The following is a 68,610-nucleotide window of genomic DNA, read 5'->3' as shown; positions in this document are numbered from 1 at the left end:
CTCTTCACTGCTGTATCCCCAGCACCTGCCTGGCACGTAGTAGCTAATCAATATTTGTTGAATAAATGAATGAATGGCCAAGATTCGACTCCTGCCCAACTGTCCAGGCCCATCCCTCTCCTCTCCCCCCCCTTTACCTTCTGTGCCAACACATAGTTGACAGCTGAGTCCCTGGCACACACCGGGATCGTCCGAACTTTTACTTTGTTCTTGGAACACCCTCTCCCTTCTGGCCGCATCCCCGGTCTTGAAGGCTCACACTGGACTCTCAGAGTCTCTTGTCCGGCTCCCCTACTGCTCTGGGAGCCCCTGAGACAGGAACTACATCTCATTGTCTTTTTAACACAGCATCTGGCACCTAGCAGTCATTCAATAGGTGTTTAGTGACTGAATCATAATATTTGCATTTACCGGGTGCTTTCTGTGCTCAATGCTCAGTGCTTCATCTGCACAACCTCCTAGGGGGTGGGTTAGCATTATTTTTTACAGATGAATTATGCGAGGGTCACAGAAGTTAAGAGTGTGGCGGGCAGTCTATTCTGCCGGACTCTGGGGTTCCCCTGGCTCACCCTGACCGACCACCAACCGACCGTGAGCAAGTCCCTTGTCTTTCTGAGCCTCATTTTTGTGTGACAAGAGGGGGTGGCCGGGCCGATGGATGCCATCCCTCTGACCTACTGGGAGAGTTGCCTCCTCTGGGGCCAAACCCAAGCCAATTTCAGTTTCCAAACGTCATGAAAGGGAAACTCTAGAAACTCTAAAAGCTGAGAATCGAAACCAACAGCAAAAAGGTGGACTGGAAGCCAAGCATTTTAAGGTGGCCCCAGATCTCCCAGCTTGGCTCGCTGTCCCTCAGTGTCCTCGCCACGGCAAGGGGTCTCCAAGAAGAGGAACCCAGGTCAGCCCAGACACCCCTGGTTCCGTCTCCTCTCTGGTCTCTTTATCCCACAGGACGCTGGCAGTCAGCCGAGGGGGAGCCCCCTTAAAGAAGTGGGTGTGTGCAGGGAGCTGGGTAGGTGCCTGGCTATAAATCTGTGCCCCAGTGGTACTCTCCTCATTCAGAGATGGCGCTGACCCCAGAGCTCTATGACACCCCTGCCTCCCGGCTGGACTCCTTCGTGACTCAGTGGCTGCAGCCCAGCCGGGACTGGAAAGAAGAGGTCCTGGAGGCCGTGCGGATGGTGCAAAAATTCCTGAGGGAAGAGCACTTTGAGGGGGAGCATGGGCTGGACCAGGAAGCGCGGGTGCTGAAGGTGGTCAAGGTGAGATTAGTCCCTCCCATCCACAGGCCAGGGCCTGGCAAAGACAGCATGGGGGTCCTCGCGTCAGAGGATGCTTGGGGACGTCTCGCCTCGTTATCCTCAGCCCGCGCTGCTGACACGTCAGGACACCCCAGCTAGCCGCGTGCACCCTGTAGTACGTACGTACTGTCTGCCTTGAGCCGAACAAGCCTGATAAGGAAACTAGTGATAGCCCAAACCCTTAACATACCCTGTCTCTAATCCATGCACCCTGTGAGGTATGCACTGTCCTTTGCCCATTTTACAGATGAGCACAATGGAGGCTTAAGGTTCCTAGTGACCAAATGCAATGCGAGGTCTCTGATTGGATCCAGGTGTGAAATAGACCATCTGGAAAATAACAGTGTGGGGACAATTAAGGACATTTTAATACAGCCTGGAGATTAGGTCATCTAAGACAGCCATCGTTGACTTTATTAGGTGTAACAGTTTGGCGGTTATGGGGGGAAATGTGCTCCCTAAAGTATTCAGGGGAAAAGTATCTGTAATCTGCTTTAAAGTGTTTTTTTGTTGTTGTTGTTGTTTTGTTTTGTTTTTCATTTTTTTTCAATATATGAAATTTATTGTCAAATTGGTTTCCATACAACACCCAGTGCTCATCCCAAAAGGTGCCCTCCTCAATACCCATCACCCACCCTGCCCTCCCTCCCACCCCCCATCAACCCTCAGTTTGTTCTCAGTTTTTAGGAGTCTCTTATGCTTTGGCTCTCTGCTTTAAAGTGTTTTTGATGATGCAAATGTGGCGAGAAGTGTACACCTGTCGAATCTCACTGGCTGGATCTATGAGTGCTCGTTGTGTTCTCTTTCTATTTTTCTACGTTTTAAGTTTTAGATGAAAAAAGTTTTCTTAGATGAACATAAGGGAAGGGAAACAAAAATAATGTAAAACCAGTGAGGGGGACAAAACAGAAAAGACTCATAAATATGGAGAACAAACTGAGGGTTACGGGGGGGTTGTGGGAGGGGGGGAATGGGCTAAATGGGTAAAGGGCACTAAGGAATCTACTCCTAAAATCATTGTTGCACTATATGCTAACTAATTTGGATGTAAATTTAAAAAAAATTTAAATGAAGCCTTCAAAAGAAAGAAAATAACCTTAAAAAAAAAAAAAGAAGTTTTCTTTAACGGAAGCTCAGAGAGGCGAGGTGACTTACCCAAGGTCACACAGCTAGTGGGTGGGGCCGGGATTTGAACCAGGATCTATCTGATTCCACAGCCGGGCTCCAGGCTGCCCTCACTGAGATGTCCCCCCAAGCCCTTCCTTCAGCTGCTTCTTGACCTGGCTAGAGTCAAAATTCAAGAAGGTCAAAGCGAGAAAGGCCCTGGAGAATCAGACAGTCTCAGCCACACCTTTGTTTAAAAATGAAGGAAACTGAAGCACAGAGAGGGTGATAGGTGTCCCAAGTTCACACAGAGAGCTAGTGGCAAAAGCAAGACTAGAATTAGGGCACCTGACTTCCAGCCCAGTGCTCTAGTCCTGTCTCCAGGGGCAGCCACCCCAGGGAAGGATTTAGAAATCTCAGGTCCCTAGCCCTTCCTTATACCCACCCCTAGCGCCTAGAGCCTGAGGCCGTATGATTTCCACAGACAAGGGTTTGACTCTTGGCATGTTTTCTTTACCAGCTGCGTGATCTTAACTCCTCTTCTCTCTCAAGCTTCTGTCTCCTCATCACCATTTCCTCCTTGTCCAGCAAAAGCTAAAAGCTAAAAGATTAGCACCTGGGGGCGCCTGGGTGGCTCAGTCGGTTAAGCATCCGACTTCAGCTCAGGCCATGATCTTACGGTTCATGGGTTCGAGCCCCGCGTTGGGTTCCGTGCTGACAGCTCAGAGCCTGGAGCCTGCTTCGGATTCTGTGTTTCCCCCTCTCTCTGCCCCTCCCCCACTCATGCCCTGTCTCTCAAAAATAAACAAACATTAAAAAAAAATTAGCACCTGGTACATGCTCAAAAACAAAAGCGTTGTTATAAATTCTTGCTCTGAATCAGGCAGAGCCTCCCAGCCTACCCCACCCCTAACAATCCAGAGAATGGGGTAGATGAAATGGGGCAGGTCCAGAGACTATAGGATGCTACAAAGAGGACGAGTTTTGATGGCAGGAAGTGGTATTTACCCAGCCCTCAAACTCTGCCTGAAGACTACAGCCCTTGCCTCCTCCCTGAAACCACAAAATAAAAGAGATAGCCCAAAAGCAATGGTCAATGAGAAATATTGCTTTATTCAGACCCTAAACCCTCTCCCCCCCCTCACCCACCCCCAAAAACCTGATTTACTGGGCTTGTCCTTGAACGAGTTGGGTTTAAACAGATTCAGGCTGAAGCAAGTCATGAAGATTATTCTAGAATGTTCTTTCTTCTCTGCCTGGGTCTTACCACTGAAAACGGCAGGAAGCCTATAGCTTTCAGGGGGATGAGCCCTTCATTCACACACAGGGTTCCATCCCCAGCCTGCCAAATGGGGCAGAAATGCTGGGTCTCAGTGAAGGAAGAGAATGCAAAAGGGCGGGGGAAGAAAAGATGGCAGTCTTCTCCTCAGAACCAGGGCCTGCCTCAGAGACTTGGGTCACAGGAAAGAAAGGGAGAAGAACCACCCTTGTCTTCTGCCCCTTTATCTGACTGACTATGACTCCTGGCTCTGAGTCCAAGGCAAGTTGATTAATCCTCACGGCCTCAGTTTTCTTATCTGTGCACTGGGGACAATGATACCTGTACCCACCTCAATCGGCGGGTGTTAGGATTAAAAGATACTGTATGTGCAAAGGGCCTTCAGTGATATAGTGAGTGTTCACCCCGTGACAGCTGGATTATAATCAACCCTTGGTGACTCCACCCCCCAGAAGCGGTAGCCAACTTGAGGTCTGGGGCATCACTAGCAATTCTACCGCCCAACCTGAGGCTGGAGAGTTGTGGGGCTTTGTAGGACAGAGGCAGGAGGGGCGGGAGAGCAGGTCTAGACTCTCAGAACATCAAATAGACCACTTCCAACTTGTCCAGCTCAGGCCCCTTCCATCCAGATGGGGAAACAGAATCCCAGGCAGAGAAGGGATGATCTCAGTCCACTAGACAAAGAAGAGCATGAGAAATATATTGCTGACCTCCTGCATTCCGGGCACGCGGTAAGCCCCTGCCATGCCTTATGTGTCATCCACTCCTCCCAGTGACTCAAGTGCCATTACTCTTCTCATTTCACAGATGAGAAATGAGGGTTCACGATGATCACACAGCTGAGAAACAAGGGCAAGAATCGGGGTCGAAGTCAGGCTGCCCCATCCCGCAGGCTGCCCTACGGTTCTTATCCACCAGGCAATCCTGCGCCCCACTTTTTACTGTCATGAAATTACTCAGACACCCAGAAGGCTCAGAATGCGCTGTACAGAAGGCGCCACTAGGTTTCTTGGAGGAGGCGTCACTCCACAGGTTGAGAATACCCTGTCTCAGAAGCAATGCGTTGTCATTAATAAGAAGTGTGGGCTCTGGGGTCCGGCTGCCTGGGTTCAGACCCAGACCCTTCTGTGCACTGTGTGACCCTGGGTGAGTGACTTAGTCTCTTGAAAGTCCAGTTTTCCCACCCGGAAAGAGGGGGATGGCGGTACCCCCACCCGTACCTCTGGGCTGCGGTGGACATTACGTGGGATAATTCCTATAAAGAGCCTCAGGGACTGCCTGGCAGGGGCAGTGGCCCAGGGTGACGGGGCTCTGTGTTCCGCAGGTAGGCTCCTTTGGGAACGGCACGGTGCTCAGGAGAACCTCGGAGGTGGAACTGGTGGTGTTCCTGAGCTGTTTCCACAGCTTCCGGGAGGAGGCCAGGTACCACCAAGCCGTTCTGAGTCTGATGTGGAAAAAGCTGTGGTGTTGCCGGGACCTACTGGCCCTTGGGCTTGAGAACGTGGAAATAGTCCAAGGAGTCCCCGATGCCCTCGTCTTCACCATCCAGACCAGGAAGACCGCAGAGCTCGTCACTGTCACCGTCGTGCCTGCCTACAGGGCCCTGGGTAAGGGGAGGGGAAGCCGATCTGATTCACACACTTGCCCTCCCCGGGAGACCCGAATTCCCTCACCTCCCGTTCATGACCACATGCAGACACCTGCATTCATCCATTCAACCCATGTTCTGAGCTGGGGGCTCAGCGACCACAGGGCCCAGGACTGGCCCAACTTGGGCTACTGTGTCACCCAACTCGGGAAACGTTTACCAAATAATCATGTGGATAAATATATGATTGCAAGAGGAGACGAGACCCACAGAGGGGAATGTGTTAGAAGCATAATCTGGGGTGCTTCTGTAGCATTTATCACAGGTGTAGTGTTTGTGCTTTTCCAGAAGCAGACCCTGAGACAAGGGTTTGAGGACAAGCAGTCCCAGGAGATACTGATAGGGAAGTACGGGAGAGGGACAGGGGAGGAAAGAAGCATCGTAAGGTCACCATTATGAACCACAGGGCTTTGTGCTCCTGGAGAACTCTAAGTCACTGTGTACAGTACCCCTCAACTGAATCCCAAGTGGGATGTTGGAGTTTATGCCCCAACTTCGCAGTCACCCTTGGCTGACGGCTGCTTCCCAGGACCATTAACTCCCCAGCACTTCTGGTTTGTCCTCAGGCAAAGAGTCCTCGATGTTTGAAGTAAACAGTATCAGCTACAACCTCAGATGATCATGTTTCCTCTTGTGCCAGCTCCTGTTAACTAGAGTGGTTGCCAGGAGTTGCTTTGTAGAGAAGGTGTCAGAAGTGGGATCCTACGTGAGCAAGAAAGAGAGTGCCCAGATGCATTAGTGATGCATGCCACGAAAGCACAGCGTTCAGCAGCACACTGCTTGAGGAGCCCAGATTTCTTATCTGGAACTGGTTCTCTGCTTCTGGGGTCAGGAGTTTGGAATAAATCCCCGAGAAAGAAATTCAAAGCAGACATTAAGGAAACCTGGGGTATTGGGACGTGGAGAGAAGACCACAGTCTTCTGAGACCCGAGGAATGGAAAGCCCACTTTTGGTTCTCCAGAAGTACAATCAAGCAAGGCAAACCTTGATTCCCTTAGACTGTGAGGTCTCAGGTTTCCCTGGAGAGACACTCCAATGCATGAGCAGGCTAGCTCCATAGACCTCTTATCAACCTGGGGCTTCCTAAATCCCCACTCTCTACCTCTGCCTCCTCCCACTCAGGGCCTTCTGTTTCCAACTCTCAGCCACATCCTGAGGTCTATGTGAGTCTGATTGAGGCCCACGGTTACCCTGGAAATTTCTCCCCATCCTTCAGCGAGCTGCAGAGGAACTTTGTGAAACATCGGCCAACCAAGCTGAAAAGCCTCCTGCGGCTGGTAAAACACTGGTACCTGCAGGTGAGGGGGCTGCCAGGATGGGGGCAGAAGGGGTCGCTGGCAGAAGCAGCGGTGGGGGGGGGGGGCGGGGGGGGGCTGATTTGTCATTCCAGGAAACTGGGGGAGGGGGAAGAAACTGCTAATCTTTTAAACTGTAAAGTGAAACAGTGGAGAAAGGTGGGAAAGGAGGAGGAGGAGAAAGAGGAACAGAGAAGGGAGGAGGAAAATAAGGAACACACAGTATTTCAGTAAACAAATGTTTGTAACACCCCAGTTATGGTCTATGTTGGCTAATGTCAACTTCACTGAGTTCTCTAGACATTAATTAATCTCAGCTGGTTAAGGACTAACCAGAGGAAAGTCTTGTTTAATTGCACCCACACCAATTTCCCCCCACAAATGGTTGGGTTCCTATCACAACCACTATTGACTAAATATATCCACTAATAGCTACTTTTTAGATTTCACACGTGATAGTTTGCAAGGTACCAAGGATATTCCAAAATATCCACATGAACAAGTCTTCTAAAATTACAAAAGGAAAATTCAGAAACAAACTCAAAAATGAAAAAGGGCAGGGTGGGGGGGAGCTGCTTTCTTATTTAAAAAAAATGGTAAGGAAAAAGTTTTTAATAAATAAATAAATGTTCAGAAAGTCATATTTTAGAAAGATTTGTTCATTTTTAAAAAGGAAGTTGTTTTTTTTTTAAGAAAAAAGTATTTTTTTTTTTTTAAATCAAGGGGCTCCTGGGTGGCTCAGTTGGTTGAGCATCCGAGTTTGGCTCAGGACATGATCTCACAGTTTGTGGGTTCGAGGCCCGGGTTGGGCTCTGTACTGACAGCTCAGAGTCTGGAGCCTGTTTCAAATTCTGTATCTCCCTCTCTCTCTCTCTGTCTCTCGCCCGCTCACACTGTGTGTGTGTGTGTGTGTGTGTGTGTGTGTGTGTCTGTCTGTCTCTCTCAAAAATAAATAAACGTTAAGAACTTTAAAACTTTCCAAGGTTAGTAAGTTTGCAGTTACTTGGTGGAAAAATAGCCATTTTCTTACATGATTATCACGTCAACCAAGGTTGTGATGTATCTTCACACACCAGCATCGCCAAAGCCAAGAATAAAATTGGTTTTGTTGGTGAGTCAATTACTTACAGGAAATGATGCAAGGTTTTGTGGACTTGAAGAATTTGAACCCAAAAGAATGATTCATTTGCTTGCTTTGTCTGTTTGCTTGAGCGCTGAATGTTTTCTTCCTGCATATGATATACACATTTTTTTTTGTAATATCCACGGGACAACATATCAGCTTTACTTCTACAATCCTCCCTTCTGTTTTTATTCAAGCCTTCTCCCTTAAAACAGGGATTTGATCACGTGTGGTTTCTTAAAACAGTTTTTTGGTTCAGTGTTACTGATTTGATGATATCTTTGGTTCAACTAGTTTTGTTTAGCTGAGTGTTGCAAGATGTGTTGGTCAATATAGAAGGACATAAAGAGCTCATGCTATTTGGTAAACACAACTAGAGTCTCATTGTGGTTAAAAGATTGAAGTTTGTTTGTTTGTTTGTTTGTTTGTTTGTTTGGAGGCTTTGTAAAGTCCCAGGAGTTGTCATGTGCTTTCATGGCTCAGAAGTATTTCATTCTTCTTTTCAGTCCATCAACTAGGGGGTCAGAGACCAGGGAGCACGCAACTTAGCTCCTCGGGGGTTTCATCTTTCAAATTGACTGTAAGGTTATCACCGATCTTAGAGACGTCTAAGTGTGTTCATGCTCGTAGCCTGTCCCCAAAGTGTTATTTTTGCCATCTATATAATGCTGGGCTTCTATCAGCCTTGCAACAGTATCAGATCAGTTTCTGGCAGGGATTTTATAAGCATCATTTCCATGTGTGAAGAGGAGGGGGTTATTCTTGCTTTTTTTTTTTGTTTTTTTTTTTTTGTTTGTTTGTTTTTGTTTTTCTTTTACGGACAAAATGATGTTTGTTTCTTATATTTGGAAGTATTTAATTCAGTACAGTTCTGGGAACAAGATGGGACTTTTCCCAGTGTTTTAGTTGTGCTTTTCACACAAGGTTTTTTGTTCATTTGGGGTTTTTTTTGTTTTTGTTTTTGTTTTTGTTTTTTTTTTTTGCCATTTTAAGTATACAGTTCAGCAGCATTAATTACATTGACAGTGCTGTGTAAACCTCACCACTGTCTGTTCCCAGATCATTTTCATCCTCACAGGCAGAAACTCTGCACCCAGTAAACAGTAACTCCCCATCCTCCCCCTCCCCAGGCATTGGCAACCATCATTTGACTTTCTGTCTCTGTGAATTGGCCTCTTCTCTGGGTCCCTCATTTAAATGGAATTATACATCATCTGTCTTTCTGGTCTGTTTTATTTTGTCCTTGATTCTTTTGAGGGAGAGGGGGCAGAGAGAGACAGGGGAGAGAGAGAGCATCTTAAGCAGGCTGCATGCCCAGCACACAGCCCAACGTGGGCTGGATCTCACCACCATGAGATCATGACCTGAGCTGAAAATCAAGAGTCAAACACTTAACTGACCAAGCCACCCAGGTGCCCCTGTCCTTGATTCTTTTTCTTAATTTTAATTTAATTTTATTTATTTGTGTGAGAGAGAGAGAGCTGGGGAGGGGGCTGAGAGAGAGAGAGAGAAAGAGAGAGGAGAGAATCTTAAGCAGGCTCCATGCCCAGCACAGAGCCTGATGTGGGGCTCGATCCCATGACCCTGGGATCATGACCTGAGCCAAAATCAAGAGTTGGGCGCTCAACTACCTGAGCCACCCAGGCACCCCTGTCTTTGATTCTTAATAGTGGAATTTTCACACCTAATGAAATGAGATTTCTCGCATGAAAACAATTTTATTTATAAACTTGATTTATTATTGGTTATCGGTTAATTGACACATTGCCTTATCTAAACCTATCCTCGTAGGAAGAAGGATAAATTTGTATTGAACTTATGTAAATGCTACATATTCATGAAAAAGAAGTTAATAAAATCACTCTGTAAATGTTTAACCATCATTCTGAATAGTTTTGTAAACAGAGCCAATTTATATATGCTATGCTTTTACAGCATCATTATCTTTGTTTTTCTGAGGATTTGTTAGATTATAATCGATGGTAGGAATTTTTATAGGCATTTTTTATCCTGAGGTGTTGGAATAATATGTCATTTAAAGAAAGTTTAAACTTAGCTTGCCCAAGTATAGTCATAGATTGAAGATAGAAATTAGATTAAGAAGAAAGAATGGGTCTTTTTTTTTTTTTTGTCACATATCCATCAAAAATAGAACATTAATCTGGGTAATTAATTCTCATTTTGTTGATCTTTGGTTAAGCAATCTGCTTTTATGAAGTCATCTGCTTCTGGAATAAAAGAATCTGGTGAACTTCTGTCTCAGTCCCCTTTTGGGAATATGAATTTATTCCCAATTATGCTCCATAAATTTCCAATCTCTGAGTGGGAAGAAAGAAATCTACCTACCAATAGATTATATTGTAATCAGATCATTCTTTTGTAAAATGTTTTCTTCTTTTATATACAAAAACAAAAAGAACTACAACTTTTGGTTTTACTACTTTAATTATGGTCAAAAATAAATCCAGCCATCAGTCAGCTCCTCATCTCCTAGGGCTGTTTTCCACGAGTCACATATACATGTGCACACACATGCACACATATTCACACATGCAGACAACTTTTTGAGTAATGTAAAAACTCGTAAGACAACAACAGTGAGCCTCCTGGGAGATACCAGAATCCTCAAGAAAAAAAAAAAACAGACCAAAAGAGAAACAGAGAAAGATGCAAAAGACAAGCAAAGTCCCATCAACTGCCACCCAGCAGAGAATAAAGTCCTATCATCTGTCTCCCCATAGAGACCAAATGGTCAAACCATAAAACTGGATGCACAGGTCATTGTCACCAAAAGGGACATAAACGGCCCTGTACAAATAAGTAAGAACACGAACCAGAATCGGATTTGGCCAAGAATCAGACTTAAATAGGATCAGACGTACAAACAGTCGGATTGGGGAAGGTGGAAAGAAACATCAGCAAGGGTAAAGCTGTTGCCACACAAGGTCCACCCTGGGAGCTGGAAAAGGGGCGTGTCCAAATGTCAAAGCCCATGGGGTACATTTCTCAGGCAACACAGTTCAGGTCGTTTGGGAAATAAATCCTCCTGGACAATCTCAGTGAGACAGACCTCCTGCTGCAAAAAGAAACTAACAGACAAAAGTCACTTATTAAATAAGAACCTGCAGGCTAGTTTGCCAGGGAATCAGACTGCAGAAGAAAAGGCTTAAGCCAGTGGAAAATATAATAGGTGTTTAAAGAAACAACAATTATCAAGACTAGGTTTAGAGTTTGTCTGGTCATGGAAAAATGGCAATTTTCTCACATTTATCATATCTAGAAAGGTCATGACATATCTCAGATGGCGCCATTGCAAGAGTCAGAAACATTCTGAACATGGAGAAAGCAAAGTATCTCTGAAGATCAGCCCTGGAAGGGAACACAGATGTTTTCTTCTGGGTTTTTTTGTTTTGTTTTGTTTTGTTTTTTTGTTTTTCTTTGTACCATTAAATAGTCTGTTGAAGCTCCTAAGAGAATGAAAGGGCTCATGTTCCCTAAGGCTTACATCTTACGATTACAGGCATTCTGCATTATATTTATCATCTAAATTTTAAGAATCCCACTAGTAGGGGCACCTGGATGGATCAGGTGATTAAGCATCAGACTTCAGCTCAGGTCATGATCTCTCGGTCCATGGGCTTGAGCCCCACGTCCGGCTCTGCTCTGTCAATGTGGAGCCTGCTTGGGATTCTCCCTCTCCCTCTTTCTCTGCCCCTCCCCAGCTCTCTCTCTCTCAAAATAAATAAATAAATAAATAAACTTTTAAAAAAAGAATCCCACTAGTAAAATCTCCCTAATACTGGAGAAAATAAATTGTACTGCTATGAGTTTGAATTCTTAACAAAAGTACATTAGTCTTGAGTTTTAAGTGTGAATTCAAAAAATGTTATGGAAACAAATTCATTAATTTGTAAATAAATTTTAATTCAATGAAAAATGCTTCTAAAAGTTGAGAATAAAGTTGTTATTCTTTAGATGACCTGTTTTTGTTTGTTTCAAAGTCGAAGTAGGTTTTTTTTTCCCCCTTTGACTATGGGGTGTTAGTGGCGACAGGGCAAGATGTCAATGTCACATCCACGAACCAAATAGCTGGATGTTTGACAGAAATTTTCATTTTCTAACTGAATACTAGAACAATTGTTTAGACAAGAAGTGATTGGTATGCTTTCTTTTTAAGAAAAGATGCTTTTCTTTAAGATGCTTAAGTTAAGATGCTTTCTTTTGCAAGTAAGAGAAAAACCAACTCAGACTGACTTAAACACCAAGGAGAATTATCAGCTCATGTGTGAAAACCTGTAACAGTGGGGATGGGGTTTCAGGCACTGTTTTGAGGGGGGGGGGGTGGTCTCCAGGTCTGTTTTCTCTAGAATTGCCTCAAGTTCTCTCTTTCTGTCTCTGTCTCTGTCTCTCTCTCCCAACTCAGATTTCAGGCTGATTTAACCTCAGGATGGCAAAATGGCCACAGCTATTTCTGCCCTCATATCCACACATGGGAGAAGATTTCTGTCCTTTCAGCCCCCCTGGGCTTCACTCACATTGCCAGCTCACATCACAAGCTTCTCTTGAACCAATCACTCAGCAAGGGGAATAGGTTTATGCTGATGACCCTGTCCAGTCAGGATCCACCCTGGAGTTGAGGGGGATGCTAATCCCATCCTCCAACCAGCATTGCCACTATACAATGGAGAAGGAAGAGATGCCTGCTAGAGCATTCTGCGTTCCCCGCAGAATCTCAGCTATTGACAAATTCTATAGATACCTCCCACCCCTCCCTTTTTTTTTCTATCAGCTAAGAAGACTTTTCTTTGAAGGAAAGCTTTCAGAAGCCCAGTACACTAAGAGAGATAGAAATGGAGCTGCTTAGGCTGGGATCTAGTAGCAGAGTCCCACCCCTCACTCCATGGGACATCTCTCTGTAAGTCCACACCAGGGGTTATGTCAAGCCTAGTTTGAGGGATGCAACTCTTGATCTCGGGGTTGTGGGTTCAAGCCCCATGTGTGGGGTGTAGAGATTGCTTAAAAATAAAATCTTTTAAGGGGTGCCTGGGTGGCTCAGTTCGTTAAAGTGACTTGATTTAGTCTCAGGTCATGATCTCAGGGTTCGCGAGCCCCACATCAGGCTCAGGGCTGACAGCACAAAGCCTGCTTGGGATTCTGTGTGTGTGTGTGTGTGTGTGTGTGTGTGTGTGTCTTTCTCTTTCTCTCTCTCTCTGCCCCTCCCCCTGCTCTCTCTGTCTCTGTCTTTGAAAATAAATATTTTAAAAATTCTTTAAATAAAACCTTAAAAAAAAAGCATACTTTGAAACCCACTGGGCCAACTGAGCGAGCCCCTTAAGTCTAAAACCAGGAAAATCATGTAGGGCCCGAAAGGGAAAGTGACTGGCCAGGATCACACAGCCAGTAGGTGGCAGAGCTGACACAGGAAGTTGGGTTTTCCAGTTTGTGGTCCGTCCAGAGCGGATCCTGACACACAATCTTGGGGTCTCTCTCTCCCGGGTCTCTTTCTACAGTACGTGAAAGCCAAGTGCCCAAGGGCGGCGCTGCCCCCTGTCTATGCCCTTGAGCTGCTGACTATCTACGCCTGGGAAGTAGGTGCCCAGGAGGACGAGAGCTTCAGGCTGGACGAGGGCTTTGCCACTGTGATGGAGCTGCTCCAGGAGTATAAGTTCCTCTGCATCTACTGGACCAAGTACTACACATTCCAGAACCCACTCATCAAGGGCTTTGTCAGAAAACAGTTCAAAAGAGACAGGTACTGGGCCCCTGCTTGCTCGCCACATCCCACGGAGACCGGAGAGAGAAGGGAGGCAAAAGCGGTGTCGCACTGAATGGCTGGGCTTTATCAAGTAGTAAAACTGAACCAGAATTTCACAGTAACTCGGGGCACACCTCCAGGTGGCCGTCTTTCGGAGTACCAACTGGGGCGGCCGGAGTGATGGCAGAACAGGCGCTTAGAAAGTTTCTTCCCCTCTTTGACCGAGTTTTAGTTGAAAGGGGTCCCGCCGAAATTGTAACCCACGGAGGCATTGTGCTTCCAGAAAAATCTCAGGGAGAAGGATTGCAAGCAACAGTGGTGGCCGGTGGATGGGGATCTAAAGGAAAGGATGGAGAGATTCAACCAGTCAATGTGAAAGTTGGAGATAAAGTTCTTCTTCCAGAATATGGAGGCACCAAAGTAGTTTTAGATGACAAGGATTCTTTCTTTTTTTAAAAAAAAAAAACATTAAAAAAATTTTTAATGTTTATTTATGTTTGAGAGACAGAGAGAGACAGAGTGTGAGCGGGTGAGGGGCAGAGAGAGGGAGACACAGAATCTGAAGCAGGCTCCAGGCTCCAAGCTGTCAGCACAGAGCCCGACGTGGGGCTCGAACTCACAAACTGTGAGATCATGACCTGAGCGAAGTCGGATGCTTAACCAACTGAGCCACCCAGGCGCCCCTAAAAAAATTTTTTAATGTTCATTTATTTTGGAGAGAGCGAGAGAGAGACAGAGCATGAGCGAGAGAGGGGCAGAGAGGGAGGGAGACACAGAATCCGAAGCTGGCTCCAGGCTCTGAGCTGTCTGCACAGAGCCGGATGTGGGGCTTGAACTCATGAACCATGAGATCATGACCTGAGCCAAAGTGGGATGCTCAACCCACTGAGCCACCCAGGTGCCTCGTCAAGGATTATCTCTTATTTAGAGATGGTGGCATCTCTTATTTAGAGATGGATTATCTCTTATTTAGAGACGGAAAGTATGTAGACTGAAACAAATCATTATTGAAATGGCGTGAAGTGAAGCGGCCTGTTCCAGTGAAGTTGCGAAATCTTTCATCATGTAAATAATTTTCCTGTCTCTCTTTTATAATAAATTAATGGTATCCAAACTAAAAAAAAAAAAAAAAATTTGGCCACCTTTCAAACTCGCAGGGGCCCGGAGGGGTTGAGGGGCGTTTCCCTGTCCCTCAAGGAACCTCGCCCTGCTTTCCTCTCTGGCTTCCAAAAGCCCATTTCGGTGCGTTTTAGCGACAGCATGGAAAAATGGAAAGAATCACGGAGAGCCAGGTGTCATCCCAGTCCTGCCTTTTTGTCTCACCTCTGTGAGCCTCAGCTCCTCATCTGGAAAAGAGGAGAAACTGGCACCCACAGGGCAGGCTGTTGTAAGGGTCAGAGTGTGAAGGGCCTATGGGGTGCAGTCTATGGTAGATGCCGGGGAAATGTTCATTATTGTAGCTCACGCCGTTGGAGCACATGTAGCTCTAGGAAAAGCACCAGCGCCCGCCCCCAAGCCCTGGGCCATCAACCATTTCAGCGAAGGCTGGCTCAACCTGAAGCGTCAGCACTTGGGTCCCTTTGCCTGAGGGTTTTCAGCCTCCCCTAATGACTGGTGGAAGCTGGGGGATAAATACCCCAGCTCCCTCCTGTCTCAGATGGATCTGGATCACGTGTGCTACACTGTTTCCCAGAGGCCCTGCAGTGGAACTGACCGCCAGTGGCCCACATATGCTTCCCCACATGTGGTGCTTCCCCACATATCCTTCCAAATAAACCCCTAGCACTCAGATCCTGCTCTTGGCACCTACTTCTGGGGACATCCAGCTGAAACAAGTCTTTACATTAGCTCTAGGTAGCTGCAAGCAATATTTATTGTTCCCTTATATGAGTATTGGGTCTTTTTATTTCTTTCCAAGGAAGAAAACCCCAATCTCCTGATGAGAAGGGGATTTTTATTATAAGGATGTCCAGGAATGTGAGGTTAGAAAGCCACTGGGACCCGAGGCAAACCTGCAGACACCCTCTTTCTCTGTCTCTCTCGTGGTCCCCACGCCCTCTTTCTTCCCATGACCTCTGCTGCTCTCCCTACACCTGCCCTGTTCCTCTCTTACTTCCGTTTGATGAAGAACCTGCATCATCCCTGGTCCAATCCCCAGAGGGAACTAGTCTACCCATTGGGCACAGGCGCTATGTGTCAGGTCACCTGGTGGGTCACTTTGGGTCAGGTGATCTCACCCTCTAGGACAGCCTGGCACCTCCCCCTTTTTCAGGCAGGATTATTTCAGGGATGCAGGGATGTTGCATTCTGTCACGGATAAAGTCACAGCTCCCTCCTATGCCCAAAGCTCCTGGAGTATAAGGGCCAGGTCTTAATCATGGGCTTGGCATCCAACACATATGGCCACGCCACACCACTTAAGGAAGCGATTAGACCTCCTTCAAGCCAATATTCTTTAAAAATTCATTCACCATTTATACAGAAGAGAGACATTTGGTGGCAGCCTAATCCCTGCTCTACTGAGGCAGAGCCCATGGGTGAGAACACCCATTTGCTGGCTGTGAGAACTCATAGAAAGAAGTCTGTGCCTCAGTTCCCTCATCTGTGAAATGGGGACAACAGCAACAACAGCAACAATAGTCTCTGCCTTTCAGAATTGTTAGAAGGATTAAAATAGGTGAATTCACACAGGGTGTGGCCCAGCGCCTCAATAAATATCAGTCGGTGGTGGTGGTGGTGGTGTTTCTATCATCCAAAGCACTTCAGCAGCCCTAGCCTTCAACTTACTTATGGAGCCTCAGCAAAACAAAAGCTCTGCCCACCTGCCTAAGCGGGTACCTGTTATCGCTACCCATGCCCTTGGGGCATCTCAACACTCCACACACACCCCCCAAACACCTTGCACGCACCTCTCCCCAAAAGGAATTCTTGGAAATATAATCATCCCCTCTCGCTTCTTCTCCACCAATGTTCTTGGGTCCTCTCGGCCTGACAGCCCGCCCAGGGCTCCAGACACAGCACGTGCTCAGTGGTTGGAACAGATGATCGCTTGAGCAGGATTCTTTCTGGCTTGCTGGCCTCCAGACGGGAGAGAGTCTGGGAACCCTCTCCCTGTGTTGCAGGCCTGTCATCCTGGATCCAGCTGACCCCACCCACAATGTGGCAGAAGGGTACAGATGGGACATCGTGGCTCAGAGGGCCTCCCAGTGCCTGAAACAGAACTGTTGCTATGACGACAAGGAGAATCCAGTCCCCAGCTGGACCGTGAAGGTAATGGCTCCTCTCGGGGTTGTCAAGGGCTTGAAGCTCGGAAGCGGGTAACTGCATAGCATATACTTACTTCTGTGTCGATGCAGTCAGGAAGTTGGAAGCCTGGCTGGGGCACCCACCAGCTCTGCGAACTCGGGGACATTTTTTCAACCCTCTGAGCCTCAGCCTTTCTTACAAACTCGTGTTCTCCTTGTCTTTCTCTTTCCCACAACCCCCTGGAGAATCAGTCATGCTCGCGAGCATTCTTTGCATGAGCTGAGCGCAAGCGAGTCAATTCAACAGCTCTCTTGTGCCGGCATTTGGGGTTGCTGTGGGGAGGGGCAATGGAACAACAGTAGTGCAGAAATAAGACTTAACCCCTACCCTCAAGGGATGAAGAAACTGAGGCTCAGGCAGGTTCAGTTAATTAACCAAGATCACACTGCAAAGGGGCAGCAGAGCCAGAATTTGCACCCAGGTCTTTGTGGGGCCTACCAGCCAACTGAGGCCCACAGATAGACTGAAAAGTATATGCCTCTGGGTTTTTCCTGAATCTAAAAACCATTGTGCAAAGACTTTTATCTTGTAAAATCAGAAGACTTGGGGATTCCGGGCTTATGTTCCTTCTTGAAAAATCAGCTGGTGTCCAACCCTCCCCAGCACCTTCCAGGTGGTGTTCTTCAGCCACCAGGGACTCCCAGGCCCTCGAGCGTGGCCGTTGATGGTGGTTCAGAACAGACTTTGAAATCTGACCGACCTTGGGTCAAATACCACGGTGCTCCTCACCACCTTTGTGATGGTCAGTAAGTTATTTAACCACGTTCGACCACAGTTTCCTCATTTGTACAATGGGATAATAGGAACCAAGGTCGTAGGGCTGCTGTGACAATAAAATGCATTCAGAATAGTGTGACAGGTGCCCAGCCCAGGGCCTGGAAGGTGGTTGGCACAACCCAAATGTTTACTGCTGTTGGAAACACGAGGATGGGTAAAGGGAAATTTTGCATGTCAGAGGAGGGTGGAATTAACCCCTCTCCCTCTTCTCTCCCTTCCAGCGGGCACGAGACATCCAAGTGACCGTGGAACAGTGGGGTTACTCAGATCTGATCCTCAGGGTGAACCCTTATGAACCCATAAAGAAGGTTAAAGAGAAGATCTGGCAGAGCCGGGGCTGTGTGGGCCTACAGCATCTGTCCTTCCAGGAGCCTGGTGGCAAGCGACAGCCCCTCAATAGCCAGTGCTCCTTGGCCTATTACGGAGTCTTCTCCAACATCCGCATCTGTCTGGTGGAGACCATCTCCCCCGAGATCCAGGTCTTTGTGAATCATCCCAATGGTGGGAGCCACGCCTACGCCATTGACCCCAAAAGCTTCATCCTGGGCCTGAAGCAGCAGATTGAAGACAAGCAGGGGCTGCCCACAAGTCAGCAGCAGCTGGAGTTCCAAGGCCAAGTCCTGCAGGATTGGGTGTCTTTGTGGAGCTATGGTATCCGGGATAGTGATACCCTCATCCTCTCCAAGAAGAAAGCTGGAAAGTTTCCTTTTCTGCCCAACTAATCTGCGACTCAGCATATCAACCACTTCCTCCAGCTCTCGCCTGGGGGAGGTCCCATGTCTTCACCAGCTTTGTAAATAGTGAGCGTAGCCCCGCCAGGAGGGATGTGGGACACTTGCTATACGATGGACAATGGCCAGACCATACATGACAATAGAATTCTGACCCACAGCCTCTGCGGTCCCCTAGCCCAGGAAGCCAAACTATCACCTCTGCAGCAAGCACCCCCAAATCATCAGGACTTGATCACTGCCAGCTTCCCTAATTCGACCTCACTTCCAACTTAGAATCAACCAGAAAAATCCAGATAGGCTCCCTAACCAATCACAGAGGAGGCCCTGCTTCTAATTAGCTGCCTACTGCTTCCCCATGCCAACAGCTTCAATCAGAGTATACCTGAAGCCTTCCCTTTTTTTCCACTATAAAGTTTTCCCTGTCTTGGAATCTCTGCCAGTTTACGAGGGATGGTGGCTGACTCCCTTGCAATAGCAAGTTGGAAATAAATCACCTTTGTTTATTCTCCTTTGGGTGGTCGTCATCTCTTTCTACGGGTGCTGATGCCGTCCTGGTGGTTCTTGCTTACTCATTTGAGCCTCCTAACTCTGGGAGGCGAGGACTGCAGGGAAACTGAGACAGACAGAGACAAAGCCCAGGACAGCGAGGACGATGAAGGGTAAAACGATCCCTTCAACTCCTGATGCACACGCACAAACAGTACATGATGGTCCAAGGACTTGAGGAAAAGAACAGCATCTTTATCATCAGAGGAGATCATGTGATCAGGTTTACTCCCATCAACCAGTAAGAAGTTTCCTTTTTACTCCTCCCCTTTGCCCTGGTTTCTGATGAACTACTCCCTTACTATAGAATATAAAATGTACTTTATAATTGGTTCTCAGCAGCCTCTGGGCAATTTACCAATAGTAACATATTCCCTGCCTTCTTTTGCCTTAAGGGACAGAACAACTGCCTCCTTTCCATAGGGTAGACAGGCTAGTCCACCCCCGGCTTTTACTCTTGATAGTGCCCCCAGTACCCACGTTGTAACGGGAAAATTCTTGTTTAAAAAAGAAAAACGGAATGAATAAGTCACCTTCCTCTCTTTCATAATAGAAAAGCCCAAGGCCAAAGAGGTTTTGTTTTTGTTTTTAAGATTTTATTTTTCCTTTAAGTAATTTCTGCCCCAGGGTGGGGCTTGAACTTAGAATCCTGAGATCAAGTCACATGCTCTACCCACTGAACCAGCCAGGCCCCCCCACCACCCCGAGAGTTTATTTTAATACAATTTCTGACACGCAGCCTCAAAGGTAAAACATGAAGAGAAGCATCCCAAAGACAAAAGTCACTTTGTTCATCCTACATAGCAGAGTATCTTAACTGCAGAGATTCTAATGTGTCGGTCCTGGGTGGGTCCTAGGAGTCAGTATGTAAAAGCTCCCCAAGTGTTTCCAATGTGCAGGCTGAGTGGAGAAGTCCTGAGGTAAAAAATTGGAGAATGTTTTCAAAACCAAACTGTGCATCAGAATCACCCGGGACTGTGCCTCTTGAATTTTAATGTGCACACCAATCACCAGGCAATCACGGTTAAATGCAAGTTCCGATTCAGTAGGTCTGGGCTGGAGTCAAGGTTCTGGTATGACCTAGGCAATTCCTTTTCCTATGTAGGTCTCATTTTCCTCATCAAGAAAAGGATGGAGTTCACCTCTCAGGCCCTTCCAGCTCTCATATTTGAGGAAACCCTCAGGGCAGTCCGGGGGACCGAGGGCGGACTGAGCCTGAGAACTACAATCCCCACAATGCCCTGCGCGTCTCCGCCCTCAGTGCGGTGGTGGAGAAGGGTTGCTACTGGAACGCTCCCCACAATCCTTCGCGGTGGCCCAAGATGGCCGCGCCCAGTGGCCCCCTGAGCGCTTTGGAGAGCAGCAGCAGCAGCGATGAGGAGGAGCTGGCACGGTGCCGCGAGGCAGCGATGCCGGCCTGGGGCTTGGAGCATCCCTCGAGGGGGCCGGAGAAGCCAAGAGCCGGTAGGAGGCCATGTGCAGGGAGTCTGGCCGAAAGGCGTGGGGTCTTCCCCTGGGGTCTGAGAGGATGGGTGGTGAGGAGGGGGTGACCGGCACGCGACTTCTTGCCCTGAGAAAGCTCCGGGGACTGCGTGGGACTCAGATTCAAGAGAGCGGGCCGGTGCAACAGGGAGGGTACTTCCATTACCCCGGTCGGGGAAACTGAGGCACCTGAATGCCTCTTGACTCTGCTTCCTTCGGCCCTTCCTCACTGCCATACGCTGGCAGCCCGCCACCTCTCCGAGATAGCTGGGACAGCCCCCCTTCCCGGATGCTGGCATCCAGCCTTTCCCCGCCTCCAGCACCTTCTCAGACCCTGGGGCTGTCAGCGAGCTGGGTCCTCCACGTGTCTGACGGTGACAATCTAGTGCTACAGCAGTTTGGGCAGTACCTGTTACTTGGTCCTAACAAAATCACAGATTTCCATATCCCGTTACCGTCTGCATGTGTATCAAAATATCATTTTAGTCACGGTAAAATGTTGGGAAAAAATAATTGACACTCATCCCTGCTTTAAAAGTACAGTCGTTTTGGGGGGCGCTCGGGTGGCTCGGTCCGTTGAGTATGGGACTTCCACCCAGGTCATGATCTCGAGTTCCTGAGTTCGAGCCCCACATCGGGCTTGCTGCTGTCAGCGCAGAGCCCGCTTCGGATCCTCTGTCCCCCTCTCTCTCTGTCCCTCCCCTGCTTGTGCCCTCTCTCCCTCTCTCTCTCTCAAAAATCAATTAATTAATCCATTTAAAAAATTACAGGCATTTTTGGGCCCACTAGTAGATCGTAATGCATTCATAAAGATTTAATGCATTAATAAAGAAGCACATATATTATTAATGTGCCAAATTTGGGTTTGTTTGTTTGTTTTTAACTATTAATGATAACTGAATTTCTGTATCATTGGCTTTCTTTGTAATGTGTTGTGTTTTATGCATTTAAAACATTATTCTGAAAAAGGATCCAAGCTTTCCCACATTGCCGGAGCAGAGGCCATAGCAAAGCAAGGTTAAGAACCCCTGCTTTTGTTTAAAAGGACTTACAAGTCGGGGCGCCTGGGTGGCTCCGACGGTTAAGTGTCCGACTTTGGGTCAGGTCATGATCTCACGGTCTGTGAGTTCGAGCCCCGCGTCGGACTCTGTGCTGACCGCTCAGAGCCTGGAGCCTGTTTCAGATTCTGTGTCTCCCTCTCTCTCTGCCCCTCCCCTGTTCATGCTCTGTCTCTCTCTGTTTCTCAAAAATAAATAAATGTTAAAAAATAATAATAAACAAAAAGAAAATAAATAAAAGGACTTACAAGTCTTTTGGTAATTCATTCCCCCCTGCCTCTCCCTTCTTGCTGTCCTGCCACATTTTATGTCCCATAGGTAGACGCCAAACAGTATTATATCCTCCCATCTCTGGACACCAAAACTCGGGAGTTTTCTCATTCAAGCTCTGTCTACAGATCTGCCTCTCCATCTCCATCGCTCACTAGCAATGAGAATTGGGGCAAGGTATCCGTCAAGTAGGGATAATGGTGGGTACCCCTGCCCCCAAGGTTGAGAAGTAACCCAGATGATACATCTGCAATGCTTGGCACATATTAAAAAATTTTTAAGGTTTATTTACTTCTGAGAGACAGAAACAGAGCACGAGCAGGAGAGGCGCAGAGAGAGAGAGGGAGACGCAGAATCCGAAGCAGGCTCCAGGCTCCGAGCTGTCAGCGCAGAGCCCGACGCGGGGCTCGAACTCAAGAACCTCGAGATCATGACCTGAGCCGCACCTGGCCTGACTTGCTCCACAAATATGGCAAGGGAGAGGTTACGTGACGGGAACTTAATGAAGGCTGGGATCTGGCCTGTCCCCTCCCCCGGGGCCTGGCACAGGTCATGATCAGCGTTCAGGAAAATAGTTCTTGAATGAATGACCTGGCCAGAAAGGCACTTCTCTGATGAGGCGGGGGGGCGGGCCAAGACTCCAACTAGATTTCCGGGCCAGTTGCTTCCGCCTTGACAGGATGGATTTCTCTGTGGCAGCGGAGGGAGCACTTGATAGGAAGTGCCAGCTCTGAAGCTGGTCCTAGACAAGGAAAATCATTTCTGAAAGCCACAGTTTTCTCATCCGTAAAACGCCTGGGTCTTAGGGTTGTGGTGAGTCTCATACGTGAACAGCTTTGGCCAACATGTGAAGCAATGCACATGTGAGGAGTGGCATCCAAGATAACCACTTTTACAGCCTACCCTTTGGTGCATTCATGAAGCTTCTGCCGATCAAAGTAGATGTGACTGCCGATGATAAGTCTTGTTACCTATTGAGCACCTACTGTGTGCCAGGCAAGATCCTGAACACGTGACACGCATTCTTGGGCCGTGGGATAATAAAAATTGCTGCCACGGGTGGAGCTGTTACTGTGTGCCCTGCTCTAAACACTTCGCATTTGGTGTCTGGTTTAATTTTTCCAACAATACCAATCCAGCAACTATTAGCCCCATTATACAGATGCGAGAGCTGATGCTCAGAAAGGTCCTCCAGCTTGTAAGTAGCAGAGCCAGGCATCCATCTAGGTCTTTATGCCTCCAAGCCCATGCTATTAACTGCCCTCTGCCCCTCCCTGCCACGGACAGTTGCCCATTGTGGGCAAAACTCTGACCCTTTGGTCCATAACCATGTGGAAATGTAGGTCACTATATATATATATATATATATGTATATATATATATATATTTTTTTTTTTTTTTTTTTTTTTTTTTTTTTTGAGAGAGAGAGCATGAGAACGCAGGTGTGGAGGTGGGGCAGAGAGAGAATCCTAAGCAGGCTCCATGCCCAGCACAGAGCCCCACTTGAGGCTCAATTCCAGCAACCCTGGGATCATGCCGTGAGCCGAAATCAAGAGTCAGACTCTTAGCTGACTGAGCCACCGAGGCGCCCCTGTAGGTTACTATATTATTACTGTAACCCCTGATACAGCTCTTTAATCCAGTAATGAAGCACTGGTCACCCACACTTCAAACCACTTACATTTTAAGGCAACATACACTGTGATTACTTTATGCAATGTTTCTTTCACACCAAGGCACTATGCCAAGAGCTGGAGCCGTACAGAAAGCAAGACGCAGACCATGTGCTCCAGCAGCTTTCAAATCCAGGGGGAGACAGACGTGCAAACAAAGTGTCCAAACCCATGTAAAATTTCGCTGTATCCTCACAGTGACTCTGGGAAGTTGGAGGTCTTATCCCCACTTTGTAGATCTAAAAACAAAGGCTCGGGGAGGTAAAGGGACTGGTCCGGAGTCACAGTGGAAGAACCAGAACTGAACTGAAACCTGTCTTCTGAGGCCTGGGGTCTAATGCTGTTTCTGTTCCGTAACATTGTATCACAGCCCTCGCTCCGTAGTCACGACGGAGGAAATGCTTCTCCTCCTTGTGATGGCATGCTCAGAAGGAGGGACTCTGGGTCTATCCCGGCCACCTGCGTTCTCCGACTCCAGGGGCATCGGGCACTTTGCATTCCGTGTTATGCTCCACAGCGCTTTTGACATAGACCACAATGTGGACTGTGTGCCCCGCACTTGTTTTAACACCACATGGCCCTGTTGTGGGCCCAGAGTTGCCAAGCGATCATTTTGACCAGTTGGCTCCTTAAACTCACGAGAACATTTTGTCCCATTACTCAAGTCAAGAACCTCAGAACCGTCTTTCATACGTCTCTCGCACCATCCATCGAATCTGTCAGCAAAACCCTGTTGATTCCTTCAGAATACATCCAGAGTCCTGCCCCTTCTCATCGCCTCCACGATTGCCATGGTCCCCCTCCTTCTGCCCTTGCCCCACCAGGGTCTACGTCCACACTGCAGCCAGAGATGTGCTGTAAAATCCCAAGTCCATTCGTGTCCCTCTTCTGTGCAGACTCCGGTGGCTCCTCACCTCCCTCAGGGCCCAGGTCGTCACACTGGCCCACCAGTCCCTTCATGATCTGGCCCCCCATAAGGTCCCCATTTCTGCTGCTCCCCCAACTCACTGGGCCGCAGCCACCCCGGCTTCCTTGCTGGTTCTCAGATGCACCAGGCAGGCTTCTGCCTTGGGGCCTCTGTAGGTGCTCTTCCCTCTTCCTGGAAGACTCTTCCCCAGATGACTTCCCCGCTTGACTCACTCCCTTGCCTCTCTGAAATCCATTCACCTGTCACCTATACGTGAAGTCCTCCCTACCTGCCTTTATAAAATGATCCCCCGCCTACCCTCACCACTTCTCTCTCCTGCTGTGTTTATTTCCCCTCTGTATTTATCATGATCTAATTTTATATTTTAATTGTGTGTTTTAGTCCTCCGTATCCACCAACCAGCATGTAAGCTCCGTGAGGACTGGCGTCTATGTCTAAATTGTTCAGCACCTAGAACACCACCTGGGTAATGTTAGAGCTTCAGTATTCAGTTGAGTGAATGATCACCAGGCCAGCCATTTCCAGTCTCGGCTTGAAAAAATGTGATCTACATAATGGATTCTCTGTCCCCCACAGCACTTAGCACAGAGCCAGGCACATAGTAGATGCTCAATAAATACCGGAATCAAATACACTTTCTTGTTCAGCATGGTGGTTAAGAGGGGGCTCTGGAGCCAGATGACTTGGGTCTGGCCCCAACCCTCTCGGTTATTAGCCGTGTGACTCTGGCCGAGTTATCTTATCTCCTCGTCTCAGTTTCCTCTTCTGCAAAATGGGAATAATAACTCCCTTAACAGGGTTGTTGGCAACATTCAATGAGTTATACGTGTAAATCACTTAAAATCACCTCTGACGCACAGCAGATACTGTTCCTGTCATTTCCTCTATAAATGCCTCAATTTTCGTTATTTCCACAGATGCCGCAAATAATCAGTTGCCAGCCAGCCAGCCAAGCCTCAGGTACTGTGTGCTTTGGGTCCAAGTTTAATCCATTCTCTAAACAAATATTTATCCCCTACTGTGTGCCAGATGCAAGGATAGACCCTGGCCTATCGGGGTGAATGAGACACATGTCGTCCCTGCCCTCGTGGGTGGGGGGTGGGGAGCAGCCTCTGAGCTGGCGGGAAGTGAGGTCCTTTCGTGTGCGTTGCAGGCGGAAAGCGGACGAACATGAACAAGATGGCAATGAGCTTCAGACCACCCCTGAATTCCGAGCCCACGTAGCCAAGAAACTGGGAGCCCTGCTGGACAGGTAACCAAAAATGTTCCTTCTCTTCCCCTGCTTCCATTAATACGATCAGTAGCGGCCCACGTCGGTGGGGAGCTTGGGGTGTGCAAGCAGGCGCTGTGGGGAGCACGTGCTGTGTCACCTCACGCACAATCTGCCACGTAGGTCCTGTCGTTGTCCTCGTCTGCCGGTGAGGAAACAGGCTCTCTGGGAGAAGGAGCGTTTGCTCGAAGCCATAGGGAGGAGGGAGCAGAGCTGATATTTTTTTACCTTTATTTATTTATTTTGAGAGAGAGCACAAGTTGGGGAGGGGCAGAAAGAAGGGGAGAGAGAGAATCCTAGGCAGGCTCCACTCTGTTAGCACAGAGCCCTCCGCAGGGCTCGAACTCACAAACCGTGAGATCATGACCTGAGCCGAGATCAAGTGTCAGACACTTAACCAGCTGAGCCACCCAGGTGCCCCCAGGAGATTTAGATTCCTAATAGTGTAGTCAAGGCTCTGAGAATCTGCGGTAAAGGGACATGCGTGACTTTGCTTGGCCCAGCAGTTTCCAAACTCATCTGGCCACAGTGGCTTTGCTCCATGGAAGGCCGATCGGCGTAGGCATGGAACACATTTCAAGAGACACTGGCCTAGATCCATCCCTGATTGACTGAGCCCTACCAGATTTTGCAAGGGAAATGAGGATGTTCAGGCCTCAGTCCCGAAACATGAAAAAGACAAACGTGTCCCATCACAGTGTAAACCAGCTGCTCTGAGATAGAGTGGTGGGCCAGACCTTAGCAGCCTGAACCACCGCGGTCTCAGTACCAGTGCCCCAGCTCGAGAATGTGGTAAACATGTAGGAGGGTCTGTTGGCATTTCAACACACGGGTGCAGTTTTTCTTCATGACTCTTCGGCTTCAGGGTGAACAAGGCCCACCCAGCACTGCGATGATCCACATCAGACTTTTCCGCAGGTGGAAATCCAGCCGGATGCGTGTCAACCGCAGTCAGCACATTCCCTGCGGCGTTTTTGTGTTTCTCTGCAAGGAGACTTAACTGGTGCTCTAGTTGGTCTCTTGTGTTAGATCAGGGCTTCTTGGCCTTGGCACCACTAACCTTTTAGACTGGCTCTTCCTGTTTCACTATAGAATAGGGAGCAGCATCCCTGGCCTCTACCTACCAGATCCTACACCACCACCAGTTGTGACAACCAAAAATGTGTCCAGATATTGCTTAATATGCCCTGCAGACCTACATTAAACCACTGTGTTAGAGGGGCGCCTGGGTGGCTCAGTCGGTTGAGTGTCCGACTTCGGCTCAGGTCATGATCTCATGGTTCATGGGTTCAAGCCCCGTGTCGGGCTCTGTGCTGACAGCTAGGAGCCTGGAGCCTTCTTCAGATTCTGTGTCTCCCTCTCTCTCTGCCCCTCTCCTGTTCGTGCTTTGTCTCTCTCTCAAAAATAAATAAACAAGAAAAAAATTAAAAAATAAATCTGTCTTAAAAAAAAAAACAAAACAAAAAACAAAACAAAACAAAAAAAACACTGTGTCCCAGGTGACAGCTGACCTTGAACCAGTTCTCTAGATCGGTCGGTCCTATTTCCCTTTTCATGCTTGCTGCCGGGATGCTCAAAGCAAAACATGTGCCTGTTCTCCAGCACTTTCTGTCCCTCCTGGCCTATTTTCTTTGCTCTATTCAAAATTGCATTCATTCTGTGGTACTGTGAATATCTTTAAAACTTCTTCAGTACTTCCTGGAATAAAGTGGGGTTCAAACAAATGAGGCACTGCAGTTTCAGCTGTCGGGGGCTGATCAGCATGTTATGGCTGTAGGCGTTAACCGTTCTAATCAGGCCGGCGTGCTTGCTGCCATTGCATTTAACATCACATGCCCCCCGTCCCCTCCACTTAAAAAAATTTTTTTGTTACCCAAAATCTCATCCTTAATCAACCATTTCCTCCTTCCGAAGCTCAATTACCATCTCAGAAGTAGTGAAGGAGCCGAAAAAGACTGAAATACAGAAAGTCCCCCCGGAGGATGATGGTGAGTGGTTATACTCTTAAGGCCAGCTCTTGTCTCCCACCTCATGTGTATCTGGAGCCGGGAAATACATTTTGGTACGTTCTGGGATCTCTGAGGCGGGTATGATGCTGATACCCCTATTTGCAGGGCAGGGTGTCATGGGAGCTGAGGCTCTGAGAAACGAAGTCACTTGTCTGAAGCACCTTTGTCTGTCTAACCCCAAGCAGGGGCATCTTAACCACGGCACTTCACAGCCTCTCCCTGCTGAGTGTCTGTCCCGCGCCCAACCCACCTGCCACTTTGGAAGCTGCCTTAGGCAGAAGGCTCAACCGCTGGCTTCCAGAAGCCTCTGAGGGCTTGCTGCTCTGAATGCGCAGCTTGCGTCCCCTCTGGCACCTCGGGCCCTGGCTCCAGGAGGCACGCGGTGCCTCTCAACATACATCTGTGGGATCTCCTCGAGGGCAGAGGCGGGGCAGCCTTGGCACCTGGGAGGAGGGGCTGGCCCCTGGCAGTGCTGACTCGATCGACCCCTTTGGATTTTAGGCTTCCGCCTTTTCTTCACATCCATCCCCGGAGACTCCGGCAAGAAAGCTGCTCCCCAGCCCAGCCAAAAGCGCTTCCCTTCCGGCTCCAGGTGAGGTATCACACCCCCTCCTCACGTTCCCTCCTTTTTGCCCGTCGTCTGTGTTTGCCAGCCCCCCAGAATAGCCATGCAGAATCTGGTCAGATCTAGGCCAAGAAGGAGCCGTGTCAGGGAGCTCGAGAAGTAGTACCCTCAGTGGGAGAGGGAAGAGGGTTCTGTTGGGAGTTGGCTTTGGATCTTTACTGCTTTTTGAGCATCATCTTGTGCCAGACACCTCACTCCTGGGGCATCCCTGTGAGACCCACGCACCCATTTCATAGATGGAGACACTGAGGGTCAGAGAGGTTAAGTCACTTAATGAGATCACACAGCTGGGAAGCGGAGAAGCCAATGTTGGAACCCAGGCCGGCCTCATTCCCAAGCTGGACCTTTCTAGCACCGCCCCCCCCCCCCCGCCCCTGCCGTGACCTCTTCCTGCTGGCTCTGGGGCCCTGTCCCCACTCTGTGCCCTCCCCTTGTAGCAGCGAGGACAGCGACGAGGAGTGGCAGCGGTGCCGGGAGGCGGCCGTGTCAGCCTCCGACATCCTCCAGGAATCTGCCATCCACGGCCCTGTCAAAGTGGAGAAAGAGGCAAAGAAGAAGAAAAAGAAGTTGAAAAAGAAAGCCAAGAAGGAGGCCGGTGCCGACTCGGTCGCCCCGGCCGCCACCACCACCACAAGCGGAGCCACTGTAGGGAAGCAGGAAAAGCATTCACCCAGGCTCAATGGAGACCAGACATCACTTGGGACCAAAAAGAAGAGAAGGAGGAAAAAACCAAAGGCCGGCGAGGCTTCCCCATCCCCACCGATAAAGAGGGCAGTGGCCGTGCCTGCCAACTGATCGGAGCCCCACAGGCACGGGGCCCAACTAGCCCGAGGACGAGGCATTTCCAAGCCCCACCTCCCTCCAAGTTCAAGGACTTGGCTGGACAGAGGTCCAGACTCTGCCCATGATTGGGGCTCGCCCAAGGGTTGGGACAGAGACACGGTTGTGGGGTGAGAAGCCTAATCAAGGCCTGCCCATCTGTGCTCCCGTTGGGAACTGGGGCAGACCTGTGATGCCAGAACATTCCATGGCCTCAGGAAAAAGGAGCCTTCCAGTTACTCAAGACCGAAGGCCACATGGTAAAGCTTCCATCTTCCCAGCACTGTCTGAGGAGAGTAAGTGACAGGAGAGCTTTTCCTTCCCCTCCACCTTCCCAACCTGGTGTGGGAGACCACCTTAATGAGGGAAGGGGCCCTGAGATGACAAGGCCAAGAAAGAGTTTTGTACTTCTCCCTCCAGGTTGCACAGACTTGATAAAAAGAAGGAGAGAGATTTTTTTCCCCCCTAGGCTGCCAGAATTTTCTTTCTCCACATTTGTGAATGTGCCACACATGATCGTGTCTCTGAGCCAACCAGATTGTTGAAAATAAATGACCCCAGACATAACAAAGTGATCTGGGTGCTCCTTCCCTGTCCGTGCCGAATCTTGATGAGACATGCTAAATAAACCTCACGTAGGTGGAGTCCTGTCTACACCCCAAGCTGTGTTCCTGCACCCCAGCCTCAAGACTTCGAGAAGCACCACAGCACTTGTGGACCGGTTTTCAGACACCTGCAGCATTTTGCAGGGGAAGAGCAGAAGCTCAAGGTTAAAGTGGATTTCTGGCTTTGTGGCCTTGACTCTGAGGTTTGGCAGAGCGAGAAAGACAGAGGCGGGATGTGAGAGTGTGACCCACCACCACCTCCCTCTGCCTGCCCAGCCCCATCTGGGCAACGTGTGGACAAGCAAGAAGTTTCCAGTATGCATTTCCACTACTCCGTTCCTCATTTCCTTTACTACAAGTTAAATAAATGTACAGGTTGGCTCTTGGCTGGCTGCAAGCCTCGGGGGTGCTGGTTCTGCCCCGGCCCTTTCCTCCGTCCAGGGTGGGAGCAGCCCTTAAGGCCAAGTTATCTGCAGCAGCCCCTTCCTGGAGAGGAGGTCATAGAGCCCCGGGCTGACAGTGTTCCTCCTGGTGGCACTCAGGACCTCAGGCTCCTGGGTGTGGCTGTGACCCCCTGGCCTCCACATCCCTCAGCCGGCTGAGCTCCCAAGCTTCCAGGCATCAGCCCCGTCCCCACGGGGAGCTCCTCTCCGCCGGTCTCGTCTCTCCCCTCACCCTCTGGGCACCTCAGCTCTGTCATCTGCTCAGGCCTTGCTGCCTTCTGACCCCAGCAGCTTGTCCCCCAGACCAGGGAGGGGCGGCAGGGCCCCACGGGCCAGAGGAGCTGTTATCAGAATCTCAACAGCGGCACCGGGCGCAGAGTCACAAGGCTCCCGTGGGGCAAGACGGACTTCCTAGTCCTGAGGGGGGCTTTCCCATTGAGGCGAGATGCCGGGCTGGCGTGAGAAGGTGTGGTGCCCTTCTTACCACACCTTCTGTGTGGGGTGGGGGGGATGAATGGCCGAGAGGACCAGCCATCTTGGAAGCCAGGGGAGGGGTGGCTGAGGACAAGAGAAGCTGGAGAGCCCTGCATGCCTTGGCTGCTAGCCTGAGCCCTCCTGGGGCATGGGCATCTGAGCCCCAGCCCGGGCACTGGGTAGCCACTCGGAGAATGCTAATGTGAGTGGGGCGCAGGGGTCAATAGCTGGAACTGGGGCAGGGCGGAGGGGCCTGGTCAGGGCACAGGTGACAGGACGGGGCCATGTTGATCTTGGGCCTCTCACTGAGCTCCGTGAGTCACAGCTACGCAGGCTTGTGTCCCGAGGAGTGCGGCTACAAGGGTTCCCTTGGGGGTTCCCGGGGGTCTCCACAGGCACAGGCTGGAGGTACAAAGTCCAAAGGCCGTCCCCTTCTGTTCCAAGTGGCAAGATTCATCCTGAGCAGCAGGGACAGTCCCTCTCATCCGCGTCTTGCTCTGCTTCCCAGCTCTCCACAGTCCCCTCTCGTGCACTGAAACAGCCCTCCTGAGGTCGGGGTGCCTTGAAACCCTCCTTTCCGTTGCTGACAGAGCAGGGTGGCAGTTTTCCAGGGAAGGCCGCTCTCTTGTGGCAGTGGAAGTTTCCCAGGCTCACATGTCCCAGTCACCCCCCAAGTACGCCAGGCGCGCTCCAGGCAGGGCCCGGCCCCTGGGGGGCGGTTGCCGTGGTTACTGGGAAGATGAAGCCATCTGTGTGGAAATGAAGGTCTCGATGACACTGTGGTTGGATGGCAGCAGGTGGCTGTGGCCGTCGTTGGAGTCGGAGCTCTGGTACAACACCAGGCTGCTGGAGGACACTGCAGGGGCAAGTGAGACAGCTGGCTGTCTGCCAAGCCCTTCCCAACCCCACCTCGCGCACCCATCCCTGGGGGCACTTGGGACAGGCCACACGGGGCCTCGCCACCTCCTGAATTACAGCAGATCACCAGACCCCCAAAGCCACGCCTCTACCCTTGGGTCTTATTAACCCCCAGCCAGGCTCCGGGGCCACCCAGGGGGTGGCCACCTCAGGACGTTTTAGTAGGAACGTCGGAGAAGCCCTGGTGGGGCGGTGTGGTTACTTTCGGGCTTCGGCGTTGCTAGGCTGTGGCCCAGTCATGAAACCAAACACTGAAGTGTTGCAGTGGGGGTATTGAGTTGACTTCAAGTAAAGGAGATTTCTCTGGCTGACACGGGTGGGTCTCATCTAATCAGTCAAAGGCCTTAAGAGCAAAAGCTGAGGCTTCCTAGAGAAGAAGGAATCCTACCTCAAGATTTCAGGATCACATCCTGCCTTTGCTGCCAGACTGGTCGGCCCCACAGGCGTGTGAGCCAGTTTCTTGAATATATATCTATACCGTTGACCCTTAAACAGTGCGAGGGTCAGGGGCGCTGACCCCCTGCGTAGTCACAAATCTGTAGGTAACTTTTGACTCCCCCAAAACTTAGCTACTAATAGCTACTGTCGCCCAATAATATAAACAAGTCAATTGACACATATCTTGTATGTTAGAGGTATTAGGCACTGTATTCTCACAAAAGGTAAACTAGAGGGAGAAAAGTATCATGAATGTCATAAGGAAGGGGAGCCTGGGTGGCTCAGTCGGTTAAGTATCCGACTCTTGATTTCAGCTCAGGTCATGATCTTGTGGTTCGTGAGTTCAAGCCACGTGTCGGGCTCTGCGCACACAGCTGGGAACCTGCTTGGGATTCTCTCCCTCTTCTTCTCTCTTAACCCGTCTTTCTCTCTCTCTCTCTCTTTCCCTGTCTCTCTCCCTCCTTTCTCTCTCTCTCTCTCTCTCTCTCCCCCGTCCCTCTCTCAAAAATAAATAAATATTAAAAAAAGAAGAACATCCTAAGGAAAAGAAAATATATTTACAGTCCTGAGTCCTGTGCTGTGTTGGAAAAAATCCACGTGGGCGCGCCTGGGTAGCTCAGTCGGTTAAGCTTCCAACTTTTGCTCAGGTCACGATCTCACAACTTGTGAGTTCAAGCCCCACATCGGGCTTTCTGCTGTCCGCGAGGAGCCTACTTTGGATCCTCTGTCCCCCAATCTCTGCCCCAATCCCACTCGTTCTCTCTCCCTTTCTCTCTCTCTCTCTCAAAATAAATAAACTTAAAAAAAAAGTAACTTAAAAAAACAATGAAATAAATCCACATGTAAGTGGACCCGTGCAGTTCAAACACCACGTTGTTCAGGCATCTACTGTATTCCTGTTGGTTCTGTGTCTTACGAGAACCCTGATTCCGACAGCTAAGAGAATGGGCTTTGAGTTTGGACCTGGGTTCAAGTCCTGGCCCTGCCACCTGCTAGTAGCTGTCGGAGGCAAGACCAAGTCCCTCACCTCCTTGGCGTCTGCTTTCCCATTTGTAAAACGGGGATGATGACGCATGCCCCGTGGGTAGAGCAGGGAGCCCTCAGTTCCTGTCGCTGCAGCCACCAGGGCTGGACGGAGAAACCTGAGGCTCACGGGATGAAGTGGCTGCCCAAGTCCCGCACTTAGGAGTGGCCACCCCCGGCCTCAGAGCCCAGCAGCCTGACTCCCCGGTGCCCGCCCTTCATCGACATCGTAGATTGCGGGCTCGGGGCACCGGGGGATGGAAATGAATGGGTCAAGTGCGATATAGCTGACCTAGAGAGCCGGCACGCTGTTGTTGCTGCGTGGCAACACGGATCTCCGATTCTCCAGGAAAAGCCAGAAATCACGATTTCTTTGTGAAAGCTCATCTTTAAACGTGGGCAACGAACTCCATGCTAAACCCTGAGCCACCCAACACGCCTGCGAGCCACCTCTGGCCCAAAGCAAGGCCAGATCAGATCGCTCCTCACCGTCACCCTCCCCTGTCTCTCGCAATTAATCTTTTCCTCGTCCTAGTCAGTGAGATATTCCTGTAAGACAGGCCCACTTCCCTGTGGTTTCACGCCCCTCTTGGCTCCCGTCGGGGGAGCACAGGGCACCCTCCCGTTTGCCGCACACACCTTCCTCCCCGCCTGAGGGAGCAGGGAAAGGCGGCTCACCGGTGGGGCTGGCGCTGAGCCGGTGGGTGGGCTGCAGGGGCTGGATGCCGGCGGGGTCCTGGCTGGGGATGTGGATGGTGGTGGTCTGAGATGCCGGCGTATGCAGTCCGGATTCACTGGAGGCCTCCGTGTCTGAGGCAAAGACCTGGGGGAACAGAGCGGCCTCCTGAGCCCCCCATGGGTGCGCTGTGGGGTGGGGCCCGAGCGAGGGGCCAGGCAGGTCTGGGCCTTACCTGCTTGGTGGGCGTGAGGCTGGCCAGAGCACTCAGGTTGGTGGTGTCGGTGATGAGCATGGTCTGCGGAAGCAGGCCCGTGTGGGTGTACTGGGCCACCTCAGGCTTGTGGCTGTAGAGGGCTGGCCGGGAGGGAGGAGAGAGGGGGGTCAAGACCAGACACCCTGGGCCAGGCTGGGCCCCTCCCAAGAGGGCCTCAAAGCTGGGCGCTGTGGGGGAGGTGAGGCACGGGGCCTGGTAAGTGGCCCGATGAAGCGGTGGTTGGGGACTCAGGACAGATATCCCAAGCTGGGAGCTCCAGATAGAGGGGTTAGACCCTCTCCCCAACTACAGGACCCTGCTCAGGCTGGCTCCATGGGGGGAAGGCTGGGGGAGGACAGGAACCCACACCCACCGCCTGAGGACGACAGGTGTGACCGGCAGTGGGAGGCACAGGTGCTACTGTGCTAAGTACGGGCCACGGAGGGAAAGGCTGGCAGCTCCGTTAGGGGGTTGAGCGGGACAGAGGGCCATGTAGCTCCGCCTCCAGGACACCTCTCCAAAATGTCACCCAAAGTTTCACCTACAGCCCGGCCCCACAAGAACGCACACGGACACCAGCAGAAAAGCACACAAGCACACATTCTCACATCGACGCAGATGAAACCATACACGCACATAAATACGTGCACTGAACCAAATCCACACAGATACACAGGTGCACAGTCCCTCAGGCCCGGTTCCGAACTCCAAAAAGGTCTGAAAAACCCACGGATTTTCATAAGGTCGGCACTAGAGCGCTTTTGGTGGCAAACTCCCACCCGAGCCCGATGTGAGGTTGTGCCCCGTCTCTATTAACCTCCTTCGTGGCCTTCCACCTCCTGCTGCAGACATCCCAGGGCTTTGACGACGAGATACCACCCGAGCCCTGCTGGGAGTGTGATAAAACATACGGCGATCCACCACATGTGAAGTCTGAGAAGTAGCGAATTCTGAAATGCACGTGGCCCCGTGGGTTGCAGAGAAAGGACGTGTGGTGTCCTCTCACGTGGGTGTGCCCCTGCAAACACCCGTGAACGCCCACGTGCCTTTCCACGCACAGAAACACCATGCATATTTACACACTGAATCATATTCTGGCCTGCAGACCACCTCATCACAGAAGCGCTCACACACACAGACCACAACAGCTGCTAAGCCACCCTATACCTCCACCCGCCCACCCCGTGCTCGTGGACAGCGTGGGGCTAGGGGTACTCACCGTGGGGGCTCTGCAGCTGGGCCATGGTGGCCATGAAGGGACTCTGGGCCACGTGGCTCTGCATGGGGGGCATGAGTGGCTGCTGGTAGGAAGGGTGCAGTGGCTGGGAGAACTGGACTGGCTGCAGGGTGGTCAGGCTGCTGCCCATGCTGTTGATGACCGGCACGCTCTGTGCCTGAGTGGAGGCCAGGCCTGGAGCGGGAGGAACGGGAGTGAGCCAGCCTTCCTACCCCCTTCACTGCCTCCCCTGGCCCTGCACTGACCCCTGGGGGCACTGTCCCTCCCTCCCAGAGCCAAAGGGTGGGGGAAGGGAAGAGGCGACCAGGAAACACCTTTGCCCTAGGAGCTGTCACTAACTTACTTGATCTAGGCAAGGCGCTCCCCCTCTCTGAGCCTTTAATTCATTATAGGGGCAGGGGCTTTGTCCAACTAGGTTGGTTCCACAGCAGTGCAAAGGCCCTACAGCTTAGCTCTGTTCCCCTCTCCCGGCAGCTGTCTCTCTGTCTTCTATATTGAGCCTCTGCATCCTGGTTCCTACAAATAAAGTCTTTCTGGGCTTAAAAAAAACAGGGGCGCCGGGTGGCTCAGTTGGTTAAGTGTCCGACTTCAGCTCAGGTCACGATCTCACAGTTCCTAAGTTTGAGCCCTACATCAGGCTCTGTGCTGTCAGCACAGAGCCCACTTTGGATCCTCTGCCTCCCTCTCTCTGCGCCTCCCTTGCTCTCTCTCTCTCTCTCTCTCTCTCTCAAAAATAAATAAGACATCTTAAAAAAAACACACGCAACCCAAAACCTACAAAACTTTGATCCCCCTTTCCCCGCTTTTCCCATAGACATTTTGCCTTCCAAGACACTGTGTGATGTCTGCATTATGTTTGCTGTCTGCCTCCCCACTGGAGTCATTGAGATTTCAGTCTGTTTGGTTCACCTGTGTATCACTGATGTAGCATAGTACCTGGCACAGCGCAGGCTCTGAATAAGTATGTGAATGAATGAATGAATGAATGAATGAGTCCCAGTGGCTCTTCCAGGTTCTGGATCCTGTGGCAGCCCCACGAACCCTCCCACCCGGGTGCCCCCCCACCATGCCCACCTACTTACCAATGACCAGGGTGGAGGCACCTGTGTTGGTGAAGGTGGGCCCCAGGGAGGCAGGCTCACCGGGCCCAATGGCCATGACCCCAGGAAGTGAGGCCATGATGAGATTCTGGGGCTGTTGGTTGAGGCCTGGGGATGTCTGCTCCAAGCTGTGCAGAGCTGTCAGGGTGCTGACAGGGGGGAGAGGGCCTCCGGTTGCTGAGACCTTGGAGGGGAAACCAAGCTGAGTGAGGGTGGAGCCCCACACTGTCTCCCTGGGGATGACTCCAGAATCTCCCGGCCAAGGGAGGATGGAAGATGGGGTTGGAAGGCGCTCCTCCACCCGGGGGGTATGAGGACACTCACCAGCTTGGCTTCGGTGCTCAGCAGGCTGTGACTGGGCTCCAGGCCCGTGGGGGACACTTGGTGTAGGGGTGCAGACACCGTCACCAAGGGACCACCGCTGCTCGAGGGCACTTCTGCCCCCTCGCTGGTTGTCGGCTGTCCATAGCGCACGCCTGGAGTGGGAGCAGCGTCCAGCCTCAGCACCTCACTTCCCTGCCCTCCTTGGCCCTCATCACCCCAAACCGCACTGGCGTGCTTAGGCCACTTGCCCCGTGTTTCTGTGTGCCAGCGGCAAACTTCACCTGAACATCCTCCCGCCAGCTCCTGGACTGGCTGCCTCCAACTCCTTGAAGGCAAGACCTGAGTTTTATTAGCCCCATGGCCCCCACTGCCTCGCACTACATGTGATAGGCAGTAGGTGTGCAGTGAAAGGCATTTGAATCAACATGAGCTGATGCTGATGAAATTGCAGTGAGCCAAGTTGAATAGAAGGAACTGGAATTAGTTCAATGAAATGGAATCCAGCTGAATTGAGCCTGAAATGAACTGAGCTAGATTGAGCGCGTGGAGTTGAACTGAATCGGATCAAAGAGAATTGGATTGAATTGAACTGAGCTGTATAGAATTAATTTCATTTCCTCCAATTATATTTAATTACACGGAGTGTAATTTAAAGGAACTAAATTGGACCATATGGAGTCGAACAGAATTGAATTGAAGTGAATTGAATTGAACTGAATTCAATTGATCTTGAATGAATGAACTGAATGGAAGTAACCCAAGTCAGGTTAGGCTGGACTGGAGAATGGAGGGGCGTGGTCAGTGGGATGGACAGGAGAGGACTGGATAGAGACTGTAATGAGTGGAGTGGAGTGATAAGGATCCAAGCTGAAGTGCTGAGCGGTTTGGGTGGCTACCGCCACTGAGGTGGTGCTCCCCAGCTCCCAGCCGACACTCGTGTCCCCTCTACCCTCTACATTTCAACCCCCCTGCCCACATATCACTCACCGTGGACTTTACTGGGGGAGAGGGCGGGCGGGGGCAATCCCGGGGAGCCGTGGGCTGGCAGCGCAGGGCCCGGGCCTGGCCCCGGTGGCGGCCCGCTGTATGTGTCCATGGCCAGCTTGTGCCGAAAAGCTTCTTCCTTGCGCCGATTGGCAAACCAATTGTAGACGCGCACCTCCGTGACGAGGTTGGAGCCCAGCCCCTGTGCCTGCGACGGTGACACCCCCCTCTGGATGCACTCCGCCCTGCAGAAATGGCCACTCATGAGCCTCCAGGCCAGGCTCAGAGGAACCCTCTCCTGGGGCTGGAGGTGGCAAAGAGAGTTCTGAGCGGTAGGGTTCTACCTTAGTGTTTAAAACTGGCAGATCTGGGTTCTAATCCCAGTTCTGCTGTGTGGCCTTGAGCAAGTGACTTAGCCTCTCTTAGTCTCTCCATTTATAAAGTGAGCAAAATAGCCATGAGGCTAGATGAGGGTGAATGAGATGAGCGGCCACGCAAGGGTTGCTCGGGTGGGTGGGGAGTGGGTGCTAGGAGTGGAGCTAGTTTGCAGACACTGAGCGGAAGTTGAGTGCCCCAGGGCCAGCAGGAGGAGCTCTCAAGGACTGGCGAGCCTCCCTCAGAACCCAGAGCCACCCTCTCCCAACCTTGCCCCAGCCCAGACCAAACCAGCCCCGCTAACCCAGCAGCCATTCTACCTATTGCACTCCTCCACCAGTGCCTCTCGCTCCTCCTTGCTGGGGTTCTTCTGCCTCTCGTAGGCCTGGAACAGGATCTGCTGGGAGGCTGGGCCCCACTTGAAACGGTTCCTCCGCCCCTTCTTGGTCGGCAACTCATCCCCTGTGGGCTCTTCAATCAGCCCACCCTGCCCTGCGTGGGTGAACTCTGTAGGCACAGAGAGCCATCAGCAAGGCCCTGGCCACTCCCGCCTTCCTGCTCCTGACCACGCTCCCGGTTCTTTCTCATTCCCAGGGTGCTGAGCCAAATGAGCTTACAGCTAGAATTTAGAAATCATCTAATCCGGGGACGCCTGGGTGGCTCAGTCGCTTAAGCTCCCCACTTCAGCTCAGGTCACGATCTCGCGGTTCATGGGTTCGAGCCCCACGCCGGGCTCTGTGCTGACAGCTCAGAGCCTGGAGCCTGCTTTGGATTCTGTGTCTCCTTCTCTCTCTGTCCCCCCTGCTCATGCTCTGTCTCTTTCAGTCTCTCAAAAATAAATAAACATTAAAAAAAATTTTTTAGGGGTGCCTGGGTGGCTCAGTCAGTTAGACGTCTAACTTCAGCTTAGGTCATGATCTCATGGTTTGTGGGTTCGAGCCCCACGTCGGGCTCTGTGCTGACAAGCTCGGAGCCTGGAGCCTGCTTTGGATTCTGTGTCTCCCTCTTTCTCTGCCCCTCCCCCACTCGTGCTCTGTCTCTCTCTCTCTCTCTCTCTCTCTCTCTCTCTCTCTCTCTCTCTCAAAAATAAATAAACATTAGAAAAAAATGTTTTTAGAAATCATCTAATCCAGTGATGACAGTCACACAGCACACACACCACCATTGTCTTAACCTGTGTCCAAGGCAGACATTACTAATCAACCCCTGCACCCAAATGTCCATCCACTGATGAATGGATGAAGAACATGTGGTTTATACATACAATGGAATACTACTTGGCAATGAGAAAGAATGAAGTCCTGCCATTTGCAACAACATGGATGGAACTGGAGCGTGTTATGCTAAGTGAAATAAGTCAGTCGGAGAAAGACAGATACCATGTTTTCACTCACATTGGAACTTGAGAAACTTAACAGAAGACCGTGGGGGAAGGGAAGGGGAAAAATAGTTTCAAACCAAGAGGCAGGGAGGCAACCTCATAAGGGACTCTTAAATACAGAGAAAAAACTGAGGATTGATGGGGCAGGGAGAGAGGAGAAAATGGGTATGGGCATTGAGGGGGCACTTGTTGGGATGAGCACTGGGTGTCGTATGTAAACAATCATGGGAGGCTACCCCCGAAACCAAGAGCACACTGTATACACTGTATGTTAGCCAACTTGACAATAAAACACATTAAAAAACCCATAAAAAATAAATCTTAAATTTCCTAAGAAAAAAATTTTTAAAAAAAACCTGCACAGTTTTCTACTGAGCCAAGACATAAGCTCGCAATCTTTCCCAATACAGGGCTCCAGGTAAGCATTGGCATTTGTTCAGATCTAACTAACACATTTGCTATCTCATTTTACAGATGAAGAAGCTGAGGCTCAGAGAGGCTAAATATCTTTCCAGGGATGCACAGTAGAACAGAAACTTGAACCACATTTCTTGAGTAGGTTCAGAGCTATTTCAAACTTTTCAGACCTGTAAAGCACACTTAAAATGCAAGTGTTGGCCAAGAGAGGAGAGACCCAACCAGCCCTTGTCAGCTGGTTCTACATTAATAGAAACTGTTGGATTATCCCCGAGCAAGCCTCCAAGAGAATAGAACAGATAAATGCCAAGCCATTTTTATGAGAGGGGAGGCAGGAAGATCGAGTCGGGGATAGCGCAGGAGTGCCTTCATCATCTGAGTTTCAAGAGGCAGAAGCCAGCACCAGTGCTCTGGGGACAGGTGGGATCAGACCCACCTAGAAGCCACCAGAAGCCCGCTTGACTCAGATTCCAACTGACTTCGCTGGCCATCTCTCCTGGCAGCGGGCTGGACCAAGATCTGGAGTACCAGACATGACTTGGCCCAGAAAACTAAGATATTTCAGCTTTAAAAAAACCTATTCTGTCGGGGCGCCTGGGTAGCTCAATCTGTTAAACATCTGATTTCAGTTCAGGTCATGATCTAGCAGTTCATGAGTTCGAGCCCCACGTTGGGCTCTGTGTTGACAGCTCAGAGCCTAGAGCCTGCTTCTGATTCTGTGTCTGCTCTCTCTCTGCCCCTCCCCTGCTCACACTGTGTCTCTCTCTCAAAATAAATAAACATTAAAAACTATCCTGGCAAGTCCATCAAAAACAAGGAAAATCTGAGAAACCGTCACAAGCCAGAGCAACCTAAGGCAACATGGCAACTATATACAGCGTCTCCACAACCGGATACAATCCTGGACCAGAAAAGGGACATTAATGTTAGGGAAAAACCGAAGAAATCTGAATAATGAAGTATGGACTTAATAATCCTGTGTCAGTGTTGGTTTGTTAATCACGACAAATGTCCCATACTAGGGGTGGCTGGGTGGCTCGGTCGGTTGAGCAGTTAAACGTCAACTCTTGATTGAGGCTCAGGTCATGATCTCATGGTTCGTGGTTTGGAGCCCCCGCATCAGGCTCTGTGCTGACAGTGCTGAGCCTGCTTGAGATTCTCTCTTCCTCTCTCTCTCTCTCTCTCTCTCTCTCTCTCTGCCCCTCCCCAGCTTGTGTTCTCTATAAATAAATAAATAGATAGATAGATAGATAGATAGATAGATAAATCTTTAAAAAAAAGTCCCATACTAGTGTTAATAATAGGGAAAGCTGGGTCTGGGGTAAACTGGAAGTTTTTCTACCATCTGCCCAGAAGTTCTGAAAATCAACACTTATTCTAAAATTAAGAGTCTATTATGTGTTATTTCAGTTTTATCTGCTAAGGAGGCGTAAATTAAAGCCATGCTAATTTTCTAAAAGCACTTGGTGCCTTCAAAGTACGTCATCTACAGTCCCAGCCCCTTGAGACCCGAGAGTATGCTCCTGGCAGGTACACGTGGTGGAGACACTCACTGGCCCCTCGGGCATCAGGAGGTGTTGCTATTTCTGCACGAATAAGCAATCAGTGATCATCTTTGTAAGAAAATATTAATGCTTTCCCATAGTGCTTGCTCGGTAAATGTTAGTTCACTTAATGTTTTAATCAGCCTGTTGATAATGCCAATATCATAGTTTTTCGCAGCTTTTAAAAGTTGTTTTTTTAAGGGCACCTGGGTGGCTCAGTCGGTGAAGCGTCTAACTCTCGATTTCAGCTCAGGTCATGATCTCACAGTTTGTGAATCAAGCCCCGCATCGGGCTCTGTGCTGATAGCTCAGAGCCTGCTTGGGGTTCTCTGTCTCCCTTTCTCTCTGCCTCTCCCCCGCTCACATTCTCTCTCCCTCTCTCTCTCTCTCTCTCTCTCATATGTAAACAGGGGCGCCTGGGTGGCTCAGTCGGTTGGGCGAGCGACTTCACTCAGGTCATGATCTCACAAATTGTGAGTTCGAGCCCCATGTCAGGTTCTGTGCTGACAGCTCAGAGCCTGGAGCCTGCTTCTGCTTCTGTGTCTCCCTCTCTCTCTGCCCCTCCCCTGCTCATGTTCTGTCTCTCTCCTTCAAAAATAAATAAACATTAAAAAATTTTTTAAATAAATAAACATTCTAAAAAATTTCCAGCTTGTATAAGTAAATAAACAGCAAATCGATATGTGAAATTTAGGACTTTAACGTTTTAATAAACGTTTAGGAAGCATGGCGAGGAAAGTTTATTTTTTTAATTACCAAACATGCAGATTGTCGCTATGTCTTCATAAGGAACTACGGGAGTATCTATCAAAAATTTTCAAGTACCTACACTCTGACCTAGAATTTCATTTCTAGAAATTATTCTATAGACACTCTCGTGTAAGCACAAATAGATACAAAAAAGGATGTTCTTTGAAGCAATTGGTTCTAACAGCACACTGGAAAAACCCTAATAAAAGTCCTTTGGTAGGGAGCCAATTAAACAAATAACGGTACATCCAAATAACAGAATAGCTAGCAGCAAAGCAGAGGAGGGGCATCTGGGTGGCTCAGTCAGCTAAGCATCTGACTCTTGATTTCAGCTCAGGTCATGATCTCACGGTTTGCGGGTTCAAGCCCCTCACTGGGTACTGTGCTGACAGCACAGAGTCTGCTTGGGATTCTTTCTCTCACCCTCTCTGTCTCTGTCCCTCCCCCACCCATGTGCACTTAAAATTAAAAAATCTCGCTTAAAATTAAAAAGAAAAAAGCAGAGGAAAATACATATATATTGCTAGTATATGCATTAAATATCTCTGGAAGTATACATCAAACTGAGGGTGTCCTTTAGGAGAAAAACACCTAATTTTTATTGTAAACTCTATTTTCTCCTATTTTTTTAATTAAAAAAATTTTTTTAATGTTTATTTCTGAGAGAGAGACAGAGCGTGAGTTGGGGGGGGGGGGGGGGCGGAGAGAGGGAGACACAGAGTCCGAAGCAGGCTCCAAGCTCTGAGCTGTCAGCACAGAGCCCGACGCGGGGCTCGAACCCACAGACTGAGATCCATGACCGGTGCTGAAGTCGGCCTCTTAACCGACTGAGCCACCGGGTGCCCCCTCCTATTTTTTTAAATTAAGTATGTATTGCCTTTTTAAAAAAATTTGGATAAATCATAAAAGAAACGGTTTTTTTTTAATGTCTACACATAGGCTCAGTAGTGTGAAAGTGCACTTGGGATTTTGTGGGGTGTGAGGTCTGAGTAAGGAAACCCACAATTCTCTGAAGGGAGCGTGGCCACACCTCCTGGAGTTTGCAGTGGAGGATTCCCTGAGCCTACACCTTGCCTCTGAGCCTTTACTCAGGCTGCTCCTTTGGCCCAAACACCATTCCCTGCCGCCTCCATGGGCCAAAATTCCGTTCTGACTTTAAGACCTAGTCTGAAAAGTCCTGCCTCTGGTGTGGTCCCTCCTGATGCCCCTGCCTCCCCGCTGACAATAGATTACTCTCTGGTCCTCTGCCAGCTCAACACTTTGAAATACTTCACGCAGTCCTACTCTGCCCTGGGCCTGGCACGCGGTGAATGCTCCATAAACACTAGCCGTTACTGTCGTTTTTATCACATTATAATACATGTCTCGCTGTATCATGATGATCTTTTCTGCTTCCCATCTACACAGGACACTTAGAAGGCAAGGACTCCATTCACCCATCCGCGGATGCCCAGGACCAACCTACTCCCCTCCCCCAGAGTGCCTTGCGCGGAACAGGTACTAAACGCCCATTGACTCGCACGGACTTCCGCTCAGACGGCCCATCCCCGTCGTGCGGTGGAGGAGCTTCCGGCCCCCACCCCAGAGCTGCCAGGGAGGACGGGCTGTGGTCTTTACTTACGCTGGGCCACCTCTCGCTGCTTGCGGACGTACCAGGTGTACAGGGCCGCTCGCTTCTGTGTCTTCATGGGGGTGCCCTTGTTGAGGTGCTGGGACAGGTGCGACTGGTTGAGGCCGGTGGTGTCGACTACCTCCCTCTGTGGGATGTTGTGCTGCTGCAGGTAGGACTTGACCATCTTGGCCACGCGCCACGGGTCCTCCCTAGGAGGAGGGGCCAGGACAGAGCCTGCTGGGCGTGGCGGTGCAGGCAGGGTCGGGGGTCCCGTCAGCCCTGAGAATGGGGGTTGGGGGTGAAGGCAGGTGTGGAGCCTGGGACCTACACTTAGACTCAGGGACAGCAAGGGAGGGGCACTCGTGCCAGGACACAGGAACGCAGACACACGAACATGGGAACAGAGACTTATAGACACACACGTGTGGACACAGGCCTCAAACAGTGCCACACAGACGTGGGCACAGTTAAAAGTTTAGAAACATGAATGCACAGACATATGGACTGACATGAAGACATGAACTGACTCCCACCAGAAGCTATACAAGCCACTTGGGGAAGATCCTCACCTTTGTGCCTCCTTTGAAGACCCCCCCCCCCCACCTCATCCTACCTCAAAATGTTGTTTGTGGCTGTGTCTTATCCACTGTGAGAGACCGTAAACACTTGGAGGGCAGGAACTCTCTGGTTCTCAGCACCCAGAATAGGCCTGCATGCCCATGGTGAATGCATGAATGAATGAATGGATGGGTGGATGAATGAATGGATGGGAGGGTAGGTGGGTAGAGGGACGGAGAAATGGGTGAGTGGATGGATGGATGGATGGATGAGTGGAGGATGGATGGATGGATGATAAATATATGATAGATAGTGACTGGATGGTTGGATGAATGGATAGGAAGGTAGATGGATAGGTAGATAGGGGAATATGTAGATGGGTGGACAGGTAGATGGCTGGGTAAATGGGATGGTGGATGGTGGATGGATGGATGGATGGGTAGTTTGATGAATGGATAGGAGGATAGATGGGTAAGTGAATAGGGGTGTAAGCAGATGGATGGATGGATGAGGGAGACCTACTTGGCGGGGGGTGGTTCTGAAAACAAGGAGAGAAAAGCAATTCTCTCATTTTACGGTCAGGGTCACTGATGCTAAGAGTGCTGGCATAACATCTTTTGGCCAAGGTCACAGGGACAGCCCAGCAGAGTCCCATCCCATATGAAGGGGTTCAGTTCTAAGTCAACCTATCAGGTACAAATCTAATAGGGTCGAAACACCCCCTGAAAATCTGTACTAACCCCTAGGCTGTGGCCTGGCCGGTTTCCCAGAGCACAGGGGCAGACAGGTCCAGGTGAAAAGGTTGCCAGCTGGTGTGCAGAGGCCCCATACAAAAATGTGTGTGTGTGTGTGTGTGTGCACCTGAATCCCACTCTGTGGGCTGAGACTCTCTCACTGGAGAGACAGCCATCCACGATTCATGTTCTTATCCCCTGCTCACTGTGGAGAATGGGGGGCTCTGACTGCCTGTACTACACAGATGCCCTCTCTCCCTCTCCTGTTCTGTTTCAACCCTCCTCTCTTTGCCCCGTCCTCCCCTGAGCTTGTGGGACAAATATGTCGGATGAAAACAGCTCCACACAACAGTGCTGACACAGGAGAGCGAGGGCGGGGGGCGGGGTTTGAACCCAGCTCTGTGTGGCTCCAGAGCCTGAGGCTCTCGCCTCCTCAGCTGAGCCGTTCGCTTCTAGAATTTGAGCCTCCCGGTATTCGCGCGTGTGACAAATAGCAGGTGTGGGGGGCGGTTCCTCGCCATGTCTGGCACAGCAAAATACGGGAAACCACTACCTCCAGCAGATGCGGCCGTAAAAACCCAGTGAGAAAGCTCTCCCTGCGCCCTGATGGAGCAGAGCCCCTCTGGTAGGTCTGCTGTGCGATTTGTGTAAAATGTGAAATGGCGTGACAGATTTCCACGTATTTGCTTGTGTTTGCATGAGATACCGGAAGAACACAGAAGACACTTTTGACACCAGTGGTCTTGAGATAGAGATGGAGTGCCGGGGACAGGGGGAGAGGACGGTGTCCTCTGTTGCTTTTCCGCACTTTTAAAATAATGTAATATATCGTTGTACAATATGTTATACATGCATGTATAACACTTAAAACTAAATTGTAAAAGAACAAAAAGCAAATAAACCCCCCAGCACTTTGAGGCCCACCTCATACTGCCCTCTCCCCTTCCCTCCTTCCCAAAGAACCAGCCTGGCCTTGCCCCCTTGATGATGCCCTTCTCAGGTGTGATAGGCACAGAGCCTTTCAGCAGCTTGGGTCCCGTGACTTTCTCCTTTTTATCAGCAGTTCCCGTACGCGTAGGGAGGGAAGGGAGGCCGGGGCCATTCGATTTAAGTTGGCCGGCAGTCGGTACGGCAAAGTCCCAGTTGTACAAGAATGACCGACGTGAGAATTCGTGTTTCTTACTTGCCGTGAACCAGGCACTGCGCTAAAGGCCGGTCATTTACATTTTACCATGTAACCCTGGGAACCAGGTGCTACTTATGTGCCCATTTCACAGGTGGGAAAACAGAACCTCGGAAAGGGAGTGCTTGTGCAAAGCGACCTAGCTGGGACTCCAGAATATTTCTCTTTTTTCCAGACACCTCCCCCCACCCCAACCAGAGCTCTCCTGGAGCTTTTCCTCCTCCCTGCATTTAGGATCCTCCTTGTCAACCCTTCCCCGGCTCCCTGGATGCCAGTCAGAGCCAGGAGGGAAACGAGGTACAAAGTCCGGTGTTGTGCTTCGAGGCAAACATGTTTATCTGATTCTGGAGCCAGGCTGCCTGTTGGCCTCCCTCCTCCCCCCGCTGTAGGCATCACCCTCCTGAGCAACCCTCCCTCCCTCCCTTCTCTCTTTTCAGGAGAGAATGAGCTAAGTCTTTCTCTCAGGGGGGGCCTCCCTGGCTCACACTAAAGATTTACTATCTGTCACTGTCCATTTGATTCACCGTGTCTCTCTCTGTATCTGTCTTAGCTTCTCTCTGCCTCTCTCTCTTTCTCTCTGTCTCTCCTGTCTGTGTCTCTGTTGTTTGCTCTGTCTCTTGCTCACATCAGTCTCAGAGGACCCGACCCTTTTCAGGGCAGTTCTCCCAACCCAGCACAAAGAGGCCACATCTCCAGATATCTCCTGCTCTTGTTCTAATGGGTTTAAGCGTCAAGCCAACCCGGGTTCACATCCCACCACGGCGTCCTAGCACGATGTGCGCGTGCCCCACGCCTCATCTGTACCATGGCAGGAAGCCCACGTCTGCCTCCCAGTGCCCTTGGGACAAATGAGTGAGTTTCAAACAGGAGTGAACCGCGTAGAGCGGGGCCTGGCACGTGATGCTCAGTAAGTACAATTTGTCACCATCATCATCATCATCATCGTCATCATGATGATGTGGCCCTGGGACCCCCAGCCCCAGAGCAGAGGGCAGAGGACCCAGGAGAGGTGAAGATCTGCACACGTCTCCTCCTCCCACCTGCTACACATTATGGGCTCAATCAGAGGTTCAAGACTTTGGGCCTTTGGCTCGCTGGCCCCGGGGGTTTCAGAGGGTCCAAGGCTGTGGAGATTGGAGACCAGTTGGAAGGGGAGCTGAGTTCTCAGTGCATGTGGCTGGTGGAGGGGGGAGTGTTCCCATCTCAGGTTGAATCTCAGCTCTGCCACTCGCTATCCAGGTGGCCTTAGGAAATGGCTTAACCTCAGTGTGCCTCAATTTCCCCAGCTGTGATACTGGGTTAATAGTATTTCATAGGTTGCCAGGAGGAGAAAATGAGTTCCACGATTTGTAAGCCACCGTGACCTCTAGAGCCCTGCGTGGAAGTGAGTGGACGGGAGGTTGAGAGCAAGAAGAACTCGGGAGGATAAAAAGGAAATAAGCTTATCAAGGAAGGGCATACAACCTCAAGGGTGCTGTGCAGAGCACAGGGATTAGGAGGACCTGGGGTCCCAGTCCCAGCCTTAGTACTTTGTAAATTACCTTGGGCAAGTCGTTTTGCCGCTCTGAGCCTTAAGTTTGCTCATCTGTAAAATGGGACTATTACTCATAGTAGCCGTTTACTGCCCCGTGGGTAAGTGTTATTGTCATCTCTGCCTTGCGGACGAAACTAGGGCTCAGAGGCATGAAATCACCTGCCCAGGTTAGGGTGGGGTTGATTTGGGATTTGAAGCCACGCAGGTTGGCCTCAGTCAGAGATGTCAGACTGTCCCACCCTAACCACTGTCTTCCTGGGTCTCAATGCCCTGGTGCTGCCTGATGGAGAGGATCAGAGACCCTCAGGTTGTGGTTTGAGCTGCTCAGGAACAGGGAGGAGCCAGGAGGGGACCCGGGAAGGAGCCCTGGGTACAGGTTCCTCCCTTTACCTTAACAGATGTCCCCAGGGCTTCAGGGAACCCTAGCCACCCATTCATTCTTGCTCTGTGTTAGCCACTGGGCTAGATATCAGGGTGGTAAACCAGGCCACACAGAAGCTTTGAAAAGTTTCTATTTTCATGACAGGAGATAGAGAACACACAAAAATAGATCATCATAAATAAAGTTAAGGGACAAAGGCTAGTAACAGAAGGTGGTGGAAGACAGCATGATTGTAGTGGGTCCTGCCTTTAGATAGGGAGTCAAGGAGGGCCTCCCTGAGGAGGTGACATTTGAACAAAAGGAGAAGAGGGAATCGGTCATGGGAAGATCTAGAAAGAAGTGTCCGCAGAAGGAACTGTACATGCAAAGGCCCTGAGGTAGGAATCAGCACATTCAACATAACTGGAGGAAAGGGAGGGAGGGAGGGAGAGAAGGTCCCTCAAGAAGAGGTCAGGGAACCAGGACAGAGAATTTGAATTTTATTCATTGGCCAGCTAGGGAAACTGAGGCAGGAGAAGAGACTTGCCTAAGGTCACACGGTGAACTAAGGGTGGAAGTCTGAGGGAAGAGCTCAGGTTCCCGATCACCACTTGCTCACCTAGGACCCACCCTGCCTCTTTCCACACACTGTCTTCTCCAAAGACATGGCTTCCCCTGGAAACCTGGCCTGTGCACCATCCCTTCCGGCCTCAACCTCCCCCACCCCCACTGTCCAGGCCTTCCTCATGGGTGCCCACCCCACTCCCTCCTGTGCCCTGAGGGTAGAGGCCCCACTTTTTCCCCTCGGGGCGTTTTCAGATCCCTTTTGTTACCTGAACAATAAGTAACCCAGGTAGTTAGTTATAAACTCCGCAGGAACAAGGAGCTGGTTGATAATTTATAGCAACATCTCAAATTTAAATGGAAAGTAAATAGCATGCTGTTAGCATTAAAGAAAACCCAATCGGGGCAGGCGGGGAAGCACTCCAGCCTCCTCTCAGCTTGGGGCATCTCGCTCTCTCCCCAGCCCCTTCTCCCAGCTGGGTGTGAGCCCCTCTGCCCTCCTGGCTCCTCCGCTATCCTGTGCTTCTCCAGGCCTCTGCATCTCACCCCCCCCCCCCCCCCCATGCCCTCTCTCTTCCTCAGTGGCTCTTCTCTCTCTCTCTCACAGCTTCCAGGATCTCTGCTGGTCCCAGGGAGCACTTTGACCTCTGCTCCCCCCTCAAGTGCTGTGGATCGAGCCTCCCCCCCACCCACCATTCCACTAAAGGGGCTGCTGATCAACAGGCCCCACCCAGCCAGGTAAGAAAGGCCCTTGGCACCTCCTGCCCCCACTCCCACCCCAAAGCCCCCAGTCCCATCTGGGGCCCTGAGCAGGTCTGGCCCAGCCCCACCCTGTCCCGGTGGCCCTCGCCCTGGGTCTGGCAATGCCTGACTCTTTGCCCCTCCCCTGCAGCTCAGCAGGGCCCTTTGCCCTCTTCTTCCTGCCAAGTCAGGGGGCCCAAGCTGCTCCCTGCCCCCTGCCCAGGCCCTCACAAGGCCAGGCAGACCCTGAGGGCTCCCCCACCCCAAGCTGGGATCAGGACCTTGGACAGAAAAAGAGATGGTCCCCTAGAGAGCGTCTTTGGGACTCTCCCTCTGGCTGCCTCGTCCTGGCAATTGAAAGCACCAAACAGAGTGGCTGTGGAGTCTCAGCTGGGTGGCCTTAGTCAAGCTACCTTCCCTCTCTGGGCCTCGGTTTCCTTATCTGTGAAGCAGAGTTATGCCTAGCTTCCTTCCAGGGTTCATCTCAACATTATCTGAACATCTGCGTGTAAAACTGCAGCACAGTGCCTGGCTGTTAGGATTAGAGCATAGGAGCCTTTGGGGAGGAAGTCCCTGTAGCCCCTGGGCCCCCTCCCCCCACCCCTGCTTGGTGGGAGGTTGGTTGGCCCAGGTCTCCCCAGGCCATCTTTACAAGTTAATGATCACAGGCCTTATCAGAGCCTTTTACCGTTTATAAATTTATAAAACAAAAGAGAAATAATAAAGCTCGTGGGTAATTAGTAACCAGGTCAGCACTGCTGAGGAGAGGGGAGGCATCGGGCTCAGACCCACCCAGTTCTCTGGGAGATGGGGAGCCAGCCAGTGGATGGGGGTACACAGGGAGACCTCTAATGGTGCCTGCTGGTGAGTTGTGGGGGCCTAACTAACACTGTGCAGGAAAGGGGAACCAGGTCCTGCTCCGAGGTTCCATCTCGCTCAGGTAAGACCTGGGCTTTCCTGACTTAATGCTTGAGTCCCTGGGTGGCTAAGGGAGCCTCTAACCTCGGCACCCCCTCTCGCTAACTGTGCTTCCTGACCCTGGAGCCTGCGATCTGAGTGCGTAGCAGGAAGTTAGGGTTTGGGAAGTAGAAATGGCCCTGGTGGCTAAAAATTCCCACCACCCTCTGGTTCTCCAGGCACTTGAATTATGGGCTTTCCTGCTTTCCACCCCCCCCCCCCCCCCCCCCCCCCCCGGCTCAGAGCTCCCCTGGAGCATGCCCTTCCTTCTCAAGCACTGGGTGGAAAGCCCCGGCTCACGGGAACTGGGGACCTTGCCGAGGGCCAGCTCAGGGGCTGGGAGGCTCCAGCCTCTGAGCAAGGACGCCCTGAGCTCTCGGGGGCCCTGTCCCCCTTCCTCACAGCCAGGCTAAGAGCCATAGCTCCCAGACGAAGGGCTAGTTGAGAGCCGAGGGTGGGCCTCCCTGGGCTCTTTGAACGCCGGGGACGGGCAAGGGGTCCTTACTGCAGCAGGGTCTCCACCACGGCCTTCTGGTGGGCCGCCTCCTCGGGGCTGAGGTTCTCCAGCTCTTTGAGGATGGGCGGCGTGAAGTCTTCCCCATCGTCGTCCGTCTCGTCCTCGGAGCCCCTTGCCTCCCCCAGCCCATTGGGCAGCTCGGCCAGCTCCGCCCGACCGCCACCGCCGCGGGACTCCCCCTTGTCCGGGGGGCCATCTCCGGCCAGCAGGTAGGGCCCCGGCTCCCCCAAGGCCTGGATCAGCGCCTCTTTGCTCAGGCCTGACTCGAGCAGGGCCGCCAGAAGCTCCGTCTGCAGCTGGCTCAGTTTAGACACCATGGCTCCACCACCACCACCGGGCCACGCGGCCTGGGGCCACCACACCGGCCGCCTCCCCCACCGAGTGGGCTGTCTACTGGCTGGCCGATCGGCAGGCAGTCACGAACCAGGCCCTTTGCGCCTACTGCCCCCCCAAACCCCACTAACCAAGCCCTGTGGGCACCCCCAACCCCCAACTCTGGCCCCAGCGGCCAGTGAATCAGGGCCCCTGCCCGCTCTGTTTACATTGGAGCTGGGGAAATTCTCCAAGGTTCATATTTATCCGTGTGCTTAGCGAAGGGACTGAACTTTGGACTTCAGCCCTGCAAAGTGCAGGCCTCACGGCAGCGCAGAGGGACGGGGGAGCCGAGGCCTTCAACGGGAATGGGCAGCGGGGAGGGTGGGGGAGGCCGTGGCAGGGGGCAGGGCAGCTGGGACGGAAGGGGCTGGGGGCCACCGAGGACTTCTGGCGAACAGCTTCGGTCCCGCCCCGAGGACTTTGTAGGGGGTTCAGGCCGAGACAAGAGAGGGAAAAATAGCGGGTTTCCCTTGGGAACTGAAGCAGCAAGGGGTTCTAGGCAGGCGGGCCGGCTCTCCTGAAGGTCAAGGCTAGGTCACATCCATTTTGAGACCCACCTGTGCAGGCCCAACACCAGGCCCCCTGTGTATATTGCCTCATTGTATCCCCTAATCGTTGTCAGTAGGTACAGGGATCATCCCCATTTTACAGACGAGGAAACCAAGGCACCGAGAGGTTAAACAACTTGCCCAAAGTCACACAGCTAGCAAGGGACAGGACTTGCAAGGTGGGAGCAAGGGGAGGCCAGTCAGGCACTTGACTCAAGTATAAATTTTAAGGGGTCTTCGAAAACTCCAGTAATCATATGTAAAAATATTCGGTGTACTAAAGTACATAAAAATATGCAATGTATTAAAAATCAAAAGTAATGCAGGCCCCCAAAGAATTCAAAACGTGTCCACACAAAAACTTGCCTGTGAATGTTCATAGTTCATGGTCCACAATAACCAAAAAGGGGAAGAAACATAAACATCAATTGATGGACAAATGGACAGGTAAAATGTGGTGTATCCATGCAATGGTATATTATTCGGCCATAAAAAGGAGTGAGTGACATGCTGAGACTTGAAGGTATTAGGCTAAATGAAAAAAGCCGGTCACAAGAGGTCGCATAGGATTCCACTGATCGGAAACGTCCAGCACAGGCAAATCCATGCCCGCGGAAAGTAGATTAGTGGTTGCCAGGGGGTGGGGATGGGGGACTGGGCGGGGGAGGGGGGGGATGGGGGGGAGAGTGACTGCTTAATGGGTGCCGGGGTTTCTTGGGGGATGATGAAAATGTTCTAAAATTGATTAGGCAGTGTCACACAACGGTGAAAATACTAAAAACCACGGAATGGAGCACTTTATTTTTTAAGTGTTTTAAATTTATTCATTTAAGTAATCTCTACACCCAACGTGGGGCTCGAGCTCACAACTCGGAGATCAAGAGTCACTCGCTCTACCAAGTGAGCCAGCCAGGTGCCCCTGAATTGAGCCCTGGTTTGTTTGTTTTTTTTAAGTTTATTTATTTATTTTGAGAGACAGAGAGAGAGAGAGAAAGAGAGAGCGCAGGAGAGGGGCAGAGAGAGGGAGAGAGAGAATTCCAAGCAGGCTCCGCACTGTCAGCGCAGAGCCCAACGCAGGGCTCGAACTCGCAAACAGGCAAGATTCGTGACCTGACCGAAATCAGGAGTCCGAGGCTTAACTGACTTAGCCACTCGGCCTCCCCTAAAATATCACAATCTTAAATAAAGATGGGCTGCAGTCCTCACTGGCCTCCTGCTAATCCCAGCCCTGGGCAAGAACTCGTCCCTCACACACCACACCACCCCCAGCCTCTTCCCAGTTCAGGTCAAGATCCTTGACAAAATTCCTGCAGTTTGTCCCCCTGGGGTGGCCCCAAGCTCCCAGAAAAAGGGGTGCACACCATTTCCTGGAATGAGCAGGGTGGTGCATCTTTCAGGGCTCTGCAGAACTAGGGTCATGCTTGGGGGCAGAGGAGGGGAGGACAAGTCATTGGCCAGAAAACCCTCCTGCGGGCCAGGCCAGGCCAGCACAGAGGAACGGGAGCTGGTTGACCGCTGAAACAGAGCTCTCTGTCCGCGGGAATTCACCTTCTCTGTCCGTCATCTGCCCCCTTGCCTGGGGCTCCTGTCCCCCTTGCCCTGAACTATGTCTTCATCTTTCCAGTCATCTTTTAACACCCTTCGTAACCGTGGCTACTGAGTCCTGGAAATGTGGCTAATGCCTCTGGTGGAAATGATACTATTTTGGATATATTGGGTGAGATTTCAATTTTTTTTAAACACAATTTAAATATTTTTTTTATTTCTTTTTCTTAATTTTTCTTTTAGTTTATTTTTGAGAGACAGAGAGCATGAGCAGGGGAGGGACAGCGAGAGAGGGAGACAGAATCCGGAGCAGGCTCCAGGCTCAGAGCTGTCAGCACAGAACCCGACGCAGGGGCTCGAACCCATGAACCATGAGATCGTGATCTGAGCGGGAGTCGGGACGCTTACCCGACCGAGCCACCCAGGCGCCCCTAAAAATTTTTTTAATTAAACATTAGAAAAATGAATTTCACCTGTTTATTTTTACGTTTGTAATGGTACTTCTGGAAAAATTTTGATTTCATACATGGTTCACGCTATATTTCTATTGGACAGAGCTGCTCTATAATTGACTTACCCATTCTGTTTGTTATTAATGGTCGTCTCACTCTACTAGGAGGTACGCACCCTGAGGGCAAGGCATTTTTTGCCTGGCTTGTGCCCTGCTGTATTCCCAGTGCTTAGAATGTACATACACACGGTAGGTGCTCAATAAATATTTGTTGAGAGTGAAATCGCTAGCTAAATTTCACTGCGCAAGGACCATGCATACTTAGCTCTGCGCTAAGCAGAGGCTTTAATAATGCATTCAGTTCTTAGAACAACTCCGCCTAGTAGGTGCTGCTGTTCCCATCTGCAGGGGGGGAACGGGCTCAGAGGGGTTAAGTGACTGGTTCAGAGTCCCCCAGAGCCAACAGCCCGCCTGCGCAGGATGAGGCTGGCAGTTGCCCCTTGGGAAAGTGGGACCCCGCCTTTCCTCCAGGGCTTCTCCTCCGATGCAGGTTGTTCTGGGGAGCGGGCAGCTCGCTGCGGGGGCGGGGCCGGGTTCTCAAGTCCAAGCTGAAGGGCAGGATGCTGTGTGCTGCCCCTTCATGATCTCATGGTTTTCCTGGCCGCTATCCCCTGCCGGGAGGCCACCTGCAGCTCCCCGTGGTGACCTTTCACCCAGGAGGGACCGGGAGGGCGGGGCCTGGATTCTTCGAACCACTTTTGAATTCTAACTGCTGTGTGCTGCGCAGCCTGGCGGCTGAGCCTGGGACTCTGAACTGAAGGTGGGTTGGGGGCGGGGGGGATGGGGTGGCAGAGCCTCCAGGGAGCTTCCGGTCCCAGTACCCACAGAGGCTGCTGTCCTGGGTCCCCTGAGTAGGGCTCCCTGGTGTGAATAAGAAGGGAAACGTCACGAACCTGACCCTGCTTTTCCACAGGGACGAAGGAACAACGAGCAGAAAGGGCTGCCCTTCCCCACAATCGGGAGATAAAGCTAAATTGAGGAGCTGTTCGCCTTCTAGAGAATGACACAGGACCTACTTTGTCACTGACCGCACTCCGACCCCCACCCCTGGCTGGCCTCAGGCCACCTTAGCCTTTCTAGACGAGGTATGGGTCTCCTAGGGTTGCTTAAGATGACTTTTCGTAAAGCGCGCAATGCAGAGATCCCAAACTTTCTTGGTTTGAGGCACCCCCGGGGTCTCAGAAATTTTTTCAGGGCACCTACTACTCCCACCCGTGCGAAACAAAACAAAACATCAAAACCAAAATCAAACCTAGCCGTTACGTTTAGTAAGTATTAGGTCAAAACGACCCTTTTTAAAAAATTTTGTTTAATGTTTATTTATTGTGGAGAGAGAGAGGCAGAGCACAAGCAGGGGAGGGGCAGAGAGAGAGGGAGACACCGAATCTGAAGCGGCTCCAGGCTCTGAGCTGTCAGCACAGAGCCTGATGTGGGGCTCGAACCCACCAACCGTGAGATCGTGACCTGAGCCCAAGTAGGACGCCTGACTGACCGAGCCACCCAGGCGCCCCTAAGGTCAAAACAACTCTTAAATCTGCATGTTCTAACAACTTAGTAGCCACTTGCAAAATACACAAAAGCTGAAAGAAAGAGTAATATTTTAGTTCCTTCCTGAATAATCCTAAGTACACCCTAATGGAATGAGAGCTTGTTGGACTCTCAACAACTCAACCCTTGGAATTAGATTGGTCATTACCATCCTAATTTCCTGCTCCACAGTAATTTTCGCATTATACTTGTTTTTTATCGAAACTGCCATCAACCCAGCTCTACCGAGTTGCAACATCATCCGAAGGAATGAAGCTCCGACATTGAAAATGCGAACTACCTAGAGCTAGCAGTTTTCAAGGTGTCCGGCAGGTGTCGCTGTGGACCTCTCAAAAAGCTTCTGAAAGGGTCTGCGGTCCCCTGGGGCACCTGCGCGCAGGCTGAGACCTGCCCACCTAATAACCGAGCGACGTGGACGCGGTAGGTACTCAGTACACTCAGCTCAGTAGCTGTGAGCTTTATCGCCATTCTGCCCCACTCGGCGAGCAGCGATTTGCAAGGCCAAAGTTCAGGGAAGGCATAAGGCTTCCCCCTTGGCCATCAGAGACAGCACAAGAGGGGTGCCCTTTCAGCCAGTCTCCGCGCTCTCTTGGAAATCAGTTACCACCCCCATCTCAGGGTCCCCCTCTATTCAGACTCAGACTCTTCTTCCTCCCAGCCCCTCTACCCTTTAGCCCTTATTGAACAGTGGCTGGCGTATGCAATGTTCGTCCACTTTCTCCTTTAACACCTCAACAGCCTCAGGAGGTAGGGACGTCTATCCCATTTTACAGCTGAGGAAACCAGGGCTCTAGGAAGATATGTAACCTGTCCAGCTGGTGCATAGCAGAGCCAGGATTTGAATCCAAGTCCCCCGAATGCCAGAGTCCAAGCTCTAACCACTCTTCCATGCTACCTTTTTTTTTCTTTTGAGAGAGAGAGAGAAAAAGAGAGCATGTGCACTCACGAGAGCATGAGCCGGGGGAGGAGCAGAGAGAGAGGGGGACAGAAGATCCAAAGCAGGCTCCATGCTGGCAGCAGTGAGCCCAATGAGGGGCTCGAACTCATGAACCCTGAGATCATGACCTGAGCCGAAGTCAGACACTCAACCGACCGAGCCACCCAGGTGCCCCGCTACCTTTTTTTTTGAGGCAGTTTGCTCTCACCAAACCCCTGTTACTGTTACTTTGGTGGTGGTGGTGGTGGTTCTGGGCAATTCTGCCTCTCGGCCTTGACACTTTCGAGCTGGTTTTGCAGATGAAGAGACTAAGGTGCCAAGGAATAAAACAGTGGTCAAGAGCACGGACTCCACTCGTGGCTGCCTGGGTTTGAGCCTGGCTCTGCCACTTACCAGCTGTGTGACCTTGGGCCACTTGCTTAACATCTCTGTGCCTCGGTTTCCTCTTCGCTGACGTGGAGGTGAAAATACCATCTGCCCTGTGAGTTGGCAGGAAGATTAATGAGATAATACACAGGAGGCACTGTGACCGGCACGTTGTAAGCACACCCCCCACCGAAAGAGTGTTGTCACATGGTTATGAACACGAGTGCCCCCCTCCCCTTGGCCAGGCTTTCTCTTCTTTTGCAGAAGTTCTTCCCATAAGAGGCCCTGTCACCCATCCCCTTTGACTGCTAAGCCCTGATTCTGGCATTCAAGGCCGTCCTTACCTCAACTCCAGCCACACTATCGGCCACTTCCGGAGCACATCTGCAACTCTCACATCTACGCTCTTGCACAAGCTGTTTCCTCTACCTGGACACCTCCACCTGTTAACCTGTCCTGAAGATCCTCCCGGGCCTCCTTCTGACCCCTCCTATTGCCATTAGCAACAGAAGCCTTCACTAGCCAGCCTTCCCTACCTCCCTGGAGCAGGACCAGGATACCCCGGACTGAGGGTTAGAAATACAGGTTCCTGACTGCACATTCAAAGGGTTTGATTTTTAGTAGATCCGGAGTGTGGCCCAAATAGGTAAGCCCTTAAATAAATAAATAAATAACTTAAAAAAAAAAAGACACCACATGTAAAATGAAGTGATTTGGTGCGTGGACGTGTGTCGGTATAAACCACGGTGAGCGGTTATGGGAAGATGGTCTCCAAAGATATATCTGCAGTTATCTCTAGATAGTGGGATTTCAGGTAATTTTTACTCTCTTGCTTATTCTTTTCTGTATGATTTGAATAGTTTAACATGAATATTTACTTTTTATATCAAAAAGAATGTTGTTGGGGGGCGCCTGGGTGGCTCCGTCGGTTAAGCGTCCAACTCTTGGTTTCAGCTCAGGTCATGATCTCATGGTTCGTGAGTTCAAGCCCCACGTCAGGCTCTGCACTGACAGCACGGAGCCTGCTTGGGATTCTGTCTCCCTCTCTCACTGCCCCTCCCCTGATCTCTCTCTGTCTGTCTCTCTCTCTCTCAAAAACAAATAAACATTTTTAAAATAATAAATGTTTTAAAATTTCTTTTAATGTTTATTCTTTTTTTTTTTTTTTTTTGAGAGCCAGAGCGCGAGTGGGGGAGGGACAGAGAGAGAGGGAGACACAGAATCCAAACCAGGCTCCAGGCTCCGAGCTGTCAGCACAGAGCCCGACGCGGGGCTCGAACTCAATGACCTCGAGATCATGACCGGAGCTGAAGTCGGACGCTTAACCGACTGAGCCACCCAGGTGCCCCAAAATAATAAAATTTTTTAAAAGTATTATCTACACCCAACATGTGGCTTGAACTCAGGACCTCCTGAGATCAAGAGTTGCATGTTCTACCAACTGAGCCAACCAGACGCCCTAATATAAAGTTATTTTTATTTGATTGGTAACTCCTACCTACCCCCCCCCCACCCCCTTGCCAAAGAGCCAGGCTCCCCAGGCTATGGTGGCACCCAGGGTTTTGTTCCCCATCTCAGGTGTTCGGCTCTGGATCCCCACCTGGTGGCAAAGCCCACGGTATGTCTACAACTGGGCACCCAGAGCTCATACATTCTGATTCTACACTCCTGGGGTCTATACACAGCACATGCCCAGGCAGTACCCGTGGGATGGAGTCCAGTACGATTTCTGAACCTGTTTCCTAGGATTTTCTGAAGATACCTTGTCAGTGAAATTAGATTGTAAACTCTGCGAAAGCAGGAGAACCCTGACCTTTTTACCCCCCTTGCCCCTGCCCGGTTCTGATATGGGCACATAGGGGCCCTTCAGGGTAGAACAAAGAGGTGAGGCCGAAAAACACCAGTGGAAGAGGGGGTGTGGGGGAGCCCTGTTCAGAGTGCCTTCGTCTGTTTCGATGTCATCCTCCTCATTGACAGCAGAGGGCGCTCTACTTCCACGCAGCAAAAATTGCCAAAAAAAAAAAAAAATCTCCTATGAACTCCCCAGTCCCAGAGTAAAAGAGGTCCGGATTCCAGGGCCCAGCCCGCATTGTTCCTGAATCGGACTCTGGCAGAAATGACAGAGAATCTCTTCTCTGAACAAGACCTTGGGCCATTTTCTCGGGATCAAGCAAGTTGGAGAAGAAACTGCCTCACACAGCTGCCCGGGTGTCTCAGATGTGGCTTCTGCCCCCCTTAGGAGCAAAGCCGAAGCCCAGGGACACTTTCTAGAATACAAAGACAGGAATCAGAGTAAGCAAATGAATACATTAGCCAGGACTTCGCTCGGCCGCCCCAGGGCAAGGCGAAGGTCCTGGCCGCAGAGTAAACTGTTGCAAAGCTCTTCTATGTACCAGCTGTGTGGCTGAACAAGTCCCAGAAGCAGGTCGAGCCTCAGTTTCCTTACCTGCAAAGTAGGCATGATGTGGGCCTCCCAGGGTGGGTGGGATAATTCAATAAGATAAATTCAGTGAACTAATCTATACGACAAGCAGGCGTTGACGTGTTGGTTTTCGTCCCAGCAAAAATAGCTAATATGTACCATGTGCCAAGCCTCACGTTTAGTGCTTTACTTTATCGGCTCCTTCAACCCTCACAATAACCCTGTGAAATAGGTTGTATTATTCTCCCCCTTTCACAGATGAGGAGACAGGCCCAGAGAGGTTAAGCAACTTGCCCAAGGTCTCCCAGCTAGAAGTGACAGCTGAAATTGGAGCCCAGGAAGCCTGGCTCTGAGCCCCAGGATGAAATGGCCTCAGGGTGACGAAACTACCGTGTCCCTCGGGAGTCACAAACATTGGCCCTTGGCTGCTTTGGAGAAAAGTCGACCAATCAGCTGAGCAAGTCCAAAAAGCAGCTGAGGGGTGGGAAGCAGGTGCAGGCGAGAGTCCTCGCCCTACAAGTTTTCCCAGATTGGCCCCCATGCACCTGAATTCGGGGGACCAGGAAGCGCCGATGCCCTGGCATCGCTGATGGACAAAAGTCAATTAGTCACAGCCTCAATACAGGACATGGGCAATTCCAGAAAGCCATAGCTTCTGGACTCCACCCACTGAAAACGGAGCCCCTGTGAGGAGAAGGGACATGAAGGAACCACTCCATCAAACTCAAGCAGGTGTCCCCGGGGTCTGGCATTGGAGTCACATCCATTCACATGCCTCGGTGGGCCTCACGCTTTGCGAGTCATTGATGATCCAGGACAAATAAACCAAAAGCCAGTGATTCTGTTTCTGGGTGGATGGAGACAAAGGAGCCTGGGAACACTGGTTGTTTCGGGGGGGCGGGGAACCCAAGGACTGGAGGACAAGGTGGGATGAAGTCCTCTCTTTTGTGCTGTTTCATGTTTACGGCACCTTGGCAGGATCCAGCTGCCATTCTCAAATTAGATGATGAGACTTTCCGTAAAGGGGCTCTTTACCAAAGTGGGAGATGTAGAAAAACCCGAGGGACGGAGTATCTGGGTGGGGGCTGGGGCTGGGGCTGGTCGGCAACCTGGACACGTGAGGGGTGGGAATGGCCTTCAGTGCTTTGGAAAGGGCTGTCCTGAGAGGCCGGAACCAGGTGACTCCAAGCCAGGAGGTGGGAGGGCAGCAAATACCTCCACCTCCACTCCAGTGTGGTCTCCCCACCTGCCCCAGGCAACCACCAGGGACAGGAAGACTCCCCGGGACACAGAGCAGAGTGGAGACTGGAGATCACCGCTGCAGGGCAGACCAGACCACCACACAATGGAGGTGACTATGATTTTAAAAAAATTTTTTTTAATGTTTATTTTTGAGAGAGAGAGACAGAGCACGAGCTGGGTAGGAGCAGAGAGAGAGGGAGACACAGAATCGGAAGCAGGCTCCAGGCTCTGAGCTGTCAGCACAGAGCCCGACGCGGGGCTCAAAGTCACAAGCCGTGAGATCGTGACCTGAGCGGAAGCTGGATGCTTAACTGACTGAGCCACCCAGGTGCCCCGAGGTGACTGTGATTTTGATGATGTAAGAAAAATATATTTGGTCCTCGTCCCTGGATTCTGGCACAGAGCCCCTAAATCCTTGTAAAACGGAGTGATGGGGTGATAGGAATATCTTCTGTTACAATCTTTGACCTTAGTCCTGGGTTCCAGACTTCAGACCTTCCAAGATCTTTGGAATCTCCAGAGTGATAAAACTGTCTTTTTGTATGTTAAGGAGATGACTGATGGCTGGGGGGGAGCGGGGGTGGGGGGAGAGGAGGGGGAGGAGGGGCACTATGGGGGCTCATCACCAGAAAGACCAACTCAGGATTAGAGGATTGGAAATTTCAGCCCCACCTTCCTCACCCCCACCCCTGACCTCTGAGGAGGGACGAGGGGCTGCCCACTGAGCTAATCCTCAAAGGCCAATGATTCAACCACCCATACCTACATAACGAAACCTCCATTAAAACCCTAAACGAGAGAGCGTTGGGAGAGCTTGGCGGGTTGGTGAACATATCCATGCACCACAAAGGTGGTGCCCCCCAACTCCATGGGGACAGAAGCTTCTGTACTTGGGACCATTTCAAATCCCGCCCTATGTCCCTCTTCCTCTGGCTGCTTACATGCATCGTTTATAATATCCTTTCCAATAAACCAGTGATAGTGAGTAAAATGTTTCCCTGAATCCTATGAGCTGTTACAACAGAATACTGAGCCTAAGGACAGGGTCCTGGGAGCTTCTGATTTGAGGCCAAGCCGGACAGAAGCGTGGGTACCCTGGGAACCCAGTACCTGTGACTGGTGTCCGAGGTGGGGGCAGTATCGCGGGACTAAGCCCTTAGTCTATGGGGTCTGCACCAACCCTGGGTAGTTAGCGTCAGAACCGAATTAAAGGCTGAGACTCCTAGAGTCTCACACAGTACATCTACCTACAGTTCACTGAACAAAATGCAGTCACGTGGCCACACCTAGATGTAAGAGAAGCAGGGATAGGCCTTTAGACAAGATCAGGATCCTGTTACTAAGGAAAAATGGAAACAAAGCATATTGGATGCGTAACTAGCTACAAATGATAACAATAACACCTCCATTTATTCCGCGCTTACTATGTGCCAGACGCAGTGCACCAGTGTGGCCTGGTCAAACCAGATTGACCTCTGCCCCTTCCGTAGCCAGGGAAACACACACACACACACACACACACACACACACACACGCACAAAGACAGAGGAGCCATTTGGGCATGGCCCCTTAACTGTGAGCAGCTGATGTGAGAAGTCTTTGTAATGTGACCCCAAGCAGGGAGGGGGAATGTTCCCTTAGCATAATAAGGTCAGGGTTACCGGTTCTCCTGAAATGGAATCAAAATGCTGTGACTTGGGGAAATATTAATTTCCAAGCAGAAGACTGGGGGGAATGTTTTCAGAAGGAAATTAATCTCTGTGGTTTGAGATAGGTTTGATTGTAAATACACTGAGAGAAGACTGGCCGCCCCTCTCTGGCATGGAAACCCCCGTCGCTCCAGCCGACCCCATCCTCCCCGCGCTCCTGCCCCCAGAGGAGTCAACAGATGGTGAGACCAAAGTCCCTCTGTTCCCCTCTGCGAGTCAGCAGAAACTCTGAGAAGAAAGGCTTTTGATAGTCAGCAGACTCCCAGAACTGCGCACTTAGCAATTTACAAAAAGGGGCTTCGGTGGGGACTCTGACACCTTTACAGAAATGGGTGATGGCCAGAGTGGCAGGAGGAGGGGAGGCCGGGAGCTGTGCAAAGGTAGGAGACAGAAGTAGGCGGGCGGGGAGGAAGGGAACATCACAGGGCTGCCATTTTGCACAACTCCAGGGTCACGCCCCCCACAGAGAAGAGAGGCCAGCGCCGGTTCTAAAGGCCCGTTGAAAGGAGATTACGCGGGACCCTCCAGGCAGGTTGGCGGGAGAAGGAGCTGGGAGAGACGATGGCTGACACAGAGCCCATCCTCTGGGGAGTGGAAGCTATCCCAAGATTTGGGGGGCCTGAGGATCGGCTATGGAGGCAAAACCCCAGGAGGCTTGATCCTGGGTAGGAGCGGCCGGTCTGAACCAAGACACCTGCACCAAAGCTTGGCACAGGGTCTTGCCAGCCTTGGGGCAGGGGGGGAGTTCCACAGGCTTGAACAGAGGGCATATTAGCGTAACCAGTGTAGACCAAAGGCCGGAAGGCCCCCTCAACCAAAAATCCCGCAACCTTTGTACCAGACTGAAAAGAAGAAGCCGAGTTATGACCCAGCATGAAACGCCGCCCTCTGAACACAGACAAGTCTTGGGTCAGGAATAATTGGAAAATTTCAGAAAAATAAAGTGTTGTTCCCTAGCATCTTTGGTGGAAATTCATACCTGCCCCAAATTGCAAGGAAAGGAGGTGTTATTTTAGGTGGACAGCCAGACCCTTCTGCAATGAGTTGGCAAAACTCAAGGAGAGGGACACAATCTTCCACAAGACCACCCTCATCTCACACCGGCTGCAAGTTTGGGGGTCCCCAGGCCACCCTCACTTTTGCCCTTTTTATATTTCAGGAACGAACGGGGAAATGGAAAAAAAAAAAAATGAAAAGGCCAAGGCTGATCAAAAGTGTAGTTCTGGAAACAAGGGAAGCAAAGTTAAAGCTATAAAGGATGATTTTTAGCCTGGATTAAAATTCTCCAGGGCGCCTGGGTGGCTCAGTCAAGTTAAGCATCTGGCTCTTGATTTCAGCTCGGGTCATGATCTCAGGTCATGATCTCTTGATCGTGAGATCAAACCCCAAGTCTGGCTCCGTGTGGAGCGTGGAACCTGCTTGGGATTATAAATAAATTAAACAAACAAACAAACCTCAAATCAAATCAAATCAAATCAATTCTCCATCTTCTCCCCAGAAAACTTATCCATCCATAGCCTTCCCTAGGGCAGCTAAGGACAACTCCATGGCATCATTAGGACCTCAGGTTCTCGCCATATTCCTTCTCAGCCGTCCATAGCACGAGCCTCCCTGATTGGCGATTCCCCTCATGGTGACAAAGTGGCTGCCACCACTCACTGAGGCATGTTGGCCTAGTGGGGGAAGAAGCAGAGGGAGGAGCTGCTTACACCGTTTTGGTTCGGCCAGCTCTGAATCGATTGATCGAGGGCGATTGATCGAGGGCGAAAGGAGAAAGAATTACCACAATTGACTTAGGCCAGTGGTTCACAAAATGCAGGTGAGGACCAGCGGCATCCGCCTCACCTGAGAACCTGTTAGAAATGCAAATCTTCCAGCCAACCCAGGGAGCCAGCGTTTCCTAAGCCCTGCAGGGGATTCTGAAGCAGGCTCAAACTGGAGAACCACTGCCTTAAGGAAAGGTCTTCACCACCATACTCAAGGTCCAGGCGTGTGGGTGGCTTTCGGAGGAAGGTAGGTGAGGCGGCATGAGGTCAGGGAGAGGGAAAGAAAGCCCTCGTCACTGGGACTGCAAGTCACGCTGTGGGTAATAAGATGACAAGGACAGTATGGACTCAGGAGTCCCCATCTGCGGTAAAGATCAGTAAGACCGGAGTCTCTTCTGTTATGACCCCCAAAGGAAAGGGATCAACCCAATGGACAGAGCAAGCATCTACACGTGCACTAGGCCATTGGATCTCACAGCTGTCCTTTATTTGTTTATTTATAAATTAAAGAAAAAATTCTGGTTTTTTCTTAAAAAAATTTTTTTTTTAATTTTTAAAAATGTTTGTCATTTATTTTTGAGGGAGAGAGAGACAGAGCAGGAGCAGGGGAGAAGCAGAGAGAGAGAGGGAGACACAGAATATGAATGAAGCAGGCTCCAGGCTCCGAGCTGGCAAGCACAGAGGCTGATGCGGGACTTGAACCCACGAACCGCGAGATCATGCCCTGAGCCGAAGGAGAACGCTTAACAGACTGAGCCACCCAAGTGCCCCTCACAGCTGTCCTTTAAAAGAGATGTTATTTTTTTTTTAATTTTTTTTAACGTTTATTTATTTTTGAGACAGAGAGAGACAGCACGTGAACAGGGGAGGGGCAGAGAGAGAGGGAGACAGAGAATCCGAAACAGGCTCCAGGCTCTGAGCCGTCAGCACAGAGCCCGACACGGGGCTCGAACTCACAGACCGCGAGATCATGACCTGAGCCGAAGTCAGACACCCAACCGACCGAGCCACCCAGGCGCCCCTAAAAGAGATGTTATGAAATGCTCATTTTAGCCATGATGAAACTGAGGTTCAGGAAAGTCAAGGTTGCACAGCTATACACAGCCACCCACCTGGGTCCTACCCTCTATGCCACCCGAGATGGCCAGTCTCTCGTCCATGGGACCGGTCACGTACAACTGGCGGGGCAATGGGAACAGCTATCAACAAAGGGGAACATTTCGTGTAGAGAATTTTAACATAATGGGAAACCAGCTCAAAGTTAGTTTTTATCAAAGTACAGTAGCAGTTTTTTATTGCCAAAATGCAGCAGAAGTTCTCACCAATGCGAGTGATAAAATACTTTCCCCTCTGAGTTGGTTTAATTGTTCTGAAAACAGTTGCTGCTGGGGCTTCCGGCTGGCTCAGTCAAGGTGGAGCCTGCGACCCTTGACCTCGGGGTTGTGAGCTCGAGATAAGTAATGCAGGGATTACTTAAAAATAAAATCTTTAAAGGGGCGCCTGGGTGGTTCGGTCGGTTGGGCGTCCGACTTCGGCTCAGGCCATGATCTCACGGTCAGTGGGTTCAAGCCCCGCGTGGGGCTCTGGGCCGACGGCTCGGAGCCTGGAGCCCGCTTCGGATTCTGTGTCTCCCTCTCTCTCTGCCCCTCCCCCGCTCAAGCTCTGTCTCTGTCTCTCTCAAAAATAAATAAACATTAAAAAAAGGAATTTAAAAAATTAAAAAAATAAGTAAACATTAAAAAAATTTCTACATAAAATCTTTAAAAAATAAAATAAACAATTGCTTTAATTACTGCTGGGTTCTAATAATATAAATGATTATATAACAAATGCACACTATAAATTAAAATAGAACACAAGTAGGGGCGCCTGGGTGGCTCAGTCCGTTAAGCGCGACTTGGGCTCAGGTCATGATCTCGAGATTTGTGAGTTCGAGCCCCGCGTCCGGCTCTGTGCTGACCGCTCAGAGCCTGGAGCCTGCTTCGGATTCTGTCTCCTCTTCTCTCTGCCCTGTCTCTGTCTCTCAATAATACATTAACGTTAAAAAAAACTTTTTAAAAATAGAACACAAGTAATATAAACGTAAAACTAGCACTTTGAAATAACTTACTTTTTTTTTTTTTTTTTAAATAAACATCGTAGAGTACTCGTAGGGAAGTTAATTCGGAGAATTCCAGTTATACAGCTGGTGGCATGGCTGGTCTCAGTTATCTTGGTTTCAAGAGTAAGTTTGTAATAATATAAAGTCATTGGGTTAAAAAAAAAAAAAAAAGCAGAATACAGTGACTATACAGACGAAGAAACAGAACTCAGCCTACCTCGAATTCGGTCATTTTACGTGGCCACTTGGAATTTTTGTTTCTAACATTTAACACTGCGAAGCACCGTGTGAACAGCAAGATGTAACACTCTTGGTGGTCAGTGCTGATTTTAGTTCACGTATGGTGTTTTCACTCAATTCAACAGTGTCTTTAAAATTGAAATGGATTCCTACTTCCTAACTGTTGACTGTTTTAAAATGAAAGAATGAATCGAGAAATGATGATCTTTGTCGATTATCTCACGATTAGTAGAAAACATTTTTATCATCTAGAGGAAGGGAGAGTTAAAAAAAATGATGTGTTCTGGGCCAAATACAGTCCCTCAAATGTCTGAAGACTATTTTCACACCACTGCTAGTTTTCTCTTCCTGGCGAAAAGGCCCTAATTTCCCTCGCCACCCCCCCCCCCGCCCCCACCCCCACTTTTGTTACCTCTGGAGCGAGGTGGGGATCTTCTAAGATCATGGCATCCAAAACAGTGGCGTCTGTAGGAGAGGAGCAAACACAAACTTTTGAACCAGGGGGGGTCTGGATTCAAATCCTGGATCTGGCTGTGTAACCTGGGGCAGGTCATTTTCTCTCCGAGCCTGTTTCTTCCTCCCTGCAATTTGGTTAAAGATCTTTATAATCCCTTGGGGTTTATATGAGGGTGAGATGAGCTAATTTATTATTACCTAGGTGTGATTATTCATACTCTTTCCCTCCTCATCTTTTTTCGTTTATTTCTTTTTCGTCATCTCTATACCCAACATGGGACTTGAACTCCCAACCCCGAGATCAAGAGTCACATGCTCCTTGGGGCGCCTGGGTGGCTCAGTCGGTTAAGCGTCCGACTTCAGCCAGGTCACGATCTCGCGGTCCGTGAGTTCGAGCCCCGCGTCGGGCTCTGGGCTGATGGCCCGGATCCTGGAGCCTGTTTCCGCTTCTGTGTCTCCCTCTCTCTCTGCTCCTCCCCCGTTCATGCTCTGTCTCTCTCTGTCCCAAAAATAAAAAATAAAAAACGTTGAAAAAAAAAATTAAAAAAAAAAAAAAAGAGTCACATGCTCCTCTGACTGAGCCACGCAGGTGCCCCGAGAAACTGTGTTTTAAAGAAGCCTTGCTCTGCGTAGAAAAAGTGCTTACTGGGGCGCCTGGGTGGCTCAGTCGGTGAAGCGTCCGACTTCGGCTCAGGTCATGATCTCGCGGTTCGTGAGTTCAAGCCCCGCGTCGGGCTCTGTGCTGACAGCTCGGAGCCTGGAGCCTGTTTCCGATTCTGTGTCTCTCTCTCTCTCTGCCCCTCCCCCGTTCATGCTCTGTCTCTCTCTGTCCCAAAAATAAATAAACGTTAAAAAAAAAATTAAAAAAAAAAAGTTCAATACGTAACTACCCTCTCCTCCCACTCCACTTCTAGGTATTTACCCATGACAAATGAAAACACCTGCCCACATGTAAACGTGTGCCACAAATGTTCGTAGTAGCCAAAAATGAGAGGTGGACCAAGAGACCATCAACCAGTGGACAGATAAACTGTGTTCTCTCCATGCAATCGAGTATGACTCGCAAATGATTCGTTCAGGCACAACTACGTGAATGAACCTCAAAGTTATTATGCTGAGCGAGAGAAGTCAGGCAACACCGAGCACATACTGAACAATTTCGTTTATATATTTGTTTATTCCCGTGGGGTAAGCCCGATGAGAACACAGCTTCTCTTCCTTCCCGTAGTGGTCCTTTCCCCGGGGGCCAATCATGATTTGGAAGGAGAAAGACCTCAGGGAGCCCTCTGGTGGGCATTCTAAAAAAAAAAAAAAACAAAAAAAAAAAAAAACAAGAGTTGACACACACACAGCCTCTTAAGACTGTATTTTTGTTGTTAAATTCCTTTCTTTTATGTTTATTTATTTATTTTTGAGAGAGAGAGCAGGGGAGGGGCAGGGAGAAAAAGAGAGAATCTCAAGCAGGCTCCATACTGCCAGTATAGAACCCGATGTGGGGCTCAAACCCACGAACCCCGAAATCATGACCTGAGCCGAAACCGAGAGTCAGATGCTCGACCAGCGGGGCCACTCAGGCGCCCCAATAGGGTCCTTTTTTAAGGAGTTCAACTGTGTCTGAATATTCTGGGATGGTAATGCAGATAGGTTCACTTTAAGGAAACCGTCGCATAAGAGCTCAAACTTGCAGAAAAGGATTTGTTTATTCATTCCACAAATATTTACAAACTGGGTGGCTTAAGCAACAGAAATGTTATTTCTCCCAGTTCTGGAGGCTGGAAGTCCAAGATCAAGGTGCCAGAAAGGTATGTTTCATTCTTTTTTTTTTTTTTTTTTTAGGATTTTATTTTTAAGCAATCTCTACACCCGGTGTGGGACTTGAACTCACGACCCCGAGATCAAGAGTCTCACACTCCACTGACTGAGTCAGCCAGATGCTCCAAGGTAGGTTTCATTCTGAGGGCTCTTTTCCAGACTTGCAGGTGGCTACTTCCTCACCATGTGTTCACCTGTCCTTTTTGCGGGAGAGAATGAGCTCTCTGGTGTCTCTTAGAAGGACACTAATCCCATTGGATCAGAGCCCCATCCTTATGACCTCACTTGACCTTAATTACTTCTGTAAAGGCCTTATCTTCAAA

At 50.4% G+C, this 68,610-nt stretch overlaps 3 protein-coding genes and 3 long non-coding RNA genes across 9 annotated transcripts; 5 read left to right on the top strand and 1 right to left on the bottom strand.

The window, feature by feature from the left end:
- Positions 1-1,064: 1,064 nt before the first annotated feature.
- OASL (2'-5'-oligoadenylate synthetase like) lies at positions 1,065-18,831 on the top strand. Its single transcript, XM_042911050.1, has 6 exons — positions 1,065-1,262; positions 5,009-5,291; positions 6,456-6,631; positions 13,262-13,503; positions 16,629-16,776; positions 17,811-18,831. Exons 1-6 carry the CDS (start codon positions 1,065-1,067, stop codon positions 18,309-18,311), a joined length of 1,548 nt encoding a protein of 515 aa, XP_042766984.1. The 3' UTR covers positions 18,312-18,831.
- Positions 18,832-20,168: 1,337 nt separating this feature from the next.
- Positions 20,169-30,816, top strand: CD3H12orf43 (chromosome D3 C12orf43 homolog). 2 transcript variants are annotated; one of them, XM_042910873.1, is made up of 6 exons: positions 20,169-20,333; positions 25,198-25,240; positions 25,434-25,532; positions 27,465-27,538; positions 28,061-28,151; positions 28,622-30,816. In XM_042910873.1, exons 1-6 carry the CDS (start codon positions 20,192-20,194, stop codon positions 28,977-28,979), a joined length of 807 nt encoding a protein of 268 aa, XP_042766807.1. In that variant the 5' UTR covers positions 20,169-20,191; the 3' UTR covers positions 28,980-30,816. The 2 variants fall into 2 exon arrangements, with proteins under 2 accessions (XP_042766807.1, XP_042766806.1); XM_042910872.1 differs by having other exon boundaries at positions 20,192-20,333; positions 28,625-30,816.
- Positions 30,817-31,198: 382 nt separating this feature from the next.
- Positions 31,199-51,026, bottom strand: HNF1A (HNF1 homeobox A). 2 transcript variants are annotated; one of them, XM_042910870.1, is made up of 10 exons: positions 50,698-51,026; positions 43,570-43,769; positions 38,177-38,363; positions 37,485-37,726; positions 36,498-36,649; positions 36,156-36,357; positions 35,056-35,247; positions 33,816-33,937; positions 33,583-33,748; positions 31,199-31,381 (listed from the first exon to the last, which is right to left on the bottom strand). In XM_042910870.1, exons 1-10 carry the CDS (start codon positions 51,024-51,026, stop codon positions 31,254-31,256), a joined length of 1,920 nt encoding a protein of 639 aa, XP_042766804.1. In that variant the 3' UTR covers positions 31,199-31,253. The 2 variants fall into 2 exon arrangements, with proteins under 2 accessions (XP_042766804.1, XP_042766805.1); XM_042910871.1 differs by having other exon boundaries at positions 33,583-33,727.
- Positions 43,577-53,458, top strand: LOC122203787. Of its 2 annotated transcripts, none has more exons than XR_006195335.1 (3): positions 43,577-43,729; positions 49,102-49,232; positions 53,421-53,458. It is a non-coding gene; the product is annotated as an uncharacterized LOC122203787 (long non-coding RNA). The 2 variants fall into 2 exon arrangements; XR_006195334.1 differs by lacking the exon at positions 43,577-43,729 and adding an exon at positions 45,255-45,477.
- A 908-nt stretch (positions 53,459-54,366) lies between these two features.
- LOC122203786 lies at positions 54,367-56,181 on the top strand. The gene is made up of 3 exons (XR_006195333.1): positions 54,367-54,448; positions 54,602-54,773; positions 55,456-56,181. It is a non-coding gene; the product is annotated as an uncharacterized LOC122203786 (long non-coding RNA).
- Positions 56,182-60,124: 3,943 nt separating this feature from the next.
- On the top strand, positions 60,125-62,792 carry LOC122204124. The gene is made up of 3 exons (XR_006195500.1): positions 60,125-60,312; positions 61,978-62,094; positions 62,362-62,792. It is a non-coding gene; the product is annotated as an uncharacterized LOC122204124 (long non-coding RNA).
- Positions 62,793-68,610: the final 5,818 nt, after the last annotated feature.

The sequence above is a fragment of the Panthera leo genome, chromosome D3 (assembly GCF_018350215.1).
Source record: "Panthera leo isolate Ple1 chromosome D3, P.leo_Ple1_pat1.1, whole genome shotgun sequence".
Lineage (NCBI taxonomy): Eukaryota > Metazoa > Chordata > Mammalia > Carnivora > Felidae > Panthera > Panthera leo.
This window is presented reverse-complemented; position numbering and strand designations above follow the sequence as displayed.

Bases quoted from the DNA above. Each gene is read 5' to 3' on its own strand.
- OASL (XM_042911050.1), top strand. From the start codon at position 1,065: ATGGCGCTGACCCCAGAGCTCTATGACACCCCTGCCTCCCGGCTGGAC. The intron at 13,504-16,628 runs GTACTGGGCCCC...CCTGTGTTGCAG, and splicing joins AAACAGTTCAAAAGAGACAG to GCCTGTCATCCTGGATCCAG. The intron at 16,777-17,810 runs GTAATGGCTCCT...TCTCCCTTCCAG, and splicing joins TCCCCAGCTGGACCGTGAAG to CGGGCACGAGACATCCAAGT.
- CD3H12orf43 (XM_042910873.1), top strand. From the start codon at position 20,192: ATGGCCGCGCCCAGTGGCCCCCTGAGCGCTTTGGAGAGCAGCAGCAGC. The intron at 20,334-25,197 runs GTAGGAGGCCAT...TTATTTCCACAG, and splicing joins GCCGGAGAAGCCAAGAGCCG to ATGCCGCAAATAATCAGTTG. The intron at 25,241-25,433 runs GTACTGTGTGCT...TGTGCGTTGCAG, and splicing joins GCCAGCCAGCCAAGCCTCAG to GCGGAAAGCGGACGAACATG.
- HNF1A (XM_042910870.1), bottom strand. From the start codon at position 51,026: ATGGTGTCTAAACTGAGCCAGCTGCAGACGGAGCTTCTGGCGGCCCTG. The intron at 35,248-36,155 runs GTAAGTAGGTGG...CTCCCGCTCCAG, and splicing joins TGCCTCCACCCTGGTCATTG to GCCTGGCCTCCACTCAGGCA. The intron at 33,749-33,815 runs GTAAGGCCCAGA...TGGGGGGCTCAG, and splicing joins GCCTCACGCCCACCAAGCAG to GAGGCCGCTCTGTTCCCCCA.